At 35.4% G+C, this 72,089-nt stretch overlaps 5 protein-coding genes across 5 annotated transcripts in view; all 5 read left to right on the forward strand.

Moving 5' to 3' along the window:
• LOC146163608 (protein PBDC1-like) overlaps positions 1-745 on the forward strand; it is a 3,072-nt gene extending 2,327 nt beyond the window's left edge. Inside the window, exon 5 of the mRNA XM_083382436.1 lies at positions 534-745. Within this exon, the coding sequence (XP_083238562.1) occupies positions 534-685 (152 nt within the window). The 3' untranslated portion in view covers positions 686-745. The remainder of the gene's footprint in view (positions 1-533) is intronic.
• Positions 746-13,076: 12,331 nt separating this feature from the next.
• On the forward strand, positions 13,077-16,969 carry LOC146163609 (aldo-keto reductase family 1 member B1-like). Its single transcript, XM_083380547.1, has 7 exons — positions 13,077-13,148; positions 13,496-13,663; positions 13,983-14,099; positions 14,360-14,440; positions 14,556-14,779; positions 16,111-16,276; positions 16,883-16,969. The coding sequence occupies exons 1-7, from the start codon at positions 13,077-13,079 to the stop codon at positions 16,967-16,969; spliced, it is 915 nt and encodes a 304-aa protein (XP_083236673.1).
• A 4,506-nt stretch (positions 16,970-21,475) lies between these two features.
• Positions 21,476-26,608, forward strand: LOC146163610 (aldo-keto reductase family 1 member B1-like). Its single transcript, XM_083380549.1, has 8 exons — positions 21,476-21,547; positions 22,904-23,071; positions 23,722-23,841; positions 24,296-24,376; positions 24,460-24,683; positions 25,382-25,547; positions 26,030-26,112; positions 26,560-26,608. Exons 1-8 carry the CDS (start codon positions 21,476-21,478, stop codon positions 26,606-26,608), a joined length of 963 nt encoding a protein of 320 aa, XP_083236675.1.
• Positions 26,609-29,426: 2,818 nt separating this feature from the next.
• LOC146163611 (uncharacterized) lies at positions 29,427-30,827 on the forward strand. Its single transcript, XM_083380550.1, has 3 exons — positions 29,427-29,430; positions 29,569-29,854; positions 30,521-30,827. Exons 1-3 carry the CDS (start codon positions 29,427-29,429, stop codon positions 30,825-30,827), a joined length of 597 nt encoding a protein of 198 aa, XP_083236676.1.
• A 5,240-nt stretch (positions 30,828-36,067) lies between these two features.
• LOC146163612 (cadherin-99C-like) lies at positions 36,068-42,836 on the forward strand. Its single transcript, XM_083382399.1, has 13 exons — positions 36,068-36,121; positions 36,450-36,594; positions 37,301-37,551; positions 37,671-37,763; positions 37,971-38,140; positions 38,450-38,633; positions 38,816-38,897; positions 39,053-39,201; positions 39,448-39,475; positions 40,055-40,188; positions 40,532-40,601; positions 41,366-41,474; positions 41,573-42,836. The coding sequence occupies exons 3-13, from the start codon at positions 37,327-37,329 to the stop codon at positions 41,628-41,630; spliced, it is 1,302 nt and encodes a 433-aa protein (XP_083238525.1). The 5' UTR covers positions 36,068-36,121; positions 36,450-36,594; positions 37,301-37,326; the 3' UTR covers positions 41,631-42,836.
• Positions 42,837-72,089: the final 29,253 nt, after the last annotated feature.

Below are 72,089 nucleotides of genomic sequence, written 5' to 3' on the forward strand. Positions count from 1 at the left end.
TAAATATTTCCACTGAATAATATTAGTTACATATTTTTTTGTTGTAGGGGATATTTATTGATGTATATACTGCCTTAAATATTTAAGCTATTGATAAAAATTAATAAAAATCACTTCATTTGAAACAACTAAAGACACAAGTATGTAACACAAAAAAGACAAAAGTATTATAGTTAAAATTAGTTAACTGCCACAGCCTAAATTATTTAGTATGGATAGTTTATGGAAAACAAAGTGTATTTAAAATGTAATAAAATGGATTAACAATTCTTAACTGTTTGAAAGATTTCTAAGACTTTGGTTTGACTTGCAGTTGCAGATAATTTTTATCTTACCCCATTCTAGATACAAGCAATTGGAGTTGCGATTTGCTTCTATTTTTTATCAAACCTAATGGCATACGCAAGCAAGTTAGCTCACTGTCCGGACATCTTGTTTAAATTGCCAAGTTCTTTTTGTTACTAGTTAATGGAAATGTGTAACCGCTTTTAATCATGTTTATTAAAACAAACCTATGTTGAAATTGTCTGCAGTTACTCGAGTGCAGTACCTAGCGGTGGAAATAGCACGCAACAAGGAAGGCATCACAAAAGAGCTCTACGACAGAGTGACCCGCGAGAGAAGAGAAAAAAGAGAAATTAACAAACTGTCAGAGTCGGCCGCCAACGTATCCGTGTCTTCGTGACACAATACATAAGCTGCTCGGTTCATTTATAAATAGCTTAAAGCTGGAAATCTACGCTATAAAGGTTTTAAATCGCCTTGAAATGTGCTGCAGCTGAAAAGAGCTGTCGATTTCATAGTTAGTTCAGAATTACTCGGACGTTATATCGGATTTCCGTACGTTGCATAAAAGCAGCGTTTGGGCTCTAGAAATTTCTGGTGTAATTTTCGTGAAATTAGCGACCCTTTGTCTATTTCTAGCCTACATGCATCATTTTCGCTTGGCGGAATGTCAAAACGCTCAGCAATACACTGGCGCGCCAAATAACGGACTCATTATTGCGGTTACAAAAAACATGTGGCCTCGTAGAGCAGGAGTGTGAGTCGCGTGCGAGCCGTAAGATCGCCTACTGTACTTGCTTATTATTTGGCAGTGTATTTGCAACCTCAGCCCGACTAAACAACTGAGCTTTTTTATTGTTCTCCCGTAGCCGTGAACCCAACCAGAGCAGTGCGAAGATCAGAGCAAAGGGAGTACGGGCGAATGATCTGGCAGTGCGTTGTTCGGAAATTTTTTCTCGGAAATAGACCAACGATAAGATAACAGTGCCGTATAGTACATACAGGTTTAAAGCTAAATTAGTTACGAGCCCTAACGGCGATGTCACGGCAAATTAAAAAAGATTCTTCGGAGGCTGAACAGTTGCTGGATGTATCTCCACGGTCGTCGGGCCACAAGCTGCGACAGGAATGGCCGGTGCACAATCAAAACGTTTCCAGTGCAAAAGACGCTGCTTCATCAGCTAAAAAACTCTCCGCAACTCCTGGCAGGTTCGTATTCGCGACTACTTTTATATTGAAAAAAGACAGTTCACGGTTTGTGTAGAATGTGGATAAACAGATAAGTGCTGTGATTTTTGGCTAATACAGGCTTATTTAATATACTGTAGGTCGGAAACAAACTTATGGTTTCTTTAGCAAATTCAAAGTCAATTTTGTTCGATAAACGGTACTTAAGTTGTGCAGTTAGCTAGTGGAGATTAGTTCTAGATTTGAATAAGTTGTCTAAATCTTACTGAGGTCCGCATGAGAAATTTGAGAACGATAGCGGGCCGCACCAACATAACCAAGAAACAAAAACTGTTTTTCTAATAATTATGTTTGTTGTATCTACACTATGCTTAAGTTAAAGTGTAGATATGTATACAGTCGTTTTAGCAGCACAAAATACAACCTAATAAAGTGACACGGGCTATAAGTTCCAATGTTTTCAAACGCCAAAAATGCCACGATTTAGGTGAACGGTACAAATGTAAAAACACTAATTTGCGCCAAAGGCTACCAAAAAAGGTTGATATATTTGTAGCCTATAGCCTATTTGTTTGATAGCCTACGTTTCCCACGGGCCGCAAGTTTGACACCCCTGGTCTCACTACCTGCTTTGCTATTTGGTAGGCCTATATAATGAATGTATAATTGGCTAGACACGAAGTACATACGGTACTGGTAGTTGGTTTGTTTTTGCTTTCACCAGAAAATCTGTTTTATTGAAAGCGGTCAGTAAGAATTCTCGCCCTAAACCCACGACTGAGCTAGCTGCGCCTGAATCCAGTTTAGTGGAAGAACGGCCGCTTCTCGATGAGTAAGTATTAGCCGTTAACAAAAAAGATATTACGTTAAAAGCTAAATTCTAAGAAAGATGAATTGTATTCGTAACGTTTAAAGAGCGCTCCCCAGAGAGAACCCATGCAAACACATTGCAAACCAATAAATACGTTTTACCATGCAGAGTTGTTATTTTGCTGTTTTTCTCTCTAACATTACAAACATTTTGCTCATTTATGTTTGTGTATAGGCTAAAAAACTCGTTGTACAGTGATAATTGCGTTTGGGTTAGACACCGACCAGACGGCGAAAGTTTAATAATGGTAAAATATAAACTGAACCAAGTGTTTGATACCGAAAGGCGAGGTTTGACACCTAAGTGTTTGATTTTTATTAAAACTCCTCATGAACGGTTTCAGGACTCCAACAACTGCCACCTTCGACCAATCCAACCCAAGGACCCAAGGAAAGAGCATCTTCCTTCCGCCCATGGCACTTCCATCTTTACACAAGGCGAAAAACTTCGATTTTCGCAAGATTAACGCGGAAAAAGAGCGACCCCCAACGGTTGATCCGTTTCACTTCAGCAACCAGAGGGCGATAAGGAGGCGTAAAACCATTGAGAAGTGCAGCATTGCGAAACAAATGTTTAACTAAAATTCCACATCATTTCCGCGCTCTATACGCCCATAAATCGAACACCATCTTTTAACAAAAAGTTTTTCGTAAATATCAAGGTTTCATTTGGCAAATGTTTATTTACCAATAGATGGTATCCCTAAAGTCTAAACTGAGTAGGCTAGGTTGTAAATGATCATAAAGGTCACGTGTGGCTAATGGTTTTTATTGCGTTTGTCACAAAAGTAACCTTTATTCGTAAAAGTTTAAGAGCAAATGAGTCATACATTTAATTTTGTGATCATATTAATCCATCAATATTTTTAGTTTTACATGCAGTGGTCATAGCTGTAACGATTCGCGTGATTATTAGTATAAAAGGCAAGCGCAAAATAGGGATTGTACCAATATGAAGAACCAAACAACGTTGATGAATGTGTACAGGAAATAGGTTTGCTTCCAAACGAAGTTGGCCGGAAGCTCCGCTGTGTAAGAGGAAGCTCCGCTGTGTTTTAACAGTATGTCCTTGCTACAAATAATTTTATAACATTCGTATTTTGCTGAAATAGTAACCGTATTTCGTTACTTCACCAAGTGACTCTATTCGGTACATGCGAAAAATAAAGCACATCTAACTATAATTAGACCCACCGTGTATTGTTTATTAGGTGCCCTTCGTTTTTGTGCAAAACTAGCACTTCTTGTATGTTCAAAGCAGGGAGTCGAACCAGAACCGAACCGAACCGGTTTTGGGTCAATTTTTTCCGAACCGTAACCGAACCTGAACCGGTTTTTATAAGATTTTAAGGAGCCGAACCGGAACTGAACCGAATAATTTGAAAGTACCTATGAACCTTAACCGAACCCGAACCTGTAAACAAAAGCGGTTCGCTCCAGCATGACGTCACAACTTCTACTTTAGAGAGTCAAGTTACGCCATGTTCGAAATTTTATTAAAAAAATATGAATTATTTTTTAGATATTTCAATATTGAGTTGCTGTTTTTTATTAGGTCACGGAACTTAGATTAAATGACTTATAATCCAAAGAATATTCTCTACATTTATCGACCCACATTTCAAGATTTAACGCAAATTATATTGTATCTGAACCGGAACTTTATGAACCGGTTTTGAAATAACCATGTTCGAACCGGATTCCGAAAAAATCCTTGAACCCGAACCGAACCTGAACCGGAAAAGTCAAAAGATTCGACTCCCTGGTTCAAAGTTTAAACACGATAAAAAGTTTGTCAGTTAAAACGCGTTTTTCTATATATTTAATACTTGAAACTAGAGGTAAGCAAAACACAAGATGTTATAGGCTCACAAACTTGTATTGAGGAATCAGTTTACGCCGCAATTTCTTCTACCTCTACCGCACTTGATTTCGAACAGTGTAGTTGAGGCAAGGGAAATTCTTTCCACAAGGCGTAAAAGTACATGTCCGCTAATGTAACAAAGGTCTCCACGAAGGAAAGAAGAATCAGAATAATTTGACTTATAACAAGAAGTTCGTATATTCCGGAGATGCTGTCTGATCCGTTGTATTGGGGCAAAGCGTAAAGACCCGGCATTTGAATTGCCCATACGAACGTAGAAACGAACAGAATTGCAGTCATTGCGACGTTCATAAGGCACATTACAAGATAGGGCCAATCAAAGTGCTTTTGAAATCGCTGAACAATTTCGTAGCTTGCGAGGTCCACATTTGCGCTGGTTTTCTTATGTGCCAGGCCCAAAATGCCGAGAACAAGAAGGTACGATCCACTTGATATGGCTTGACCGCTGTGTGTTTCGCACATACCAGTAAAAAAGTACCTACAACCATCCTGCATTTGGCCTCCAATCAACACCGTTATTAGTCCACACAGAAAGCACACCATACCCATGAGAATGTGGACGTTGACTGCGTAGTAATGCACATCTTCTACTGCAAGCTCTTCGGCTGGCTCTTCTAGTTCTTCATTAACTATGTGCAGTCTGTCTTCGACAACTGGAGTTGCTATTTGAGCAGGCTTACTGCTTTTTACTTTAGAGAACATCTTGACAGGCCAGTGCTGACGTTTTTTGTGCCAACTTAACCAACTATGTTTTTGCCAGCTTAATCGCATTGTGATGTCTCAATTGAAGTCATTACAAACAATTAAAACTGGCATAGTTCTTGGAAACTAATATAAAGGTTACTGAGAGATTACCTTACGTGTCCTGCTATACAGCTTTTCTCTCTCGGTGCCTTAACTATGTGGCTGTATAGGTAAAAAAATCAACCTGTGGTATGAGAAGACGACCATATATCAGCCAAAATCATGAATTTGCCTCCTTCAATGCTGAAGGAGCGCATAAGGTAAGTCAAGGTAAAGGCTAAATTTTATTGTCCTGTTAGCAACACTTTTGTGCAAAAAGGCTAATTTTATTCCCAGATATTGAATAAAATGTGTCACTTATAGAAGATAGTTTGAAATAGCCCAAACTATATTCAATTTGTAAACGACTTTTTATAGGCTCATTAAACCAAGTCGACCACAGGCTCCAACAGAATACAACTTGCAGTACAAAAAGTGGCCAGTTAGACCTTTTACCTACGATACGTTTCGCGTTGTTGACACAAAAAAGAAAAAGAAGCTCTATGACACAATACAGATACCAAAAGTTTTAAGTACCACAACTAGTACTGGATACCCAGCTTCTTCAGTTTCTACGGTAAGCTTTATTACATTACCTTATGAGTAGCGCTTTTGACAACAAAAATACAGGAAATTATTTGGGCCAAAAAAAAAATACAGGATATTTTTGACAACAAAATACAGGAAATAACTCTTTTTTTAGAAAGATCCCGGTTAAAAATTATTTTCTTCTATAGGCTACTGCGCAAAATATTGTTCGCTTGCAGCCCCTTAGCAGATACTTAATCAATATTTCCTTATTTCGAACTGATTACACCTACTTTCCAATGTTAAACAAATAGCCGGTAAATACAGTGCAAACTTACGGACGACAATGGCTTGGGAAACGACTGCGATTCGACGATGGTCCAGCCGCCGACCAACATCGACGTCCTCGAAGAAAACTACGACATCGAATCGGTGCTGCAAACCAAAACCGCCAAGTTCCACCCGCGGCCTGCTCCTAAGCAAGGCTCACCAAAAAGCAAGAAACGCGGCGAATCAGCACCTAAAAATTCGCGGAAATCCCTGGTGAGTCAGGTCGCCAAGGCGCTTCACAAGACAGCCGCTGGTTCGAAGCCCAGCACCGGCAAAAACAAGCACGCCACACAGCTGAGAGCCGCGATCGATCAGTTTAATAAGAAGCGCATGAAGGAGGCCTGGGCTTGCTCGAACGAGGATTTGAGCGGTCAGCAGGAGCAGAAGTCGACTGTTCAGCAGGTAAGCCGCCAATCTCGCAATGACAGCGACCTGCTGCGAATCCGGGACCTTTATTGCGCCATCGAGAACGTTTCTCCCGACGAATGGAACCAGCGACGCTCGCAAAATGAGGACGAGAACTTGCTGAAGTCGCTGCCGTCGGAGGAAACACTGCAGAACGTTAGAAGGTTTGTGGCAAGGTTGCTCCTGGTCTTATACAACATTGTATGATAATGGTGCTTGTTTTCCTTAACTCCCCATTTTACTTTTTATTGTTATAATAAAAAAATATTTTAACCATACGGTCTATACTAAAAACCCCTTTGACGCCGATGGCCAATATTTGACACAATAGGTTTAGATCCAAGACACAATTAAACACGTATATAAACCTAGATTTTAATATAAAAATTCAACAATTCTAGGCATAATACCCTAAAACAGACCTGGGTAAACTATGACCCGCAGCAACTGTTTTTCGACCCACAATTTATTTCCTATAAAACTTTTTGAGAAAAATTCAGCCTTTTGCGTGTTTTCTAAGACATCCTCTTCCTATACTCTTAACAGCTTCTCAAAACAATTATTTACAGCTATATTTGAAAATAAATCACAATTTCTGATATTTCATGTATTTTAGACAACCTTTTCGACTCGACAAATAAATGCCCCCTCATTGTTAAAAGATTCAAGGCTGAAAATATTTTGTTAAATAGAGTTAAGCATTAACGAAGTGTATATCTATTTGGTCTACCCTAATAAATGTGATGTCTGGAGCGTTTATCGACGCTCCAAAAAACCAACGTCGAATATCAGCTTTAAAAATAACCACCAGATCCGCCTAAAAGGTTTCTGAAGCAATACAAAACCGGTTACCAGGGGCGTATTTCATCTTGCGAACCAAAAGACAACAACCCCGTTTTTTCGCAGTGAATCCGTAATCCAAATGAAGCTATTCGACAACTCACCGCCCGGCACGCCGGTCATACAGACGCCGCGACAAAACGGCAGAAAGCAGGGCAGGTGGTCGACGGGCGAGTGTAAGCGAAGCAGGCCTTTCTCGGTGGACGGCGTGGACGGGGCAAGTTTGCGAAAGCTCTACGCCAACCTCTCGCCAAAGGACCTCAGGAAATTACAGGACACCTATAGGGGACTGATAGGTGAGGTTTGTCGCATAACGAAGTGTGCTGGCACCCTGCTATTTTTGCTGGTTGTTTTGTGCTGTTTATTGCTTACCGGCGAATTTGACTGAAGCGGATAAATTATTTTGTGACAAAAAGATAACTTACAAGCCATTTAAGCCGGCGTTTCTCAATATTTTTCAGGCGACACCAACTTTAAGTCCCAAACGCTAATTATTTTCACCTAAATAGGCTACACAATGAACAACACACAAATAAGACACTAGCATATACAAGTTAAAATTTAAGTGATATGTGGCATAGCTTCGTATTGCTCCCGCCATTTTTTGTCAGAGAAATCTTGTTCAGAACCTTAATAAAGCAATCAATATGATTTGCTTCGGGGGTGACCCAACTAAATCAATGGCGACTCAAAATTTTCGCGACGCATAAGTTGAGAAACACTGATCAAATCAATAAGTTTTTGTGTGACGTTACACGCGGAAAACAATTTACAACAGATTATTACAACACATAGAATTAAAACTTTCTCTTTTTTAAACCATTTACCTAACGATTTCTTCTGTTAACTGATTTAGGCTTAGGCTCGGACAAAGTTCGGCGGGACGGCAAATCTGAGTTAACAGAGGAAGACATCAATGCACTTCGACAAACCGCCATCCGGTTCGATACTTTAAAATTATTATCTGATTAGAAGTGTTATCTAAATACCCCCCAGATAAATAGTCAGTATAACGAAATTCGGTTTAATTTTTTTCCTTTTTACGTTGATTTTATTTAATAATTTTACAAAAGGTTACTTTCCAATTCTTTTTTTTCCCTGGTGCAGCTAAGTTAAAAATATGGTTAAAAAGTTAAGTTTACAATATTGCTAAAGACTGCAGACTAAAAATAAAGCTATTCAAGTTCTCTTTTGCCTTATAGTTTCTCGTCCCTGATACAATAGCGCCAAATTTGTCCAAATTTAGTACGGCGTCTTCGCCTTTACGAGTCCGCACCACGAAAGAATGGGACACCAGCTACAAGTCCGACTTTCGGAACTGGCACGCCGCCCAGCACAAGGAAGTGGACTCACTCGACGAAAAGCAACACGCAACAGCAAACACCAGCACAGAAGGTATACGCTGTTCATAAAACGATGGGCTTAAGACTGTTTATAAAAACAGATATAAAAGATGAAATCATTTCCTAAAATTTTATAGAAATATTTAATTCGCCTTATAATTAGGCATCTTCAGTTTCCTTATTCGAATGAATTCACTTTAATTGTCTGCGGGAGATTCCTTGCTTCATGAAGCGCTTTAGCTGTTCATGAAACCGCTTATAAAGTGAGTTGTGCCATGCGCGATTTACGTAAACTCCCATTCTGACTAACGGCACAATGCTGGTCGTGATGCAATAGAACACAAAAGTAGGAGGATGTTCGACGAAACTATATCAACCTGTTGCAATCTCATTGTTATAGTCTTTATAGCAATAAGGTTTTCACTTAAAGTCCTTAAAAGTTTATCAATTGAGGTAAACCTTCCTAAAAGTTCCTTTTGTAAAACTTAACGCCCTCGTTATGCGATTAACCCCTTGCCGAACGTTACCGTAATATTATATTATCAAAGTACCTAAAATAGTTTTTATCTATAACTTTTTGTGCAATAAAACCCTTTTCCGATTGTATATGCTGATTTAAAGTGTTTCAAAACTCCCCCAAAAAATAACAAAAGGATATATCATCTGCGCAACTATAGAATGCTACAATGTTCGACGTAATTTACTTGCCATCGCTTTAATAGCAAAGTTGTTTTTATAGTTTCTTGATTTTTGCCAAAGCCCCACATTCCGAATAAAGCCCATCACATACCGAAAGCGCAACTCTTTTCTGTTTGAAGCAGCTGTTGCTTCAAGTGAAGAGAATACAGACGAAACCACCGAAGACGAAAACGAGGAGGACCAAGTCGAACTGATAATCGAAAGAAGGGCTGCCGAAATTGCCGAGAGGGAAAGGCACGTTTTACAAATCTCGAATGTGAACTTTTTGTTTGGACTGTTTTTTTTTGTTTTTTTTTATTAGCACGTTTCGCAAAATACTTTTCAGATGACTGTTTTTTATATCTATTTGGTCGTCCTGCTGACCTTATCGCCTAAGATGTTTTTGGTCGGGCTTGGGGTATTTTTTGGAATGTCTCTATATATTTTGAAATCAGTTAATAAATGACCCATTCTCAAATGAAAATGCTTTGCGCTTTTGCGGTAATATAGGCAGTTTTGTCCATATTGCAAACTGGCTAGGAAAAACAATTGCCGATTCTCCAAAAACCCGTCTGCAATTGTGTAAAAAGTTAAGCGGTATTTTCAAATCGCCATTACTTTATAAATGCCTCTTGCCAAGGACCTAAACCATTCGGAACCCTAATACCAGTCGCTGCTGTCGTCAAACACCCTCAAAACTTTAACCTCCGCCACTTTACACAGGACGATCGACGAGGCAGCAAAGATAGAGGAAGCCGAGTACCTGGACCTGTTCAATCGGGACGGTAAGCATCGTTTGCAAGACCAGACCTCGGCCAGCGCGTTCAAGGCGTGGCCGCCCAGAAAACCCGAGATACCGATCTGGGCCAACAAGACCGTCGTTTCTCTGGGAAGGTAAGTTGTGGTACTTCGAGGGCAGTTACCTAATATATTTTTTTTTCCAATAAAAACAACACATGAGAATATATAGGGGTATCAATGTGTTCTCTAAAGGAATGCGAGCAAAAAAACACATTAACATTTAAATTCATCGGAATAAGGCCTCAATTCATAGCAATAGCCCAAAATCCGGAGCCAAAACAGCGGCGCCCTTTCGGCGCCGGTCAAATTAGAGCTTACAAACTTCGACACCTGAACGGCCAATGCCAGGCCGATGACCCCGATCGTCCCATAACATCTACCTACAGCAATAGGCGTTATTTTGGCCATTTAAGCCTTATTCCGATGAATTTAGGGCATATTCCGAAAGATTTAGGTATTTTTCAGACGATTAAGTTCTTATTCTGTTATTGATATTACTGCGTATTTGGCATTATTATGTTGTTGGTCTTAATACTATGGTTTTATAGACATTTCTGCTATAGTTATTGTTTTTTTTTAGTTTTTATTGTGTGTTCCCATTTATGTATATATATATATAGAAGTTTGCATTGCTTTTAAGTTAAAAAATTTGGGTTTTGAATTCAACCTTAAAGCATTTCCTTTTTGCGTTTAAATTGTATAAATTTTTTGCTTATTTGATCATATTAAAGCCGTCATTCGGTATCCGATAGAATCGACGTATTAGCAGTATCGGTATATATTGAAATAAATACGCAGTATCGCACATTCCTGCTTCAAATGGTTAAATACTTAGAATTCACTGATTTTTTTTAACAGCACTAGTAAAATTTAATTTTGGCCGGTAAAAGCGGTGCGAATCAACCAGTGCGAACTGACAATACGGTACTTAATATACTTAGCAACCACTGGAATCTGCCATTGAACAAAAACGACTGTTGGGAGCTCTCAGATTGCAGAGAAGATGAGAAGCTGGAAGACAAATCGCACAAGTGTCCGCCGTACAAACAAAGAGTATGCGGTCCAGAAGAAGGTGATTAGAGACCCAGTTCAGATTCTTCGTATTTTGCGTGATTTAACAAACATATAAAGAAAGCGTAGGCAGGATAAAAACAGATAGCGCTTGGAAACCGAAACACGATTTTATTCATCCAGTCGACCTGCCCTTGAGTTGAGTGATTTTGTGGCAAATTTAAAGTTATGGCAGATAGAAAAGGTAATAATGAATTTGAAAGTAGCTTAAGTTAAATCAGTAGATATAGCTCGAAGCAGTTTCAAATTCGGCGAAATTAAGGCAAATGAGCTGAACCAACAATTTTATTTACACAATTTCTAAAGCTAAATTAAAGAAACCCATTTAAACAATTACTTGTTCGCTTGTATTTTAGCTGTGCCGATTAACTTACAAAAACTTTTAGACGGAAACCTACTTTTCAACCGCGAAATTAAAGTTGTTACGTATTTGCCTATTCTGACGTTTAAGGAGAACTTATCCACCGTAAATTGCTAATAATGCAAATTATTGACAGTAATGTTTCTTTTTCAAAAACAATTGTGCCCCCTAATGTTTCACTGATAATGTTTGCAAGGCAAAATACATCTTTGTTTAATCAAGCGTCTCGGGTGAAAGCCTATTTTACCTGGTTTAAAAAGTAACGCCACCTTTTTTCGCGACGGCACAGAAACGTCAGCGCAGGACTCGGCAACGAAAAAAGAGATTCCGGCAGGTGGCGACGCCGAGCAGACCGACCGGTTCCTCGCGATGTACTACCCCGACCGCCGCACCAACTCCACTTTCTTGACCGAATACATGCGCAAGTTTTACCGCTTGCCCGTGCCGCCGCGCCGCAAATTCCTGTAATAAACGCAATCTACCATTCCGCCTTGCTCGCTGATTTTCTCTTGCATTGATAAGGGCCGCGTGTCAGTCGCGTAATTGCCTTGCAATAGTGGAAGCCGATGCTGTGTGATTTTGCATACATTCTTCAATCGATGTTCACTGAATATGTGATGTTGGAAATCACTTTGACCCTTGCGGGATAAATGTCGACCTTTATTCCTAATCAGTAACCGCAGAATATAGCAAAGCTAGCAATTTAGGTCAGACACTTTTAAAAGATCCTAAAAGATTCTGCTGTCATTCGTTAATCGCAATGATGATAGACTCTGATTGGGGTACATAATGACGAACGGTATAACAGTTGATCTATAGCTTTAAAACCTCGCCAAAGTTGTAAAAAACACTAATTGGGTAAATATCATTAAGATATAGGCCTGCTGATGTTTCGCTCCTGACGGGCAGCCATAGGTTATCTTGTTTGAAGTTTACTATAAAGCGCAATAATTGCTCACGCGCAAGTTTAGTTGTTTGAAATTGAACTCAGTCTTTTTTTTTGCAGTGCTTGGGGTTTTGTGTTTCATTGCAATTGACTGGGGAGGATCAACATGGGGGTGAGATTCATTGAAAAAACTGCGTTTTCGACTATTTAAGCTACATAAAGGCATTTTTTTTCGAAATTATGTTTTTTGTATGTCTTAAACCGTTTTGTTTGAAGTGGTTCAGTCGAAAGGTGCCGTGCGTCTCATTTCAGCTTCTAAAATTGAAGTTTGGGCAACTTTTACATGGTTTAACGTTACGATTTGAACTTTATGACGTTATAGGCTTACCTGTATAACCTACATTTTTTCATGCCCCTAACAAACAAAGTTCCTGGATTAATTGGATAACAAGTCGTATTTTTTTAAACGAAAAACTATATCCATTTCATGCTTCGCCTTACGCTACCAATAGTTTTAAAAAAGTTATTGCACGTACGTAACAAAATTAAAGATATTGTACGGCTTCTATACGCCTTGGGACAATCCAAAAATAGTATGCGTTTGAATCACACAACACGAGCTTTAAAACGGTCGGTTACCTGTTCAAACAAGACCTAATTGTTTTGCTAACAACTTTATTCCGCAAAGCCTTCATATACTCGGACAAGTGCGGCAACTGCAACATAACTCCCCTGGCAATAGTTTGCACTGGATATGTTGACTGGCCTGTACAAGGTATCTGTGCATCTGACCCGTAAATTGCTTTAAACAAAAGTTACAAAATGGCATTAATTCGGAACGTGCTCTTGAATACAGGCAGCAAGATGCCGTTACTGGGATTTGGCACTTGGCTGGTAAGACTGAGATTTTGCACATTTAAATAAATATATCGATTAACCGGAAGTAAAAAGATACTAGCAACTTACCTGTTATTGTATTTAAGAGCATATCAGCTCCTGCACTTGTTGTAAAGCAATCAGAGTGGTTCCCAAACTTCATAATTGGCAAGAATCTAATTTAGCTGGTCTTAGATCGCATAATAGGTACTTTGAAATATGTTCAAGTTAAACGCTCTGTCGTAAATGCTGTATGAGGGGACAATCGTGCGTGGACGACAGCCAAAAAAGGTTCCTGTCATAAATCCTTTTTCTAGCTTTGTCAGCAAAACTTTCAGAAAGTGGAAACAAAAAATCTTGTTCAGGCGCCCGAAAGCAAAATCCAAGCATGCGTTGAAACGGCGATAGATGTGGGCTACAGGCATATTGATGGTGCTTGGGCTTATCAGAACGAAAAGGGAACTGGCCTGGCACTAAAAAAGAAAATTAAAGAGGGTACAATCGAGCGAGAAGACGTGTTTATAACCAGCAAGGTTAGAAAAGAACTTATCTGATATCGGTTTATTTTACCATTTTGCCCCTTCTAAGTTACACAGACAACGTTGTCAACTAACAAGTAGCTGAATATGCTGATTTTGCCTGGCATTGTTTCAATTGTAAAGTTGCTCTCCCGGCTTTTCATTTATTAAAGTGCCAACGTTTCGATTACCTTTTTGGGCAATCTTGTTCAGGGCAATATTTGTCGTCTACTCTATAGGGACAATTATATTGCCCTGAAGAAGATTGCCCGAATAGGTAATCGAAACGTTAACACTTTAATGAAAAAATAAAAAAATAAATGTGTGAATTTAGCTCTACTGCACGTTTTTCAAGCCTTCGCAAGTGCGAATTTGCATAGAAGAAACTCTTGGCAACCTGCAGACCAACTACATCAACTTGTATCTAATGCACTGGCCTTTTGCTATGCCGGTAAGACCGACGCTCTTTATTTCTTGAAGAACTGTATGTTTGTTTGGGTGTTATTTGTAATTGCATTATTTACAATAAGAAAAGTATTCCAATGTAAACATTGAATATGTTTATAATGATATATGGTGTGATCGAATACATCTACATATCATACTGATGGCATAAAGTCTTGTGACTATTTCAATAAAGTCTTGCTTTCTAATTTTTAAAACTTCCAATCGGGCATTGAGTTTTTGTTTTGCATTTATGTTTGGTTTTAGAACATAAACAAGCAAATTCTCCCACTTGATGAAAATGGAAAAATATTGTCAGATGATACAGATTACGTTAGTACATGGAAGGTTGGTAGAACTTTTTAGGTTTAGGCTTAAATTTTTTTTAGGTTTAGGCTTATGTTATTTTTGCGCATATTTTTGTTAATCGAACGAGTCACCGATGTTGCTTGTCAATTTGCAGGTAATGGAGGAATTGCACAAAGAGGGCCTGGCTAAAAATATAGGGGTGTCAAATTTCAACACCTGCCAGTTGAACAGAGTTTTAAATGAAGGCACCATTGTGCCAACAATCAACCAGATCGAATCTCATCCTTACCTACAAGAGAATACGTTAATCGCTTTCTGCAAGTCTAGGGATATTCAAGTTACTGCCTATAGCCCTCTTGGATCTCCGGGCAGACCATGGTTAGTACTGGAATAAGTCAGTTTTTTTTCTGATTTGTAAGCAATGGTAAGTGTGGTAATGACTCAAATTATTGACCTGACCTAAGTGCATTTAAGTCACTGGTTTTAAATGACCGGACAATTACTATTTTGGACTTAACTAGGAATCAGGCCATATATGACTTGACTTGAACTCAGATATTTATCAATAAGTAGAAATTGTTCTTCTGGTGTAAACGAAGTTATAAACCGACGTTTCGGCAGCATATGAAGCTGATCTCGTCAGGGTGATTAATTTATTAGAGAATAGGTTAGCCTACTTATATACTGTAAAAAGTATAAAATACAAGTGAAAATACTATAGATCAGTGATTCTCAACCGCGGCTCTCAACTGAACATTTTGCGGCTCTCTAACCGAGTGAAAAATTAGTTAGAAGTAGCAGAATTGCAACAAAGTAAGTAAGAGAAATCAAGAATTAATGAATTGTATCAGCAAGGATCCCGAGTGCGAAGTACTAATGTTACCGGGTACTTCCATCCGGCTCTTTAAAATAATTTTGTGGTTTGTTACGTCACAATATATTTAGTCCTGATCGACAAGCTAAGGCAAACACTGTTAATTAGTTAGCCTAGGCTAGCGTAATGTATATTTGTTGTTTTCTAGTTGCTTTCTTAATGTTTTTTAATTATATGCCTACTGTTGTTTTTTTTATGCGGCTCCTTGCAAACCTTAGGTTTGAAATGCGGCTCTTGCTCTAAAAAAGGTTGAGAATCACTGCTATAGATTAACAACAAATCAAGACCTTCCTGAACTATACGATAAGCTGTGACGCGACGAGGTCATCCGTTGCAAAACGACACTGTCGAACAATGCGGCGTTATCAGCCATGGCATTAGCTGCAGTGACTATAGTAGGCTTAAACCACAAACCCTTTTTTGTTCACAGCTTTTTGACATTGGTTAATCCAGATGATTCAATGATTTTTAATTATTTGTGATAGTGCTGTTACCAGTTTAGAATTTTGCAATTACACCAATCAATTTCATCAAAAACATTTATTTTTGATGAAATTAGGAATTAGGGTATAGTTATAGTTACTTTAGTTTTACGCGCAAATTATGTTGCTTGCTGTTTGTTTTATTTTTGGTCTTTGCAAGTTTTACTAGATTGATGTCAATCTTAAAAATAGGAGTTTTTGTTTAAAATATTTGCTAAACTGCCTAATATCTCTAAACTATTATACTGTAAAGGTTTTGTGTCAGGCACCATTATGAATAAAATATTGTTGTATGGAAACCTAAGGTTTTTTAGCCTGACCTGAACCTAATTTCACTTTTTGTGTCGTTGTAGGGCTACTGTTAATGATCCCATTGTCATGGAGGACCCGACCTTGGTGAAGATAGCTGGTAAATATAGCAAGACAGTCGCGCAAGTCATGATCCGTTTTCAGATTCAGCGAGGAATAACTGTAATACCTAAAAGTTCCGATGTGGCAAGAATAAAGGAAAATGCACAGGTTTAATTCCGTCACTTCTGTCATATGATTTTTGCCCTCTAATGGTGTATTACTGTGTTAATGGTTTTCGTGACCCTACAGCAGTGACTTTTAACCAGGTTCCACGGCACTCTGTCCACTCATAAGATACCAATAGATATTTTAGATTCTTCAAGATCTAAGTTTTGCTGTACTGATAAGCGCCAAGAGGCAAATGGCAGAAGTTCAAAAATGCGTTGAATGTCTTCTGCGATTTTTGGGCAAGGTTTCTCAAGTTTAAACATTATAAGCCTGTGCGTACTTTTAACACATTTCCCAAAATTCATTAATTTTTAGAGCAAGGCCAACCTTATCCACAACATTAAATATAATAACAAATAATAATAACAGTATAAATATAATTTTGGTTAGTTTATATTCAATCGCGTTCAGTTTGTCTTAAAATATTTTAAGGGGTTACCTCGCACATATAGCCTATGAATTCATTAAAAACTAAGTAAAGTAAATACAACTCTTTTTAAATTTGACTTAACTTATTATGATTGGTGTTTGAGTATTATGCCTGGTTATCCTGGTGGATGCTTGACATCCTTGTTTATATGTTTTAACTATTAACTTTAAATCTAGGTATTCGACTTTGCCCTCACAGATGACGAGATGGAAGCAATCGCTGAAATTAACAAAGATTTAAGATTGGTTCCGATGGAAAAGTAAGCAGCCGCCGAAAATCTTGGCAAAAGTGTCTTTTGTCGTTTTTTAAATCGTTGTTAGTCATGAGTGTTTAACTTTCAAATCATTGTTAGTCACAATATGGTCACCATACCCTGATACTAATTTGTGTATGCATATACGTTGATACTAATTTGTATTTTTAGCTCTAGGCCACAGCTTATCAATTCCTTATTAACTTTTGTAACACAATTTTCTCCAATTAATTTAGCATTAGGATTTATTTAGTGGCGTTATTTTCACAGAATGCTTTTATATTTTTTGCAGCGCTAGCCATTTGAAGTACTGGCCGTTTCGTCCCAACTACAGTGAATAGAAGGCGCTTAATTCATCGTTATAGATCCTGATTCCATTTGTCTGCGGATAACGGTGCAATTTATCGCTACGGTCTAAACCAGCCTTTCTTAACCTGGGGTAAATTTACCCCAGGGGGTAAATTTACTCCTTTTAGGGGGTAAATCCAAGGATATGTATTCAAGCTCTAAATATTCTGGTTCCATTTTCTTCAACTAACTTTTGCGAAGCGGCTTATCTGCATTGCTAACTATCAAATATAAAGCACGAAACCGACTTCATGTTAAATATGATATTCGTTGTGTATTAGGGGGCAGCCGTCACACTGACTATAACTGATGTAATTTGTTACTTCCGTTTTTTTAATAAATGAGCACCACTTTATATATTGGGGGTAAATTTGATATTCATTTTTGTTCAGAGGATAAAACATACAAAAAAAGATTAAGAATCCCTGGTCTAAACTCTAACCGAACCAAATGTATCTGGCACTTTTAAATGTCATATTCGTAACCTAAACTATAGAAAGGTGCCACAACGAAATAAGACCTGAACACGTCGGAATAAGCCCTGTCCTAACTCATTGGAATAAGTCCTGGATCCATCGAAGTTCCATTTTAACCGCTTAAATTAGGGCTTCCCAAGCTTTGAAGTCTGCTAAAATTTTCCAAACTTATTATCGCCCTAAAATGTGCGCACATTTTAAGTGCCTTAAAAAATGTGCGGATACGTTTTAAAGTGAAAAATGAGCGCTTATATTTAAATTGAACAGGTGCGCACATTTTTAGGTGGGCAAATGATCGTAAATCGGCATACTTTGATATCTCTTTTTCTCACTGTTGTCATCTAACTGTCCTTTAATTCTTGTCCTCTAACTTTAATTTAAATCGTCTCATTTAACTCTTCTCCTTTATTTCTTTCTCAAACTTCTTTTTTCAACTCTTCTTTCCAACTGGTCTTCTACCCCTTTATCCTTTACTCTTCCTACATGTGAATCTGTTAGAACTCTTCTAACTCTTCCCCTCTACCTTTTTCTTCAAACTCTTGCTCTAACTCTTCTTTCAACTCTTTCTTCAACTACTCTTAAAACTCTTCTTCTAACTCTAACTCATCTAACTCTAACTTTTGTAACTTATACTTTTCTAATTCTTACTCTTATAACTCCAATTATTCTAACTCTAAGCTAATATTTCCACTTGCATGATTTGTGCTGTGCTGTGCGCACAGTTCCGCGTGCACATGTTTGCGCAAATTGTCCAAGAAAACGCCACATCCCCTGTTGCAGCCGATGCTAAGAACAACACACTTCCGGACGTCGAAAAACTACAATTTTAAAGATCCTTATTTAGGTTTAAATCATATTTTGGGTTTATTCCCATGCCTTGCCTACAATAACAGACATGCTCCTATAAAAATCGACTGTAGGAGCATAAACGTTTAATATGTTAGTGTTGGGTGCAAACAGTATAAACACCTTGTGTGTGTTTTTGTAACAAAACTATAAAAAAAATGCTTTTGTCAAATTTGTTACAGGAATTGTGCAGGTCACGACCAAAGTCCTTAGTCCTGAGCATTTAGGGGAGCACTTTCTTCGATTCTTAAAAATGCAGTTATTTATGCAAGGTAGAAAAAATTAGATTATGTTATTCAGTTGGAAATTATCGTAAATTAGAAAGATTTTATTTTTATTTTCTTACAAGTTGATGTCTAATCTAATCGAACGCTACATAGCTCTCGCAGTATTAACGTGCTCCAAGTTTGCAAATAATGAACAACTAATATACAGAGATTGAAACCAATTGCTTTCGGCCTAAGTTAATACGGTAACCTGTCACATGAATTCTCTTTTTTGCGAACTGATATAAATACATTCTTCTTTTTAATAAAAAGTTACAAATGTAAAGTTTTTTTGTGTTATAGACATGTTTCACAGAGACCTGCAGGTGAGTAATCCTGAACCTAACCCATTTATGGCCTGTTTTACTTTTCAGCAGAACAATGTAGATTTGTTATTTTGCTGTCGTACTCAAGTCTTATTCATTACACATCAAACGCTATGTCAATATTAAAAATTTTCAGAAGTTTTTTTTTTCAGAAGTGATTAAGTGTACGATTGATTTTAAATCAATATGATATCCCTGCTCGTTAATTATGTTCGATTTCCGGTTAAAGGAACGCAATGTATCAATTAGTTTTTTTCTCTCTTGACAATAAAACCTTTTACTTGAATGTGGGTGCATATTTCTTTTAAAAAAAGGGTCAGACAGTGCAGTACTTACTTAGCAATAGCTCGCGATCCGTTTGACGCTGGGTAAAACAAATATCACAAAAGTTTGCGACAGCACATTGTTAGCCGAAGTCAATAAGACACCATTAATTAAGCAGGTTCATTTCGTCAGGTACATACATCGGTATAGAAGAGTGGAAAAACACAAGGCTACGTTAAGATTCATTGGGTATTAATTCTAAAGGACGGACCGACGGAGAAATGAATTCACATGCTTGTCTCACAAACAACTTGCAACCTTCGTTTTTCTATTAACTTCAGAAGTTTTTGACAAACACTTCTTGAAGTCAAACCATGTAAAAACCAGCTTGTTTAACTGATTGATCATTTCAGCAATGATTTTTCATAAATAGTAGGCTAAACATCATTCAAGTGTTAGCTACTAAATCCAGCGCTGTCCTAGATATATTTGTTACCAGCATGCAGACTTAGACAACTAGATTTATTTTAGCTTTTTAAAATTAGATTAGAATTAATATTAGAACATTTCAGTTTTTCCAAATTAGATTAGAATTAAAATTAGATAATTTTAAGTTTTCTCAAATTAGATTAGAATTAGAATTACCGAATTGTTAAAAAAAAAATTTGAACTAGAATTACTTTTAATTATTCACAATCAATCTCATTTAAATTGCGAATTATTCCGATAAGAATGTAAATGGTGAATAAGTGTGTGTTAAGTTTTATGCCTTTTAGCATATCATATTCTTTCTATTAGACGGTAAACATCACCTACAAGTCGCGTCCCATCAAAAGAGTTTTATTTCAAATTCTTTGTTTTGACCAAGAGACTAAAAATGCCGTTGGGCGAAGAAGCATTTTTGGTAAAATTTGAATTAGATTAGAATTAGAATTAGCCGCATTTTGCTCTAATTTATTGAATTAGAAAACTAGAATTAGCTAGTTGTCCAAGTTTGCCAGCATGGGGGTGTTTGCATAAGCTATAGTCTTGGAAATTGTAGTGGCTGACAGGCAATGTGTCGACAAACAAAAAACGGATGAGTTTACGTCGCAGGCAATTTACTCGTGTGGGTCGGCGGTAAAGTTAATGTTTAATTTGTCCGCAGAAGTGCGTTTAACGTTTAGCTAAAATATCATCGGCATACAGCGAACCGCACATAACTAAATTTTGCAGTTTTTGAAAGGGCTGGACAAGTTCCAGTCGAGCGGTTTTGTAAGTTTTGTGTTAAGTCATTCTCATAGTGACCTAGCTCTTATAAGTCAGGATCGAGTCTACTAAAAAGCTTTACGTACATATATAGCAGGGATGGTGAACCACTGTTCTGCGGGTCACAAAGTGACCCACCAGAGATTTTTAATGACCCACTTGTCTCTCTCAAAAGGATGAATGTAAAAAGCAATTCTTTTATCTTTGAGTCGTGTAAAAGTGTTGTAGGGGTTATTAGTAGGCCTATATCATTAAGAAAACTAAAAGCATTTTGTTTATCGCTGTAAAGCGTTAGAGGTGGCGATTCGTTAAGAAGGGAAATTAGGAGCTTGCAGACTAAAAATTCCGAAAACCCAGGTTAAGTCACGCTGAAAAGCTTTTCGCTAAATTCCTGTAATCCCCTAAAAATGCTGCAGCATTTGTTAACTATTTAGGTTCTTAATATTCGTGGGAATCCGAATTTGGAAATCGCCCGAAAACCGTTAATTACCAACCAAGGCAGTAAGACTTAAAACGACGCAGCAGCAAAGTGTGGCAAAAATTAACATAAAATAAAATCTATGACCCACTTGTGCTTTTTGTAAACATTAAAGTTGTGTTTGTGACCCGTGCGATTAAAAGGTTCGCCATCCCTGATATATAGAGTGTAGGCCGACTTAAACCAAGTAATTGATTTTCCAAACTTAATCACTGCCAATTTGTTTTTTAACAAGGACAATTTGAGAGGATCCACCAGTTGAAAATGGCGTTAACAAAGAGCTTGGTTTTGAACACAGGCTGCAAAATGCCTTTGCTAGGATTCGGCACGTGGCAGGTAAGAGCGATGGTTTCTCAAGTTCTAATAGACGCTGTTTACCCAGGACGAGAAACTTACAACACCTTTTGACGCTGGTCTAGAATCCTACCACATTTTCATCCGGGGTTTTATATTGCTAACAATATTTGGGTTAGGGTTGGAGTTAGCGTTTTGGTTTGGGTGGGTCTAGTATTATTTTTATGTTTATTCTTACATATTTATGCCTTCTTTGCAATTTCAACTTTGACCACTCGTTTCGTTAGCGTTAAACTAAATGTGGTTGTAACGCGGCCTGTTTTGGAAGTGGCTAAGTTCCTAGCTACGTCACACACTGCCTCTGCTTTCAAGGTGTAACACCGATCGTGATCGAAGTATCCACAGAAAATGTAAAACCTCTAACGAATTACTTTATTTTTGGTGAACCAATCACGACAGTTTTAAACCGTGACCGTGTAGCCCACAGTGGCAGCGCAGCTGTGAAAACACAATTGTCATTAGCACAACGCAAGACTATGACGTCACAACACATGATTCAACTCCCCAAAAACGTGGAAGGAAAACAACGAAACAGTATCAAGGGTTTGGTCAACAATACTCCAAACTGGAAATAAATCACGAATTCAGTTTAACTAAGTCACTGTGGTAACGACGAATTAGTAAAAAAGCACCATATCTTAACGAGTTATCGACAGTTTCAGGCATTAACAGTTTACTGCATTTACAGCCACAATTTACATACATCTGCAGTATACAAATACAGTTACTTTAATAAACTTATCTGATGGTTTACTTTACTTAAGCACCTTTAAGTACATTCACCAGTCAACAACAAGCAAAATAACTAAACGAATTTAACTGGAACAGCTTACAACAAAATGACTGAACAAAATCATGAAGAATATCATCAAATGTATTATTTTAACAGTAGGGGGGCGTGGAGAAATTATTAAGATCCGATTCGTTATAAGTCTCGTTTTGCTTTTGCACACATCGCCTGGCCATCGTTTAGCAGAGGCGTGTTAACGGAATGCTAGTAACATCTTCGTGTTACTTTACGAGCAATGTTTATGGTGACAGGTCTGCGTTTGGGCCACGTCATTAAATAACAACAAATAATAAGGCGACCCCTATAGTATGCTTTTAGACCAGCGCCCACCTTTTTTCTAGTAGAGTAATAGATAGCTCAAATCAAGGTATGTTTTCCCGTTTTTAAGTTTTCCGTAAATGTCGTTTAATAGATCGTCAACTTAAGTTGAATGTTAACCCTTGCAAGGCTTGCATACTTGTGACTGCAGGAAACACTGTAGTGGTATACATACGTATTTTAATGTAACGTTTACAGCAACGTTTTTTGCCAAAGTTTACTGATTTCAGGCGCCAAAAGACGAGATCCAAGCAAGTGTTGAAACCGCCATCGACGTTGGCTACAGGCACATCGACGGTGCATGGGTATACCAAAACGAAGAGGGAACTGGCTTAGCTTTAGACAAGAAAATAAAAGAAGGAAAGATCAAGAGGGAGGATATGTTTATTACCAGCAAGGTTATTACATAAACTGTAGTAATTTAAACTATGGTTAAACTAATATTGTACAATAAAACGCTATATTGGATATCTCTGAAAACAATTCTACCATATATCCTTTGAACAGGGGTTCTTAAACTGGGGTCCATCAACCCCTTGGGGGTCCGCGAACTAGTTTTAGGGGTTCAATGAAGGCCTACTTAAAATAATAGAGTATATTTAAGAAGTATTCTTTTTTTAAAGAAAACCGTTTGATTAAAAATAAAACGGTTTTGCACTGAATCTTATTTAGACTCCATTTCACTTTCCAAAATCAGCAGATTTATAAAGTCTATTTGTACTGTGACGTCAATTTATGATGTCATTTTGGATTTTTTTTTTGCCGACCGTGGTCCACGCTAGGTTAAAAAAAAGTTCAGGGGTCCGCGGTAAAAAAAGTTTAAGAACCCCTGGCCTAGAGACTTGCCATTACTGTGGCGCCTAAATTGCTATGTAAAATCCATTCACATTAAAGATCGGAATTCATGGCCGCACTTTTTTTAATTTAAAGTAGCCTTATAAGTTAATCATTACAATACAATTTAAAATGGCCTGTCGATTTCGAAACAATTAATGGCCTGACGCTGCCGACACCTATTTTACCCTAGTTGTTTTTAATGTTTTTGCAGTTATGGTGCACATACTACAGACCAACAGAAGTACGAAAGTGCCTGAACGACACTTTAAAAAAGCTGAAAACTAGTTACGTCGACTTGTACCTTATGCATTGGCCATTTGCCATGCCTCCGGTAAGAAAACTTTTCTTTATAAAACCTATGATTTCGGTTTGTTTCTAGCTGTTTAACCAATTTTCTCTCACATGTGTTTTGAAAGAACACATAGAGTATGTTAAAGTGTTCAATGAGTTTTGGCGAATGTATAGGTAATCCTGATCCTTAACCATTTATGCCCTGCTTTACTTTTCGCAGAACAATCCAGATTTGCGATTTTCCTTGTCGTACTCAGGTCTTATTTGTTCTACATCAAGGGACATTAAAATCAGAAGTGATTAAGCGTGCGGTTGATTTTAAATCATTATTATATCCCTGCTTGTTAATTATATGACTTCCGGTTTAAGGCACGCAATGCGCATCAATTAGATTTTGTCTAAGAATGAAAGTTTATCAAGTTTTTCTAGTCATATCTGTTGGTTCAGATTTTTAGTGATGTACACGTATTTACTTTGTGACAAATTGCTTTTAGAATAGCAAAAACGAAGCGTTGTCGCGCGACGAAAAGGGGAACCTCCTTGAAGATTTGATAGACTACGTAGAAACTTGGAAGGTAGTAACAAGTTACATGGAAATATGATAGCTGCTTTTTCCATAGGACCATAAATTACAGGTTCGTTTCTCTCGCATCATCAGGTTATGGAGGAACTTTACAAAGAGGGCCTGGCCAAAAATATCGGAGTGTCAAATTTCAACATGTACCAGTTAAACAGAGTACTGAATGAAGGTTCAGTGGTGCCAACAATCAACCAGATCGAAACGCACCCCTACCTCCAAGAGCGTCCGCTTGTTGATTTCTGCAAGTCCAAAGGAATACAACTGACTGCTTACAGCCCGCTTGGTTCTCCGCAAAGACCCTGGTAAGCAGCTAACTGTTAATATGAGATTGAATTTAAAACTATATACAGCAAATGCTTTCGTCGATACTGGCTTTGTTTGGTAAGCGAAGACAAATATCAGTTTTAGTGTTATAGAAAGTTTTTTAAATCCGTTTATTTGAGGCTACCTGTGATGACAGAATGTAACCGTTAGACTGTGCATGGTATAAGTAGAATAACACGAAGTTACCAATCTCGTGGTTTGAAGCAGGGCTGCGGAGTCGGACTCGGGACTCGGGACTCGACGGAGTCGGTTTGTTTTGCCGGAGTCGGACTCGGGACTCGAGTAAGACCACCTAAAACTACCCGAGTCCCGAGTCTGACGTGCGCAGTCTTAAATTTTGAAACTGATATGGCCGTGAACAGTAAATTTTGAAGGCGGAATAGCATATGGTGGGATATTTTTCAACCATGTATTGTGAGGGACTGAATTATATGACACCCCTAGAAGTGGATTGCTGAATATCAACCTTATTTCGTTACGTAAATTGGTGAAATACAGGCTGTAGAGTCTGAGCCGGACTCGGGACTCGACAAAATCGCACATTTAACCGGAGTCGGACTCGGGAGTCGGACTCGGGTTATTTTTAACTGACTCCGCAGCCCTGGTTTGAAGACGTAACCTTGATGAGTACGAGACAAGCCATTTTTAATGCCTTTCTCAACTTTGTATTACTCAGGGGTACCAGTGACGAACCTGTTGTCTTAAACGACCCAACACTCAAAGCTATCGGAAAAAAATACGGAAAATCGGCGGCGCAAGTCATGATCAGGTTCCAAGTGCAAAGAGGTGTCACCGTCATCCCAAAAAGTATCAAAGCGCATCGGATCAAGGAAAACTCAGAGGTTTCACTGTTCGATTATTTTCCTATAGACCAGGGATCACCAAAACTACGGCTCGCGGAAATAATCCTATTGAAGATAAAATACAGTTAATGTTGTCGGATGCAAATTAACATTCAACTTAGATGCGAAACAAAAGTGAATGACAATTTAATAACGCTTACTATAGTTTTGGTGAAGCAGTTATTTATTTTTCTATGTTAAGTTATTAAAGTCGACATCAATATAACATCCGGTCCACTTCGTCAATCCTTGCAGTTGTCTGGTCCGCAATATTCAGCCAATCCTAATATCCGTCCTACTATGAAAAAAGTTCGATGACCTCTAAATTCTATTAATTGTTGACTTTTTTTATTTATTTGTAAACATGCAAAAAGTCATAAATAAAAAGTGTTGTAAAATTCCATGACGTGTTTCATAGATCAGGATATAATGAAACCAGTCGTGATTAGACCAACAGCATTGAGCATTTCTTTCTTTCACAGGTTTTCGATTTCGAACTTTCAGAAGGGGACATGAAAGAAATCGCTGATCTGAATAAAGATCTGAGGTTGTGCGGCATGAACGTGTGAGTGTATTACTACAAAACTTTTGTTTTCATATTTATTGTTTTATTTATTCCTTAGTCTATACCTGTGGTAGACAAACGTCGTTCGCGATCGACCGGCTGATCGCTACATTTCATCTGGTCGATCGCGTCAAATATGTGTTATGTCATTACAGTAGCTGTCGCACACAAGTGGAACATTAAAATGACCAATTGTTGTCTGGACAAGCCCAATAAAGCGTTCTTTGACGTAACAAATTAACCTCGGCCGCTGGCTTGGAATGCAATTAACACTCAAAATGTTTAATAAGTGTTCTTAATTGTGACTTTTTTACGGAACCAGTCAATAATATTTGTTTAATGCCTTATTTACCGACACTTTTTTTAAACAAATAAGCTTCTTATTTCTTCGGAAACCACTGTTAAATAACGCGTGTTTGATGACTAACAACCTGCGTTTTGTTGCAGTGCAAATCAGCTCAAGTACTGGCCGTTCCAGCCAAACTACAGCGAATAGGGGAAGGCGTTCGACATCTGATGCTTTCTTTGCAGCCGCTTCACCTGCATTCTTCGTATACAGACCTCAGCAAGCTGTTAATTCAGTTCCTAATTCTGCTCGTCTCGTGTCGATAGCGTTCGTTTTTACCCCGTAACACGAGTAAACACTTTACGAAATTCACTCGAGGCGTTTTGGCAAACATTAGGACCTTCATGAAAGATAAGTTATCTCAGGCGCCGATTTCCCTTAAGGTTAAAAAATAACAGACCTGCTTCGAAAACAGATTATTCAGCAAACAACGGTATGTCTAAAAAACAAAAAAATGTAAATCATTTGTTCTTAGATCGCTATAGATTTTATTTAACGCAATCAAAATAATGGTGCGTTATTGGTCAGTTTATGCAACTGCTAACCAATAATGTTTATATCTATATAGTTTGTTAAACGGCTATAGTTTGTGTATATTCAAACACTATTTTTGCTGAACTATAAAATTTTTATTCTTTGCTCGAGGAAATTAATTTGTTTTCTTAGACCCTTTTGCTTTTACTTGAATATTCATGCTGACGATACGCTCAGAACTCTCAAAGTTTTCTAACGTAAATTAGTGATGATAGCGTAGTGAAAAATAAATTTCAGGCAGAAGTAGCGATGCAGCAGTTCTGAAACAGCCTGTGAACAGGCGTAATGTAAACAGGACTTTAATTCGACTAAAAGCAATTCACTGTTTTGCTGAGAGTCGAACGCTCTTCACTGTAGAAACTACTTAACAGCCATGAAACATATAGCTCTTGAGACAGTGCTTCTATTCATCGAGAGCACGTAGCGAAAGGTTGACAAGTTTTTACGACGTTCAAGTGCTAAGACATAGAAGTGAAACGTCTAAACGCGCGGCCGCCTTGTGAATCCACAGTTTTAACTTTGCTATACTTGGTATATCAAACCGCACCGTAGTTAAAGGCAAGTTAATCTTACTGTTTCGAAAATAGTTATGTGGCCTACAGCAATATGGGAAACCTGTTGAAACTGTCGAAGCCTTTTAGGGTTGCGAACCAGTGTTGATTGTTTCCAGCCAAGTTGTAGATGTTAATGTTACATAATAACATGGCCTAACGTCATTATTTTTAACTGACTTGATTCAAAGTAAGTTTTTTGGCAAATTACTTTGCTTTTTTATTAAATGAAAGATTAGACTTGAATTGACTTGATATGAAAATGACTTGGACTGGGGTTAATTTAGGAAACTAATGAGTTTTTTTTTTCGGGCGAATTTTTGTAAGTACGTGACTTGACTAATGTCAATTTGCTTGCTATATATTAATTTTTTTTCAAGTTGACCTACTCATAATCGGGCGAGTTTTGATAACTTGGCCTGAGTCACTGGTAACGTGGACTTACCTGTTATTTTTTGAAAAAGATTTGTCTCAGATCTAACTTATTTTACAAATGACTTGACCCTGATTAAGAATTTTAAAACGACTTGTTTACAACACAGGTCCAATCAATGCAGTTTACTATTCTAAAATAATATAATGCAACGTGAAAACACAAGGCGATTTACTGTTCTCTATAGTCAGATCGTGGGGTCTCTTTTTTAGGTTCTTTGTCACCTTATCTTTATTGTAACGCAAAGTAGTTTTTTTCAGTAAATTGCTTTTTTCCACTTTTAACACTTAAGATGTCCAGAAACAGGTTTGCCAGTTGAGTAGTAGAAAGTATTTAGCCTAAGATTCAACTTTCATTTGAGAACAAGATAAAAAAATCTAAGATCGTCGGGTTTCATAAGGTTGCCTGTTTTATGACGAGACATTATGACGCAGCTTTGTGACGTCAACTCTGATATAGTTATGCGTCATTTTGCTACTTTAACCTCTTTTCTAGCTTACTCCGTTTAGAAACTGGAGCGTATGTTAAGTGTTAACCACCTTTTCTCAAAGTAAAAACGAGCACCATTATTTCATTGTTGAATCAGAGTAACTAACGGACGTCACAATTGAGCAGCAATGTATACCGATCGATGTTGTACTTGTTTCTGTTCAGGCAATAAAAAATATAGAAATTGGTTTAAAATTTATATTATGGGTATTAGGCTTTGATTCTATCAGCCATGCCAACACTTGGAATGCAAAACGGTAAGCTGGTACTAAGTTGTTGTACATCGTTCATAAATATAAACTGCACAATTTAAAAATGCGAAAAAAAACATTAGAGTAATTGTAACAAGCATCAAACGTATAGTACAGTATAGTATAGTAGGCTACATAGGAGAAATGTCCGATACTTGGCATTGTATTCTGATGCCCAATAATTTGAGCCTGTACGGCCATCCGATCAACTACTAGGTAGGTGATGTCATGAATACGGAATTGTAGGCAATAAAGATGTTATGCTTTTCGGTTTATTGGGCCCAAATTTCCTTTAGCTTAGAAAGCTTATATATTTTCGAGTTTAACTTAACAATACTTAATGCATGAATTAATTCAGTAATATGGGGTCGATGCCACCTTAGTATCGGATTAGTGTCGCGTGAGTCAAGTTAAATGCAAAGGTCTTGTGAAATCTTGTAAATTAAAAAAAACACACGAAACCTGATGAGCGCGCCGCACAGGAAACGTTTTACAGTGATTACAGTAAACTGGCGCTTAGGTATATGTTACACATTGTATTTCCAAAATACATAAATAAAAATATATTTGAATGAAACTAAAAAATTCTAGAAAAACAAAAATTTGTTTACACCTTCAAAGTATGGGATCTAACCGTGTGAAAGTTTTCTGCTTTGTGCAAGTTATATTTATAAACATACTAACAAGGTGTCAAAATATTAGCTATAGTCATGGGTAAGGTTTAGGAGTGACCCTAATAAATATATTCGTACTGGGTATATCTACATTAAAAAGTTATAGGTCACATGTTATAGCAGTACCCTAGTATTTTCTGAAGTTTTTAAGACTTTATTATTAGCAATTGCATTACAGTTGGTCGGCCAGGGTCAGGGCTGGCAATTCTTCCGGACCGCGACGCAATCCAACCTCGTGTTGTCACGGCCCGCCGCCAGCTGCTTGCCAAAACACGGTGCAGGGGAGAATTCAGGGGCCGAGTACTTGGGTCGAGGCTGAGCCACAACTTTATAGCCACGCTCTTGAGCTGCGATAACCAGCAGCTGCAGCAGCAACAGGCGGCTGGGGTTTCCTCGCGAAGCTGCGGAAGTCCGAACGTGGTGATCGCTGCGTACGGCACTCAAGCGAAGCTGCACCAGTACCCGTGAGTGCGTGTGTGTGGGGCGATCAATGGGTGCTCTCCGATAGGGCGAAAACTAGAGTATGGTCTAGAATCCTACCACAGCGTTGGAACAATTAATAAAGCAACGCACAGTATTTGGGTTAGGGTGTCAGTTAGGGTGTGGGTGAGGGTGGGTCAAGTATTATTATTTAATAATATTGCTTAACCTACCCAAATAATAAGCATTGTGGTCGGATTCTACACCAGCGCCCGAAAACTTTCGGTTCACTCACAACCCTTAGTTAAATTTAGGCTTTTGACCTGTTGAGTCATCCAAAAAACTTGACATTTAAATTTCATGTTGTGCCTAAAACGACTTAACTTTGAAAATCACGTATGTTTGGTATTTTTAAAGTTCAAAATTTATTGAATGGATGAAAAAAAATACATACAGTTATTTATGGCGAGAAGTGCACTTTTAACAGAGACCTATCATTTATCGTAAAAAATAAACTGCACCGTATATCTCCTATTTCATTCGGCGTTGCTTTGACATTTAGCTGAACTACGCCTAAAATTAGGCCAATCGATTGCAAGACCACGAATTGGCCTTTTACAACCCCCAAAAGCCCAAAAAGATGCACAAAATTGTCTCAAGATTATTAAAGCCTATACCCTTCGTATAAATTGATCACTTTAATGTCGCAGATCACGACCGAAATCAGCAGATCCAGCAACCTGTGGCAATTACAGCCGCCGACGTGCGGGAGATATTTGGGAGCAACACCGCAGACGCACCCTGTTATTACGTCACAATCAGAAGATCGACAGCCGACCCAGCACCGCTCGTTCTGGCGCCACCTCGAGGCGCTCGTTGCCGACAATCCGCCGGGTGGCGCTGACGCTCAACTTAGTTACCGGCGTATCGACCGACGATCTGCTTCATGGAACCTGTTTTGAGAACGTGTCCACCACGACAAAGGGTGTGTACAAATCGATAACCATCTGTGTGTAGCTTATATTCACACATGTCGTTTGTCTATTATACTCTTACGCATCGCGGCATTAACTAATATTTGCCATATGGATATATTATAGATTCAGTCTGTTTTTTAGAAAGCGATCCGATAAACTGAAAATGAATTGTTAGCCGTATATACCTGTCTGAAAGCGTATAATTAAACAATTTCTTGACATCGTATACAATTAAATGATTTTCCGTGGCCTGTATAATTCGTTGTACTTCGATGTAAATTAAAAATATAAATTCTATTTTCTTCAGGTCTAAATATCTGTCGGCGAAATACTCTAAATTCTAAAACAATATGATGAAACCTGACGCTCTGGTGAATCGTTTTGATTTTCCAAGGGCGTCGCACAATGATAACTTTTCTTATTCAAACTTAATTTTACCCCTTGATATGTACAAAGTAAACTACATTGTTACGAAAAAATACAGTAATTAAATATGATTTTCCGAAACAAAAATAATGAATTGACTTGTGATTTGGTGAAACTTAGTGACATTGCCATCCACCCCTGGGTGTGTCGCAAGTCTAACAAACTTTTCGAAAAGCGTCGCAAGAAAAAAATTTAAAAACCACTGATTTAGGGTAGGCCTACGACATTCCAAGAGTTTTTTTGTCATTCACTTGCTAAAACGATCACACTCATCCCATTGAACTCCGAGCCAAGTGGCTTGCCTGCGAAACAACCACTATACATTTTTTTGCTTTTCTTACTTTTACTTTAGAGACATCTGTCACCGACAAGCCGAATTGCACAAAACACGTTGAAAAGGAAAAATCCAAAATCGATTTAAGAAAAAACGACCATAATCATTCAGCGATACCGAAAATCAAGAAAATCGAAAAGTGCAGTATTGAAAAAGCAGGCAGGTTTTACGATTACTTTTGGCTTTAATTGTTTTATTATATTGATCACAGTGTAGTAGCCTACAAGTTCCATATATGTAGATAATTTAAATACATAAGAGCGTGACTGTGAAGCATTAGAAAGTAGGCTACTTGAAAAGTAAAAAGAGGATTAACAAGGTACTGTTATTTATAAACTAACATAGGACGATATTTATAAAAAAATGTATACTTTAAAAAAATAATACGTATCACTCAACTTTTGTGATATCCGAAGGGCAAGGGGCGGATCTAGGGGGGCACGTGGTCATGGCCCAAATTCTTTTGCCTGTTTTGTATAACGTTTTTAGGCCAAAGGCGTTCTGCGTCCCATCGCATCCTCTAAAACAGGGGTACGCAAACAGGGGGTCGCGACCCAAATTGGGTTGCGGGACCATCCAGTTTGGGTCGCGAAAGCCTTAATATATTTAAATAGCGGCCTATAGTTGGTAAGTTTTTTAATTGTATCCTATTGTACACTGAATTATATACAAGAGGGCCGTCTTACTTTAAGCGCGAGTAGAATTGTCACGCGAAATATATACACCGAGACCGTTTAAAATGTCGTGGGACCTTATTTCGTACCAGGTGATGGGATAGAGCGTTTGTAATCCAACACTATTTTGGCCATTACCACACCAAACTGATCTGCTGAGCCGGAATCTGGGTTTACTTCCTAGTATGTGTTTTTAAAAATCCTTCTTTAACCAAAGCGTCCTGAGCACGTATAGTTTTCTTAAAGCTAAAATATGCAAACTTACCAGTTAAGGAATTTTTTTTCTTAACGCGATATGCATGAGCATTTTTGTCTCAATTAGTTTTAAAATTCTTGCTAACATAAACTGTTTGACCGGGTTATGCAGTTTTTCTCGAACTTCAACGATATAAACGAGCTGTTATAAGATGCTTAACGCGAATCTTTATGTTTGCGGAAATATTGTTTTTGTGTGGTCAAGCGTCATTCATATTTTTAAATGAAAAGTTTTGCTAACTAAAACCAGATGCAGGCAATCTGGTTGAAAAAATTATTTGCGGACCCCTGCTCTAAAATGAAAGTTTTAGCAGCGATATTAAGGCGTTTTTTTTATTCACGAGAATCATTTCCATTTTGCAATCCATAGCTATTCTACTAAATGTAACACCTCTGCAAGCCTAAACTTCTACAAAATAAAAAAAAACTGTGAGTCGTTTTTAAGGATACGTCTCCATGACGTCACGTTAAGATGTAACTCTGTGACGTCGCGATTTGACGCAACTTTGTGATGTCACGTCTAAAAAACAATTATGCCCCCTCCCCAAACAAATATCCTCGATCCGCGCCTACCAAGGCCACACATTAGTTTGGTAACGAAGACTTTTGCAACATTATTTGCGAAAAACAAAACTAAAGTCAAATTAAAAGAAGATGCAGGGATATGTCCTATTTGTGATCAGGCATATAAAAACTCTCACAGAGCTACTGTGATTAAAGTTAGAAAAAAGTGCGATCATAAAGGGAAAAAATGCGATCATAAAGGTTTTCTGGTCATATTCCCCCAAACTTTGGCGCATTTACTTTTCTTCCTTGTTTTACTGCATAGCCTACCACTGGCGGACTAAATTGTACAACGTTTGTATTTTATGTTTAGCTCGTCAACAAAACCGAGTGGTATCGCACGTTGAGGAGAAACCTCCTATATGACAATCATCAAGGCCGCAAGCGTCCAAGAAGCCGGCCTGTAAACCATTGACGTCAATAGAAACTATAACATGCCTTTTGGAAAACAACACAACCATTACGAAATCGCTGGTTGACACAAAAACGAGAACAAAATCATCCGAAAAGGTTGTTAATAAAACAGAGGTTCGGTGCCTTACTCGACAAGCTTTGCAAAAATTTGATAAAGAAATGCATATGGGAGAAGATCATATTGGCTATGGCGACCAAGCGTTAATTTGGAAATGGCTGGAGGAATTGCACAGCAGTCCGCCACCAGACTGGCCCGCACCGGTCGCCGACTGATAAACACAAATTGATTTAATAAAATTTCTTTATTAGAAACTATCCAAGTTTAAAATTATAACATAACTTAATTGCAAAACAGCAAATCCATATTGTTTTTGTTTTGAAGTGCGTTTCGTTTTTTATGGTAGTTTTTAAGAGAGCAGCTTCGGGGTTTTACCGAAATGAAAACCAATTAATGTTTACTTTTTTGCAGTAAACTGGCTTACGAAGAAATATTATATCTTATTTTGTACATTTATTTCATGTTTAACCTTTCCACATTTAAGATTTACATCATGCGATTAAAGTCATATCGTATTAATCTGAAAAATAGTTTATATGAATATTAAAATAAGGATTTTTCTTGTATTTTGTAAATTTATTTGCTTATACAATACTATGATATCACTAGGGCCATTATTTTTTGACTTATTAAAAAAAGTCAAAATTTTGTCAAATTTATACGTTAGGTCGGAATTTGTCCAAAATATTTTTACTTCAAATACCTCAAGTCAAAATGAATTAAAAATGCACATAAATCGTTTACAAAATTAAAATAACTATAATCAGCTTTTGAAATTGTTGTTTAGGTAAATTTCTTTAAAAAAAGTTTTGAGTAATATTCAGCGATATTTTAACTGTATTTTTTCTTTATTAGGGCAATATATGGTATACGCGAGCTTGTAGAATTAACCACCCAAGCCTGATTTATCACATTTGGTTCAGCTGAACTTCTATTTTGTATTATATAGTTGTGGTCTTGTGGATCTCTGATTTAGACAAATGTTTTGAACAGTATTTGCTGTCATTTGTCGCTTGTGATTTGCAATTATCTTATTTCCTTTTTCTATAACTATAGGTCTTTGTTAATTTTCTGCAATTAGTTTTATGTTGTATTTTAGCTGTTTATACAATATTTTCCAAAATAACCATCGTTTTGTTTTTTTGGCATTTTTAGAGTTGTTTGTCTTTTTGAAATAACTAAAATATTTGTTTAGAGTTTTGCACAAAGTCAAAAAAATAACTGATTTGTGTTTGACCGGTAGTCAGTAAAACATCTAAAACGTGTGGTTGAGGACAATAAGGCAGTACTTCAAACAACAAATTGCGTTTAATTTAATACATTTCTAATAAGTCAAAATTTTGTCAAAAAATATTTTTTAGGTCAAAATTTTAATTTTTTATGTAAATTTCTCATATTTTGGTCAAAAATAATCGCCCTAGAAATCACCCGTATCCAACTCACCAGACAAGATATTACACTTTTACGAAAAACAAATTATGTCAATTATTCATAAAGTGTGATACACTATTATTTAAATTAGTATTTATCAATTTCTTAATTTTTTATTCCTAGAAGCACTTAAATTAATGATTTCCCACAACGATTTGAACAATTGTATTTTGTCACTTGGTACAAATAAAGATCGAACCAAATACAAAACTTAGTACCAGAAAATTGATTTGTTTTGGATTAGTTGTTAACCAGCGTTCAACAAAATTGTTTCGGGAGTTAAGCATGAACACCTTCTTAACCATTAACGTGCCATGAAATTACAATTAAATGTAGTAGATTTTTTGCGACTAAGCAAAAATTTGCTATATAAGGAGGGACTTGGAATAGGGTAAAAAGCAGCGTTGTAGATGATATAAAATATATTTTAATCCTATTAGCATCATCAGTATCTTAATTTAAATAATTGTTTAAAGCAAAAAAAAATATTGTTTCCAATCTGTCTGTCTTAAATTTGTGTCATAATATATTTTAGCTTATATTTAAAAAAATGTCTGATATGACTAAAGATATTTAAACAAAACATTTATTAAAATCACTCTGTTTTAAGTTTAAAGAGCTGTTCTTTTTTTATTTGTATATTTCAATACAAGTTTTTACTTTCTTTCATGTATACTTCCTTTGCTGCAAAATGCTTAAATCAATGCAATATGAATACTATTCTATTTTTACAAAAATTCTTGAAAAAAACTCCTATTTGCATATAAATATATATAGATATATATATTATACTTTTGAAATAAAGCAAATGTTCTATTGAAAGCTGGTTACATAATAATTACTAAATATAGTGGCAAAATTAGGGTGTTTAAAAAGGTCTAATTTCATTTCGTTAGTTGTGTGTTACCTTTTTCTAAATTAGCATAATGATAAAACCACATCGATAAAAACATATAAAAAATTATGCTGTGTACTTGATAATTTTTTAAGCTTTTAAATTTTTCCTGGTAAATTTTAATGATTCGTTATTGTAACAAAAATAGCTCAATTTGTTAATATTGGGCCAATATATATTACTAAGAACTTTAAAATTAATTGACTAAAAACATGTTTGTAAACCTTCTTGGTCAACTGGTTTCAACCTGTTTTCTTGTATCTTGTGCTGTCCTACATTTAAGGTTAGAACGTTGATCATTTATTGTGATAAGGTTAAATGCCCTTTAAATAGCATGTATTTTATGATTAACTTCCATACAATGTAAGCTGCAAAAACATCTGTTAAACTAAACTAAAGGTTTAGAAAAGGTAGTAAACCTAGATATTTATAAATCTATATTCCATTCTCCTTGTTCATTCTAAATACTATTACCTTAAATATTGGCTGGTAATTGTCAATTGATTTCTCTTTAGTGCAACATCAAACCTTTTGATATTGCTTTTATTTGATTATATGAAACATTACACTTTACATTATTATGTCAGGTTGACCTATGCTTATATTATCAGGTCATGTCAACAAGTTATCTGATTACTGTGATGAAATTTAAGAAGACCACCGTTGTTTGCCTTGTGAAGATATTTTTGTTTGTCCTTTCAATGCGCGGGTCAGTGAGCTCAATGTAAAGCATCTGTACTTCTCAGCCTCACATAGGTGAAATTCCCCTGCTATTGTACTACTTTCACTTAGAAAGCAAATATCTTATTTCTCAGTCTGCTTTGTAGGTCTCCTCAATAGTATTCATTTCCATTTAGTGGCTAATCGCAGTATTGCTTTTTGTATTTTTAACATGTTTAGAATTTTGACTATTAACTGTAATTAGTTCTTATAGGTTGGTCAAAATAAATGTCAGGTTAACAAGTAAAACTCATAGTTAAAAACATGAGTAAAAACAGGATCAGACGTTTTGTTTAAAGGAAAATATATTTCGCCAAAGTGGCATCATCAGTTCCTGTGTCAGGTTAAAGTATGGTTAGTTTTGAAAGACATTGATGATTTTGGTAACATAGCCATTAATGAAATTTTTTACACAATTAGTTGTAAAAAAATGTTATATTTGTGAAGATAAAAATGTAATTTTTTTTTACTTTTGGAATATTTTACATGCCCAAGTTCAACAATATGCTCTTTATTATTCTGGCGTTCATTTTGCTTGTTTCTTCAGGTAAGGTTATATAGATATTGCTCAACATATGTTGACCAGTTTTAAGCTCATCATGCAAACTGATTTTGAAATAGCTAAGTTCTACATTGACTTCGTAAGCTAATAAACAAATTCACAATTCTAAGTTTTAAACTATTTATATGCATCATGTTATGCCACCTTTTGGGTATTAATTTCTAAAGCTTTTAATTACAGGGTATGGCTGTCCATCTGAATCACATATGGAGCAAATAATTTATGAGTATGCCCCAATTGGGTCTACAGTTTTTGCTTTTACGTCAAATACCTCAAGTGAATACAAACTTGGTGGGGATCTGCCTAATTTTTTTGGAATCCTTAACAACAATGCAACAAATATGTCATATGTAGTTGTCCGAACCAACATTACCAGAGATAATTCTACAATCAATGGACCAATATATTGCCTTTTAAGCAATACAACGAAGGTACTTTTTGTGTAGTTTGTTCAAAAGTGTAGACATTTTTTCAAAATAAAAGTTGCCCCTAGTTTATTGTTTTTTGTAGTTTTGTATCAGACTTAAAATAACATATTTTCTTGCTGCAGAACATAAGTTTAAATGCAACAGTTTATGTAAACAGCATAAACTTGAGTCCACCTGTATTCGATGATCTGCCAAGTGTAGTAAATGTAAATGAGGTTAGTTCTTATCAGTTTATTTGTTTTCATTTTATGAGTTTAAATCCTTTAAAACAATTTTGTGCTAGCAACCATTTGCATGCAGGTTTTGAATTTAAAGTTGTTGATTTTTATTTGTTTTTTTCGGTAATGTCTTTACATTATTGCCAGACATCCATACAAGTCTTATTGCGTCCCATTTAACAAACAATGTAATTTTTATTACAGACAGACAAAGTAGGCACAGTGATTTTGTCTGTGTCTGCCAGTGATGCAGATGGCTTCCCCGTTGTGTACAGCTGTCAAGATACAAGTAATGCCTTCAAACTTGAGGGCAACAAGGTGTATATAGAAATCGCCCTTGACTACAGAAGGCAAAAGAGTCACTTGATCATAATGTGAGTTATCACTGACATGTTGTATAAAATGTATATTTATCTATTAGAATTAGTGTTGGAATATTTGGTCGCAAAAATATAAAAGTAATACAAATATTGCAACAAAATAAATTCCAATTCCAAAAGAAAAAATATATTCAGAGATTAAATACTTCTTGAACGAAAATCTAGACTAATGGAAGCAGAAAGTTGCATTTTTGTATTAATTGACTTAAAAATAAAATAATTGCGTAACTGTTTTGCTTTTTTGCTGCCAATCAGGTAATATCTCGTTTTTTTTGACACTAACTGTAGTGTTTTATTTTGTAGAACTGCCACAAGCAATGGTTTCAATAACACTGGTGGCACTTGGATTCAAACACAGGTTAATCAGGTCACAGTCGAAGTTCTCAACAATGACTTAAACCCACCTAGCTTTTTCTTCGCAAATTGCTCTCTGTCAAACAGCTATTGCGGAGTGTATCAGATACAACTGTATACTACCAAACTACAGGTGTCGTGTTAATTGTTTTTTGTTTTGTTTCTATGTTAAAGATATTTATAAAAATTGAAAAAATAAAATTATAAAAATTATATATACATATAAGTTAAAACGACAACTGTTGAATGGTTTAATCAAATTTGATAACAGTATCATTTTTGTCTTTTGTATCAACATGCTCTTTATTTTTTTAGAACCTCACTGTTTTGCCAAATGATATAAAAGCTACTGACCTGGATCCAAACAATGCCAGTATGACCTACCAGTTTGTCTGGGGTAAATTGATATAATCCTTTTTAAGTGTATTGTCTGTTTGCTCAGTTTTTTAAAAAGAAAAAGTATTATTGCCTAAAAAAAAAAAATTTTATTGCCTAAAAATTTGTAGTTCAAGTATTTTGTGGAATAAACTTTCCTTACAATCTACTGTTTAGGTGACACAGAGGATTATGCTTCTTACTTTTTTATCAATCATGAAACTGGGTTAGTATATATGAACCAATCTATTGGCTCGGATCAAAGTTTTTTGATTGTTGTTGAGGCTATGGAAAGTTCAGGAAAAACATCCACAGCAAATCTTTATGTAAAAGCTGTTATTATATATTTGTGATGGAAATCTTTTATCATTTCTTTCTTGCTATTTGTTATCACTTAATCTGTTTAATTCTAATTGTTGAGTAAATATATGATCGGTAATTTCTCACAAAACTCATATTTGGAAAATAGTGTTAAGTAATATATTAGGACTATTTGAAACGCTACTGTATAATTTTGTCTAAAATACCGTTGTTTTTGTACAAATTGTGAAATATTTTATTCACTTTTTTAGATTGAAGTACAGGCAACTGAAGAGAAGCGTAAGTGTAAAGAGTCGTAAAAAATGCTTACATTTTGTAAGGGTGGCGTCTTTACAATTTAGTGATATATTGTGGGGATGTCTGATTATATTTTGGATTGGAGCAAATATCAGATGCCAAGTGGTAGTATTGATACGCATCTGATCTTAGGCAGGTATAGGCTGACCATCCAAACCCAATTAGATATAACAATTTTGCGCTATGATTTGCCATCCAAGGCAGCAATGCTACGTTATCGATAATTTAGCAAAAAATATTTGATGAAACGCTGAAGATTGTATCTAATCTAATACCTTTAAAATATGTTAAATCAATATTTTAAGTAGCGTTGGTAGATTTGTGTAAATTTTCATAAAAAATAAAAGTTTGTAAAATTCTAACCTAATTTGCCTTAAATATTTGGTTGAATATGAAAGATTGTGTAAACAGCTTCTCATCTTAATCTCTTCCATAATACAAGTTAATTTTTTTGTATTATGAAAGTACATTGGTTTTGGTCATATAGGACTAATATTTTATTCCGCTTTGTAGATTAATAAACTGATAAAATGAAACCTTAATACAGTTCCTCTTTTTCAGTTTATCCTGAAGTTGTTGTACATGGACTTATTGGTGGATTTGTTTCTTGCTTTGTTATTCTCGGGGCCATCTCTATATGTGCGATAGTCAAACTAAGAAATTCTAATGTTACAGCAAAAAGTGAACCAGACTTGGTGAGTGGATTTTTAGAGTTTTGATTTCCATGTGAGAAGGTTTGCAATAGCATTTTGGAACAATGAAAAAAAAATCAATTGTGTAATATAACTGTTATTTTAGATAACTGTTATTTCAATACCTTAAAAATGATTTTATGCAACTGTTAATGTTTTACCCAAAGTCTTTTAACAGCTCGCTTTGCATTAACTACAATTAAACAAACTTATTACACCAGTTTGGTCCCGTGGTCATAATTTGCATACTTATCTCTTAATATGCTTTGTATATATCATAATTTTGTGTGTTTGTATATTCACAATTACCTTTTGCTTATTTGGATGTATTTTTTATTTTTTAAAGAAACCAGGTTCCCGCTACGTTACCGAAACTGAAATGCGCAACATTCAAATTGCTGGCAACACACCGCCAGGTAGTATGATATATATTTATATATATATGTTTGTTTATTTAGAAATTAATTTATGTTGTGCTGATAGTAATCAATTAAAAACAAAATAATTCTGGTAATGTTATTGTACATTTGTAAGGCGACCCGTGATACGGCCAATTTTACGCTCCCTACGATATATCTGTTTCTGTTAATTTGGACAGATTTTATTTCTGCTATTTTACTATGAAAATATTATATAGCGTTTCCTTGAAATGAACAAATTTCCTAATTTTTAACTTCTGAAGCTGCCATTGGCTTTCTTTTTCATGGCTGACTTAAAAAAAAGATTGTTTAGTTTACTATGTTAAGAATCTTGCCAAGTTAAATTGAAAAATGATAGTTTTTTCAATTTAATGGAAAGATAAACTAACTGTAATTTGCATTTTTGTTTCTTTAATTAAAAAAGGTTTTTGTTATCTGGTATCGGTGTTGGCAAATACCAAAATAGGTGGTTTTTGGTATTGTTTCCAAATGGTGATATTGTTTGATTTTATAAGTATTACTACAGTAAAGCGTTACATTCATTGTAACAATTAGCAGATGATTATAATAGTACATAAAATTCTTTCATTAAGAATCATTGTGCTATTGTGCCAATTATCCCTGAATGACACAATTTTATCCATCTTTAACAATAAAGGTAAAAAATAAAATTGGAAATTAGTTTTTATTTAACATGGCTATTCAACTATTTTTTTTCTTGTATTTTTGTTTTATCTCTTCTCAAGTGACTTTTTGTGCAGACCAAAGCTTTAACAGCATATATGATGATGTTCAAGGTGAAGTGGAAGAAATTTATGAAGACTTTGACAATGGAAATGATAATGTTATTTACCAAACCGATATTGCCCAGTATGTGTAAATTATTTTTTTTTTTCAAAATATGTAACTGTGAGAGTACCTTAAAATTAATTTTTTTTTAGTATCACCCAACATTATATGTTTTTCAGGCAACAATCTCAAGCTTATGAAGAACCCATACGGAACAATTCTCACAATTTTCACTAAATTGAGTCCTATACCCCAATTGTGTAGCGATATTTGCAAAGTATTGAAAACTGTGATTTTTGTATTTTTAGATAACTTAATTTATTCATTTTGTTGTTAGCAGACATTTAGCTCTTTAAAATTATAGTTTATTGTTAGCAATAGAAGTAAAAATACCCCTTGTACGTTTTGAAATATCTATAGGGAAGATTCTTGTGGTTTCAATTATCTGGAACTTAACATCCCTATCTATAGCAATATTAATGTTGTGTCACAAGAGTAAGTTTGTTTTCTTCGTTCTTCCTGTTGTGTTTACTGTAGATCAGTGGTCCCCGAATTTTTTTAGCTCGCGGCAGACTACAAAATCTTAAATAGTTCGCGGCACACTTTTAACAGAACTTTTATCAAACAATATAGTAATCTTACAATCTCCATTAACACACTAAAAACTAAATGTACAGTATATCTCAATATTACTAACTTGTAAAGGATAGTGTGTCTTTAGGTCTAAAATGCTTACGTGTATGTCTTTTGTAATACAAATAACTTAATTTTCCAAAATTACAAAAAAAATTCGAGGCACCCTTGTAGTTTAAACAATCCAACTAGTGACACAATTTTTGTTCAGTTTATTTTGTCAATTAGTCTATATTTTATTGTGCCTTTCTGCGTCTTTAATGCTCTTGTGTAAAAATAATGCCTACACTGTATATATTTGTTTTGTTATTGTGTATGCAATTTATTGTTCTGCTTGATGTATGTGGGAAAACATCTTAAATGGTGGACGAAGAAATATCATTATGTAGAAAAATAAATGTTATATACTTGTTTCAGGTAACTTTTGTTTGCTCATTTATGTCTGATTTATAGCCTAAAATACCCATTTGGTTTTACCCGGTCTTTACTGAGAGAGAAGTTTTCAAAACTAGTTTAAAAAAATATTGTGCCTTTACTATTTGTAAAGTTTTCGGTATTATCAGGTATGCACTATGAATGTAACAAAAACAAAAGGAGTTTTTTATTTGTGTTCCAAACATTTGTCAACTCTTTTGGGTGATATTTGAAGATTTATGACCCAAACAGAATGATTTTCCTTGTTTTTGATCATGAAGCTGTAGCTACTAGTTTTAAGCTCCATTCGATATTTTTGCTATTACACAACAACAAACCTGAGAATTGATAAAATGGCACTAATTCACTGAACCAACATACACCCATTTGTAGTTATAATTGAATTGGCCTAATTATACAACAATAATCTTGTTTGTTATGTTTTTCATGCTGACTTCTTATAGGAATTTATGATGTTTCTTATGCCCTATTAAAAAAGAATTTTTTGAGGTTTAACAAATCTTGTGTGGTAAACACAGTTTTATTGTAAACAACGATAGAATAAAGCTTTATTAAGTCTTTTTTGTTGTTTCAAGATAAATAAATGGTAGCTGGTTAGAAAGTCTGGTTTCTTTTCAAGTACCTTTATATGAGTCCAAGTTACATGATATTCTGATTTAGTTTTTACCACTTGAGTTTCCTGATATATTTTTTTCAAACTTTGGAATAAAGTCTTCTCGTGCAATAGTTTGTAAGTGAATGTAAAATTTAAACTAAATATGAATTACATTTAAATTTAGTTTGTTTGTAAAAACCTACAATTTTGTTTATTACAATTGCTTAAAAAATTATACTTATGACACCAACAAATAACATAACAAAAAACAAACCATTCATTATCTTATTTTTAATAACCAAAATGCTATTCATTTAAAAAAAAAGGCAAGAATATTGATGAAAATGCACTTTATGAGATGCAGTTTACATATACTGGTGTATTCTACCATTAGGTGGAAATAGAGCACTGTGTGCCACCTGAGTGATCACTGTGGACAAAACCTATATATTGCCTGTTTTAAGTTTTTGTGAACAGGACGTGATTTCAGGATTACTGCACAGTATATATTTTATGTTTTGTACATGACATTTTAAAGAAAATAGATGAGATATTCACTTTTTTTATTATTTTTTGTGGTATTGCTTGATTTTGCGAAAGGTGAGTAAAAATATTCCCAAATATTCTATAATATTGCATAATCTCATGTGTGTCGTTTTTCTTTAGGAGCACCCTGTACATTAACTCAAGGCGCACGACAAGTATATGAGTATGCTCCGGCAGGGACCGTAGTTGATTATGGAACATACGAAGCAGGCCATCCACCTAGGATAATTACCCTCGATCCAGATTTACAAATATATTTTGAGATGGACAACGAAACTATGAGAGTTAAAGATACAAATATAACAAGAGATGTTGGTACTGAAATAAGTGGGGATATGTTTTGCAACACTGGTACCGGTCCAGAAATTGTATGTAATTTATATTTTGATTGTAAAATTAGGGTTTAATATAAATATGTGTTTTATTTGCAGACAGATAATATTAAGGTTACTGTGACCAAAATCAATAAAAGTCCTCCAAGTTTCATTCCAGATGCTGGCTATATAGCTGTTATACCTGAAGTAAATTGGTTAATACTTTTTAAGTTTAATTGCTACTTGGTAAAAAACCTTTAAACAATTTTTTTTTAACTTTTTTTTTTTTAATTTGTTGAATGCATTTTTTTCCTTAACAGAAAGTAATACATTGTTTATTTAAAATTACCAGCTAAAATAACAAGGCAGATAAGATTTTCCATATAGGGTGAGCTTAAGAATATGTTTAAAAACATTAAAATAGGTTTGTTAGTCTATGGTTTGCTTGCTTGTATATTTTTTGTAATATTCCTTTATGTTTAAAGACATATCCAACCGGTCTCAATATATTGTTTGTTGAAGCAACAGATGATGATGTCTTCGGAATAAATTTTATCATTGAAGAACAAGTTCCTGATAGTGCATTCATATTGACTTCACCTAGCTCTTCTTCCACCCAAATTCAACTAAATAAATCTATTGATTACAACACCTATACCCACTATAATCTTACAATGTATGTTATCAGGGTTTTTTATTGTGGAGTGTCTAACATAGATTACAAATTTACTGGGATTATTTTTGTTATTAGATCTGCAACCAGTACTGGGAAGGACAATGTGGGTAACGAATTACCACAAACTACCACCCAAATGTTTACAATAAATATAAGAGACATTGATAACAATCCACCTCAGTTTCTTCCTTGTTCCACATTCCCTGCAACACGTTGTCCTCCACCACTTTATCAGGCCGAGATGTTGCCGGGAAATAAATCTGTAAGTTGGATATGTTTATGTTTGCTCAACTACTATACCTATATTGCTGTAAAATGTTAATTTGATAAAGCCTTGTACCAAATATATCATCCGCACTACAATTTAAACAACACTGTCGGAAACTTATTATATTCTTCAAATGATAATGTGCATCGGGTGTGTTTTTGTTCTAAATAATTAAGTTAATGAAATTATTATCTTATAACAACAATTTTGCCTATATTTATTACCGAAATGACTTGACAATAGTCAATATAATAAAATATTGCCACAGATCTCTTTTGTTACACCATCAATAGAAGCTACAGATGGAGACTCTGGGTTAAATGAAAATATTTCATACAAGTTTATCGCTGGTATGTCAACAATGTTTAAATGTTATAATAGGGTACATCTAACACTGTTAAATTGGTTAAGTTAAATACAACAAACAAAAAACTGCCCACTATGCCGTGCATATTGGATTTAATTTGCTTTCAAGTAAATTAAGGTAAAAATAGTATTTTTACCTAAAATTGTATGAAGGTGTACTTTCATTACATTGGACAAACATTTCTCTTCTTGTTAGGCCAACCAGCAAGGTATTTGGACCATTTTGAAATCAATCCTAATACAGGTGCTATAACTTGCACAAAAGAAGTTACCGTAAATGGTCAAATGTTTACCATTTTGGTAGAAGCAACAGAAACCACAGGAAAGTCTTCTGTGGCAACATTAACAGTAAGTCAACCAATGGATATTTTTATAAAATTCAAAGAGGTTTTGTGTTGTATGTGTAATGAGACACCCTTTAAGATTAAGAGGTAAAACCAGTAGCTAGACAGGGTATCCCTATGTGTCCACTTGATTATTTTGATATACAATCATGGAAAGCACTTATAATTTTTATGGTTTTTCTTTTTAGTTACAGTGTTTTAATACCCCATAATTATTGTGTTTTATTGATATCTATTTGATCAGATTACAGTTGAAAATGTAATAAACTCAGCTCCTAATATCACGTCTACTTCTGAAACCGGTTACATCCAAGAAGGACTGTCAGGTTTTACATTTGTCACTGAAGATCAAAATGGAACAGTGCCAATAATCCTAACTGTCACAGATGATGGAGGAAACCCTTTACCAGTATGTTTGTTGTTTAAACTCTTAAACAAGATTTATTCTGCCACTATTAATGTTTTCTGCAGAACGTTTTTTACAATGTTACCCCAACAACATATGAAGTTTCAAGTGATGGGTTTATTTTAAGGTCCCCCAAGAAAACAAGTTTTGCCATAAGTGACAATATTGAGGTAATGTGTTTTTTTTATTTTAACATAACGGAATCATATTCTAACATTTCTGTTTTTTTTATATTCAGATCACAGCAACAAACTTAGATGCCCCACCAGGGTCGCCAAATCGACAATCTACTCTTAGCATTGGTGTTACTGTTGTGCCAGCAGGTGATTTTTGATGTTTTTTCTGTTTGGTTGCGTTTTTTGTGGTGATTTGTTTTGGATGATTTGTTTTTGAAATCACTCAAGCTTAGCTTAACATTTCGCTACATCTTTCATAACTTGCAATAGCAACCACTCCAGAACCTACCACTGAAGATACCACAATGTTCACTACCGAGGTTACAACTGAAGTGACAACAGGTAATGTCTTCTGTAACAAATATAACATATAAGTTTTCAATCTTTATCTCTAAAAATATGCTAAATTGTTTTTTTGCTTTGTTTGAAAATGATTGTTTTGTACATGCAACTTAATTACCACAAAACAGATATTACAACAATGTAAAAATACTGGATTGCATTTTCATGCGTATCCTTAATTAGGTGTAGTTGCACGTAGTTGCTTACAAATGGATTGTAGTTATTTGGTATAATATGGCTATGGCACCTATAAACATATTAAATAGAAATTTAATTCATTAAATATTAGTTGAAATAGTTAAACTTGTAGAAGTAACAACACCAGAGCCAACCACAGGGTTTACATCTGAACCAACAACTGAGATAACTTCAGCTGAGACAACAGGTAACAAACTAACAAAACTGCATATTTCATTTTGCCAAATTACATGCTGAATTCTCAAATTAAAATTTATTATTTTTAACATTTTGTATAATTGCCCATTCACCTAATTTTGTTTCTTTTGATTGTGTTTATTTTATAGCAATAAACTGAGCCAAAATTTTCTAATCAAAATTATTTGAAAATAATTGGTCATGCATCAGAACAATAACTTCAAATTTTAATTGTTTAATGTACATTCCCCACCTTATAGTAGAATCGACCACACTACCAACCCAAACTTCAGATTCTACAACAATGACTGGCGATACTTCTGCAACATCTTCAGGTCACTAAATAATAATGTGTTTGCTCAACAGTTTTGTATTGCTATAAATAAGATAATCTGAATTATTAACATTGAAGCTAGATGATTATTAATTTTCCTTTGTAAAGTAGTTAGTTGGTTACAATACAGTTTTACATTTTTAACTTCTAAAAGTCCTTATTGCTTTAAGATCTGTTTAATTAAACACTGTACTGCATATGTAAGATTACTTATTTTTAGCTTTCTAATAATATTGATACCCTGGTAAACCAAGGTGTTGACTTTTTTAAAAACAATGTTCTACATACTGTATAAACATTATTTTACTTTTCAAATTACAAACTCTGGGATCTCAAAATAGAAAGTATGTCTTGAAAAAAATGCCCGCCAATATTTGTGGCCGAGGAACATTGTTATACTTGGTAATAAACATATTGAGCTCGGGAGCTACAGTGTTTGTGTCCTACCTATAATAAAAAATTTCCAAAATATTCAGAAAAGCAGGGTAGGTTCAGGTTGTATGGGCACCAAGGCCATCTTAAAATTAATTTCAACTAGATTAACGATAAAAATATTTATATATTTATTTAGACAGTTGCACATGACTTCTTTTTGGTTTCTTTTTCGAGGAACACAATTAAGCTTTGTATAAATATTTTTTTGCAAAAATTAATAAACTTATAAAATAAAATTTAACACTAATTTTTATTTTTCAGTTTGCTTGGCATTTTGCCATTTAATTATACTTCCTATCGTAGACTGTTCTATAACAGTTGAGATCTAACCATCAACATAAAATTTTGAATATTGCATTGCGTTTTTTATTGCAGTAACACAACTTTTTACTCAATATGTTTTATTTTTAGGCAGTACAGTTAAAGTTACTGACATTTCTACAACTGATTTAACTGGTAATAAGCTGTTTTATTTAACCTTGATTTAATTAAGACATATTTTGTTGAGCAAAACATGGATAATCAAGTTAAAATTCTGTAATATTATATTCTATTATATATGTTTATAATGCCCAATTTTGTAGTTTGCTTAACGCTTTAAAATTGATTTTTATGTCTGGTTTTAGTAATTTGGTGATGTTAGGCAAGAGATTACATCCTAATTAACCATGACAATTCTTTTAATTATGGTAAGAGTCATGCACATTTATCTATTGTTTTCTTCTAAGGCAGCACAGTTGATGTAACAGGCACTGCTATATCTGATTCAACTGGTAATTAGCTATTTCCTTTAACCTTGATTTAATTTGTGGATATTTTGCTAAGCAATACATGGATAAACAACTTAAAATTCTGTAATATTCTATTCTATTATATATGTTTGTAATGCCAAATTTTGTAGTTTGCTTACTGCTTTGAAATTCATTTTTATGTCTGGTTTTAGTAATTTGGTGATGTTAGGCAATAGAATATATCCTTATTAACCATGATCATTCTTTTAATTATGGCAACGGTCACACATATTTTCTACTTGTTTTCTTCTAAAGCAGCTCTATTCATGTTGACGACACTACTTAACTCGTATTGAAGATCTTTTTTAAACTAAATCTTAATTGGACCCTCTTTGGTGTAAAAAATGAATAAACCTATAAAATTCCCTTTATAGCAGTTTGTTGAGCATTTAGCTCATTTGAAACACTTCGTATTTTAGGCCTTTTGTGGCACTGAGCAGAATTATAGTAGTTAAGAATATCACGTTTAACTACAACTCTTTATATCATAAAAGAATTACTAAGCTTTTATGACTGTAGTCATACATCTTTTTCTTTGGTATGTTTTGTTCTTAGGCAGTACAGTTGAAAGTACAGATACTTCTACACCTTTTTCATTTGGTAATTAGTCTTTTTTTTAACATGCATCCTTTTTGACATAGGTTATTTCGTAATTTATTCCAAGATTTTATGCCATAGATTACTTTCACATTATAATCCTGCGATATACATTTTAATTAATGGCTGCAATTTCAAACTTGTTCTACTTGTTTTTCATAGGCAGTACAGTTGAAGTAACAGACACTTCCCCAACTGATTTAACTGGTATTTAGCTACTTTATTCTACTTTTTTCTCAATAGGCACCTTTTTTGTGCGGAAAAATGGATAAACATTTAAAAAAAATTAAATGTTAGAATATTAAAATTCTCACTGTTGCTAAATTGCTTAAAATTTCGGAATTGTCTATTTTAGACTGTTTTTAGCAACTTATAAGAATAATATTACTATTCACAAATTTACAGTATTGCATAGCTTTTTTAACTGTAGTCACATGGTATGTTTCATTCCTAGGCAGTACAGTTGAAGTTACAGACACTTCTACAACTGATTCGACTGGTAATTAGCTAGTTTCTTCCACTTTTTCTAATGTACATCTTTTTGTGTAGTAAATATAGATAAACATAATATACATATTTTGGGGGGTAATAAATTAACAAATTCAGTAATGTTGTCTTTAATCGTGTATGTATTAAAGCCAAATGTATTAGTATGCCTGCACCAAACAAATTAATAGCTTTGTTTAGATTTTCTATGGCAGATTTTAATTGTTGGGTGGTGTTTTGTGCAATTGATTAGTTTTACATCTTAATTTAATGTAATCTTTATTTAAATGGGGCTAGAATCACACATATTTTATACTTGTTTTTTTTCTTAAGCAACACAGTTGTTGTAACAGTCAGTTCTATAATATATTAAGGTGGTATTTAGCATTATCCTTTTTTTTTTTAGTCTAACAGAATTTTTTTGTGTAGTAAAAATATATAAACAGCTTGTTGGATTCGATTTTTTACAGTTTATGTTTTTAAAGACTAATTCTGATAGTTTGCTAACCATTTGGTCATTTAATGACATTTTCTGCTATCTAAGAATTTTGTGGTGCTGAGTTATATGTACAATAGTTGAAAATATTATGCTACACTTTACCACAAAATGTCAGTATTACATAGCTTTTTTGACTTTGTTTTTCATCTTTATTATTAGGCAGTACAGTGGAAGTTACAGACATTTCTACACCTGATTTAACAGGTATTTGGCTACTTTCTTCTAGTTTTTGCATAATAAGCATGCTTTTTGCAGTTAAAATGGACAAACATTCGATATGTTTTTTAAGATGAGTTTTTAATCTTTTTTATTTGAAACTTTACTTAGCATTTAGGCATTTAATTACAGTTTTAATCTTGGATTGTTATATAACAGTTAAGAATATCATCATTCACCATAACTTTCCACAAATAACATTGTTGCATAGCTTATTACTGCAGTTGCACATATTTTTTTACTTTATTCTATTCTTAGGCAGTACAATTGATGTAACAGACACTTCTACAACTGATTCAACTGGTATATTAGATATTTCCTTTGACCTTGTATTTATAAGTATATTGTTTTGTAGAGCAAATAAGGGATAAAAAGTTTAAAATCCAGTATTTTTTTCTTCTATTATATATATTTTATTATCAAATTTTGGAATTGGTCTACCTCTTGGAAATTAGATTATATTTGAATAAGATATACTGACGATGCCTTGATTGGCGAAATATATATATATCTTTTAAGATCTGTTTATTGTGTCTGACCTGAATTGCTAGCTTTGCTAGAGTATTTTGCGGTTGCTCTTGGAAATTAGTTGACAACGTATTTTGTGCATGGAAGCATTAAATTGTTTTGTGTTGTAAGGCAATAGATTGCATCCTATTTAGCTGTGATAATTCTTTCAATTATGGCTACAATTATTTTTCTTAAGCAGCAATTATACACATGTTTTACTTGTTTTCTTCTTAGGTAGTACTGTTGAAATTACAGGCACTTCACCAACTGATTTAACTGGTATTTAGATTTTTTCTTCCACTTTTTTCTTAAATGTCTTCCCTTTTGGTTTAAAAAAAAGCTAAGCTTATATAACAAAATATTGGATGTTTTTTTTTGTTAAATTCTACGATTTGGTGACTATCTTAAGATTTAGGTATTAAATAACACTTACTCTTTGTCAATAATAAATATAATTTAAGAATAGCATGTTTAACCATACATCTTCACAAAACAACTATTGCATAGCTTTTTTACTGCAGTCACTCATCTTTTCACTTGATTTTTATTATTCTTAGGCAGTACAGTTGAAGTTACAGAGATTTCTACAACTAATTCAACTGGTATTTAGCTTTCTTCTAGTTTTTGCGTAATAAGCATCCTTTTTGCAGTTAAAATGGACAAACTTAAAAATAAAACATTGGATATATTGGTTTACTTAGCATTTTAATTACAGTTCCCATCTTTGGTTGTTATATAACAGATTATTCACCATAACTTCCCACAAAATAACATTGTTGCATATTTTTTTTACTGCAGTCGTACATATTTTTTTACTTGGTTTATTCTATTCTTAGGCAGTACAATTGATGTAACAGACACTTCTACAACTGATTCAACTGGTAATCAGTTATTTTCTTTTACCTTGAATTTGTAAATATATTGTTTTGGAGCAAATGCAGTTTGAAATCCAGTAATTTATTTTTCTATCATATATATTTTATTACCAAATTTTGTAATTGATCTACTTGGAAATTTGTTGACTTTATGTAGTTTTTTGCATGGCAGCCATAGTTTTGTGTTGTAAGGCAATAGGTTGCATCCTATTTAGCTGTGATAATTCTTTCAATTATGGCTACATTCTTTTTTCTTAGGCAGCAATATACACATGTTTTCTTGTTTTCTTCTTAGATAGTACAGTTGAAGTTACAGGCACTTCCACAACTGATTTAACTGGTATTTGGCTACTTTCTTATATATCTTTTTTCTTAACTATCTTTCCTTTTTCCTTTTTGTATTAAAAAGTGGATCAGCTTATAACAAAACAGTGGAGGTTTTTTAAAACAAATTTCTTAATATACAAATTTCTTAATATATTAATATTACATAGCTTTTTAACTGCGGTCACTCATCTTTTTCACTTGATTTTTATTATTCCTAGGCAGTACAGTTGAAGTTACAGATATTTCTACAACTGATTCAACTGGTAATTAGCTGTTTTATTTAACCTTGCCATAGTATGCATCTTTTTCTGTAGTTTTTTATGTCTGATTTTAGTAATTTGTTGATGTTAGGCAATAGATTAAATCCTATTTAACTATGATAATTCTTTTAATTATGGCAACAGTCACACATGTATTCTACTTGTTTTCTTCTAAGGCACCATAGTTGATGAAACAGGCACTTCTACATCTGATTTAACTGGTAATTAGCTATTTCCTTTACCTTGATTTAATTTGTAAATATTTTGTTGAGCAAAACATAGATTAACAACTAAAAATTCTGTTATGTAATACTTTATTATATATGTTTATAATGCCAAATTTGTAGTTTGCCTAACACTTTGAAATTCATTGACATTGTTTAGAGATTGTGTAGCAGCTTTAGATAATTGTGTGTTTTAAGGCAATAGACTGCATCCTAATAATTTGTGACAATTCTTTTAGTTATGGCTACAGCTGCACAAATTTTTCTACTTGTTTTTTCTTAGGCAGCACAGTTGATGTAACAGGCACTTCCCTAAGTCATTCAACTGGTATTTAACTACTTTTTTATATTGTATCTTGATTGAGCTTTTTTTTAATTTAATTGGATAAACATATAAAAACATTGGACATATTTTTCCCAAATGCTCAATTTAAAGGTTTGCCAAGCATTAAGGTGTTTTATGATATAAAAATGACATCTTTTTGTGCTGAGTGAAAATAACATAAATAGCTTTTAAGACTGTAGTTCTGCATCATTATTTACTTATCATTATCCATTTTTTTTCACAAAATTTTAGGAAGCACAGTTGATAACACAGTTACTTCTACAATTGATTCAACTGGTTAGCTATATATATTTTTTTAATAACACAAAATGTTGAATCTAATTCTTATCAGTAGGGCGATTATTTTTTGACCTAAAAAATTAAAATTTTGACTAATTTAGAGCAAAAATAATTTATTTTGACAAAATGTTGACCTGTTAGAAATACATTGATTTAAACAACATATTGTTGTTTGAGATACTGCATTAGTGTCTTGATATCGTCAACTATATGGGTAGTACAATTTTAAGATTATTTTAAATGTTTTGCGTGTTACAAAATTTTGTGTTAGTTGTGCTTTTTACCTATATTTTTAATGTTGCCTAGCTTGGAGAGTTTGAATGACATGAATTGTGATTTGAGGGGCTTTTAACAATTTTGTTGAGTTTTTAAGCAATATGTGTTTTTTGCTGCAGAACATCATATTTAACTATTTGTATCTTTAATTATCTTGTCTACTGTGACAGGTATGACAGCCATTATTTTTTTTCAATAGAATTTTTTTTCTTAACAACATTTTGTCATGTATAGCAAAGTTTATAATTGGCTTAAAATGTTTCAAATATGCAGCGTATTTTCAAGTTAAAAGTTTAGGTTTACTTCTAATTATATTAAATAAAATTACAACCCTTGCCTTTAGAATCCACCACCAGTAATCCGGACACAACACTTAACCCAACAAATGACAGAACTGAAACAGGTAATTAATTCCCTGCTAACTGTAGAAATAATGAATTGTGCAAAGCAACAAAGAACATTTTTGTTAAAGTTCACTCAACTGACTCTACAGACACAGCAACCATATCAACGAAAGCCAGCACCCAAAATACTGGTAAACTATGAAGTTGGTAGTTCTACATTTGTTTTTTGCATTATGTATAACATAGTTTTTGAAAGCTAAACAACATTTTAGCATGTAAGGTGAATTGTGTGAATGCATGATTGTCCATTTTTTTTTTAAAATAACCTTAAATTTGAGTTAGTATTGTTAATTGAAACAACTTGAAGGACTCTTGAATGCTTATTTTATTCACCGTTGTGTAATTAATAAGTTTTATCTTCCAGGGTACATTAAAAAATAATTTGTTTAATTTTCTTAAATATGTTCTCAAGAACCTTGTGGCAACCCGGGGTCAATAATTTATTCACAGTGAATGTGGAATATTGTGCTTACACTGTTTGCATTGTAATAATTTTCATATTATTTCTATTTTTCAGGATCCCAGTACCAAGTGTCCTATGCATCCGCACAATCTAATTTTTCATGCTTTCTTTATGCTTCGCTTGCTACCTTTTGCTAGCTTTTTGTTTTTTTGCTGCTTGGCTGGTGGCATTAATCATGGTGTTTGGCTTTGCTTTGGCATATGTTTAAGTAACACTCACTAGGGTGGTAATTTGATGCAAAAACTGACCAAAAAAGGTTCATATCTCTTAACATTTGTTTTCTTAAATTGCAGGTTCTGTGATTGGACAAGGAATAGATCCAGTTGTGCTCTATGCTGTTGCAGGCAGCCTTGGCGGAGCTCTGGCCATTTGCCTGATAATTATTGCTTACATGATTTACAAATTCTGTTACAAAGACGACGATGAAAAAAGCATACTGGGCTCGGAGGATTCAAATTCGGAAATGACTGTGAGTGTTTTACACAATGATATTATTTGAAAAAAATCTTTACTTTTTATAAAAAAGTTTACAGGGCTTCAAGTTGTTGAAGGGCAAGTTTGTTAGTTCTCACGTCCAAGCATAGGCAGTAATACATTACTGGACACCTTAAGGAGTGTTTCTTTGTAATAAACAACAAATAGGCAAGATTTAAAATCTTTGTTGTATTTCTAGCCTAAAACTACGACTTCAGAACATGTTAACAACGCCTATTCAGAGGAAGATGAAATAGGTAAAGTTACATTTTTTTTAATTGTCAATAAAATTGTTTTATGATAGGGAATATAATATATGGCCATATATTTCCATGCATTCTAGCTAATCCTTAAATCTTGTATTTTGTTTCGTTTAATCAATGTAAAAAGTCCCCTTTACCAATATAAAAATTTGGCTTGAAATTTATTGAGTTGTGTTTCCAGCTGGGCGAATAGTTATTGCTACACATCTTAAAATGCAAATCTGAAGATGACATTACTTTGCTTAGATAAGCCCGGCTCTAACAAGGGCGACGAAGAATCGCAGGCGGACCGGGTTTCGAACGAGGACAGCGGGACTGAAGTGGACGGTTACGAGAATATTACCTTGGAGGGTCAATCCGTTGAGTCGGTGGGAGAGACCAACGATTATGAGAACTTGTCCTTGCCGTGAGTTTTAGTTTTCAAGTTCTTCCCATTTGTGATACTTTTACAAACCACCTTGTTTAGTTTTTGTATAGCAGCTTTAGATAATTTGGTGTTTTAAGGCAACAGACAGGATCCCTAATAAACTGTGACAATGGTTTTAATTATGGCTACAGCTGCACAAATTTCCTACTTGTTTTTTCTTGGGCAGCACAGTTGATGTAACGGGAACTTTCGTAAGTCATTCAACTGATATTTAGCTACTTTTTATATTGTTTCTTGATATGCATTTTTTTCGGGGATTAAAATGGATAAACACATAAAAATATTAGACATATTTTTTTCAAATGCCCAATTTAAAAGTTTCCGCGCATTAGGTATTTTATAACACAAAAAAGACCCATTGTTGTGCTGATGCAAAGTTATAACAGTTGAGAACAACATACATAGCAAGGACAGCGGGACTGAAGAGTTTTATTTTTTTGTATTTCTTCCCATTTGTGATAGTTCTGCAAACCGCCTTGCTGCCATCCGTTTAAATTACAAGTGGCGAAATAACGCAAGCTTATTGAATGTTAAAAACTAAATTATTGGTTTGGATTAAACAAATATTTTGCAGTGTAGCCTAGATTATTTTGTTAGTAATTTGCAAGACTAATTGAATGAAAATGCGTTATAATGTGATGTCGAAGCCCGACGGGCAACGCAGAAGATAGTTGCAAAATAATACCGACCGAATTTGTTAAAATCTTGAGATCGTTATAGTTATTCAGTATTGTGTAAAAACAGATATATTTACCAAGCGGGCGCACCTCTATACTTTGGTCGACCCAAGTCCGTAACCATACTAACTTATATATTGGGCGTTATGATCATGGATTCCTAAGCGGAATAATATCAATTAATTAAAAAGTTTACAAACTACCGATTGTTGGTGAGTTTTCATCTGAAAATAATTTAGATGTGGATCGCAGTTGGTCAGAAGCCTATAGCCACAAGATTGACACAGGAAACTTACTATTCAACCAATGTCGTTTGACAAAGTCCTAAATTAATAATAGTTCTTTGATCTTTAACTGATAAAGTTTGATATAGTCTTAATTTGATAGTAGTTCTTTAATCATAAACTGATGATGTGTTTGGCCACCTGCTCCCCCTCTACACACACGCACAACCTAACAACGAACGTGCGACTGCGCAGGCCCGATCCACCAGCTCTCGACGCTGGTATTTCTGCCGCCGCGGCCGCAGTCCCATTGTACGCGGCGATACACAACAACCTCGACAACGATTACAACGACGACGGCGTCCCACTGCCTCCGTTGCCCGAGCCCGTCAAAGACCCAGCTACTAACCAGGACGACGGTGTTCCCTTTCCGCCCTTGCCCGTGCCCATCAAGGCCCCCGGCATAGATCAGGGTACGGACGGGGCGTTGATTGTAAACAAGGACGCCGAGCTGCAGGATTACGGTTCTGCCTATCGGAAGAACGAAGTAACCGTCGACGAAATCCTTGAGGTGCTTTAATAGGGCGCATGCGAGGTATTTCGAGTATGCAAAGTTTTAGGGTGGTCATTTCGGCGTAAAACGCGATTAGCACTTTGCTACATCAGGTCAGCTGAATTAGAAAAGTCGTTTTGAGAACTTAACTTTTGCCTTACAATATGGCTTATAGTAAATGCAAATATAAGCATAATGCCTACTTTTGTTGAGCTACCCGTACAACATTAAACTGGAATGCGAGCGACGGGTAAACTCAATGTTTGTCGAACAATTCGCTTCCAAAACCCTATGACGAGCGTTCAAACAGCTTAAACTAGCCCTGAAGTGCTGTTCAGGCCCTCGACGTTTAGCCGGCGTGAATAGCCGCGTAAAACCGACTGAGAACTATTTTATATCTTAAAATTTTAACACTTTATGGTGAAATTTAATAAGCTTCATATAGGCAACTTTACATTTGACAATTACAAAACTTTGTCTGAATCTACTTTCCCCTTTTCTCATTTCATCTTTGAAACTAAGTATAAAATATAAGTATAGTTCCGTGTAAGTTTTTTTGTCACATGTTGCAAATTATTGTATGGGTTTGCACGTTGCTTGCCTTGTGCTAGTTACGTGTAAGTTTACCTTATATTTTTCCGTCAAGCGTCGTTAGTTGTTGCCCAGCAAGTGGCCTTCACTGACCGCGAATTTTACTTTATATCTATTTATACAGAGCGGAACGTTCGGAGAGACGAGGCTTGTGACCATCGCGCATTTTGGCGTCGACAAAAGGCCGACCAAAGCGATCATCAAGGCCCTAAAGTGAGAAGGATTTTTCTCTTTGCGGATTCATTAGTTTGGGATGGAAAGTCGAACACAAACTATATGTAACATATTAATGTTTCTTGGTTGATGGCCACATTTGTCTTTTTTGAAAACTGAAAATAAGTGGCACTGTTGACAAAATTGTATTTTTAAGTCGCAACCGTGCTTTATCACGTCAGAGTAATACTTCGACAACTTACAAATATAATTTGTAGACAGTTCCACATATTTAGAATATTATATATTTTCAAATCGTTTTACGCAAAATGTAACCTGCATGAACGGTTACTTTTTCGATTTTAAAGAGCGTCACTTTTATTAACTAACAATGCGTGCTGGCGTAACTCAAAATCGGATCTATTGACTTTAACGTTTTGCCTATAGCAAGCAATGTATATTCGACTCGAGAATACAAACGACGTAAATTGCGTCGTCAGTAAATAAAAGTCAGTAATACGCCGTTTTCAATTCAGGTTGGACGCTTGCTCGAATGTCGATCAAAGTAGTGCCGAGGCTCGCATTGACTTGATGAAGGAAGTTTGCCAGCAAGATCACCCCAACATACTCGGCTTCTGCGGCTTCTACTCAGATTCGAGTGGGTTGCGACACTCTCGTTAAATTGGCACTCGTCTCGGAGGGGCGAGAGTGTGTCTTGTTTCGCCGTCTTGTATTTTTCGACGACCCTTTTAGCGATAATAGCCTATACAAGAGGGTACCTTTATCTTGTCTTTAAGCGCGCACACACACTGCTGTGTGAAGCCCACACCCATAGGCAGAGCGCTTGCATTTAAGGCTGGTTGTTTAAAACCGTGGAAACTTCCCACAAGCTAGTTAGTCATTAAGTTTGCTTCGACTAATAGTTGAGCAAACATCACTGGGACTCAGTTTTCTGCAGTTTATCACTTTTCTATTGATTTCCAAGCGACTTACGCATCTACCTGTTATTCATAAACGGGTCACAACTTTGGAACTCATTTTACCATATTGTCACTAAAATGTTACAGTTCAACCTGATTTTCCCATACATTACACGTTTGTTTTTAGTCCTTTATTAATATAAAATTGCAATTTGGATGCTGCCGTTTGCCTAGAACGCCAAAGTCGCATTTGTTCCATGCTTTTCCTTTAATCATTTCGTTAAATATTTATGGTTGGCGTTTGTTTATAGCAGGGGTTCTTAAACTGGGGTCCATCTACCCCTTGGGGGGTGCGTTAACTAGTTTTAGGGGTTCCATGAAGGCCTAATCGAAATATTAGTTTATATTTAAAAGGTAATCATTTTTTAAAGAAAACAGTTAAATTAAAGATAAAACCGTTTTGCACTGACTGTATTTAGACTCCATTTCACTTTCACATTTTTTGAACCGGAAACATCAGATTTATGTCTATTTGTCTATTTGTATTGTGACGTCAATTTATGTCGTCCTTTTTTTTAATTTTCTTGCCTACCGTGGTTTTACGCAAAGCAAAAAAATTGTTAGGCGTTCGCGGAAAAAAAATTGAGGAGCACCTCGTTTGTAGTGATTTAGCTTTCACAATATTACTGGTGTGTGTATGCCATGATAATGCAATGCACCCTTCCATACAGATGAGATACACTACGCGATGAGGTTCGCCGAGAACGGCAACTTGCATGATTTCTTGAACAAGGGCGGACGAGGCCTGAGTCCTAAGCAAATGGTCGAAACCATCAAGGGCGTGGCGGACGGCCTCCAGTTTCTGCATCTCAAGTAAGTGTTGGTCTTGGCACCAATTTTTTACCTTGACTGCGTATTGTTTGAAGGTTGTAGTAATATGTAGTAAGAATATCTAATCCCATACAGAAGTAGGTAGCATTTTGAAGGTTTCGAATATATTTTTCTTTATTTTTAACATCTCCCCAGCTTGCTAGAGTGCTTCTTGTATTTTCTCCATAGTGGACGACAATAAACTTTGGAGCATAATGGTTGGAGGTTGTCATAAGACGTAGTAAGAATACCAAAGCAACATGTTGAAAATGAAAAGAGATATTCCAAACGTTTATAATGATACCTAATTCTGTATGGGCTTTGAAATCCTTACTACTGCGTATTGTGTTTTTAATGCACTTGGAAGCATCTTTTACCAAGCTATTTAACTTTAATTCGCCCCGATGGCCATCGCTGAGAATATCACGATCGCAATTTAAGTTACACGGATAAAACTCATTTCAGAAGAACTTTAAAAGGCCATCGACTGCTGAACAGTCGAGAGAACGATTTCGCTGCAAATCAAACAATGGTTAATAATTGTTTATTGCCAACCCGTGCACCTTTATCCCTGCGTCCCCTTTCGGAAGTTCGTATAATTGTTTGCGCTGTCTGAACAATTTCGGGCTGGGACAACTTTACAAAGGAATCGTGGAATTTTTACCACCTTTGACAATAGGTGTGGCTTGAATGAATCAAGGCAAACCCGGCGGAGCTGGTTTAAAAATTCAATTGGTTTGTGAAATAGTTTCGCGAAGGCCTTTTAACCTAACTGTTTTAAAATTTATTTAAATACAACATTATTCGACTAAAAAGAGATTTTTTAAAGTTTTGCGACAGCATACTTATGTAACTTAGCATTTAAGGGCACTTTTACATTTTTAGATAAAATAGCTGCGTTCCTCAAAATTCTTAGCGGTTACCGAATTCAAATCTGAAAAAAAATGTGATAATTTATCAAAAAGACAAGCCGGCATTACAAAAAAATACCTGATGAACCTGTATCCACCAATGGGCTAAAAATTAGAGAAGGTTAGCATTTGTTTTCTGTAGTGTTTTATTTTGTCCAGGCCATTGTATCCATGGTGGGGAACATCACTTTCAATTCGCACCTTGTGAGTGAGACAACAAGACCTGGTGGTATGTTTGCAAAGCACGCTCCAAGCTTCATTAAGCTTTAATGTTGTCCAACGGGGTGGCAAAGAGAAATGTCAATAGCTTTGATAGCGTCATCTAACCTCGCACATGTCGCAATCCTATAGATCAGGGGTGTCCAACCTTTTAGCTCGTGACGGCCGCATTGACAGTCTTATTTTTCTTACGGCCGCTAGTTGAATTTTTTTAGGAATGACTCAAAAGTTGTCAAATTGTGACGTCATAACATAATTAATCTTGAAAAGACGTTTTGTTGTCTACAAACTCGTGGGAAAATTTTGAACCAAAATGCGGAGTAATCGCGCAAAGCGCGAAAAAAATGCGTTTATTAAGTTTGGCCAAATTTTTAATTCAATCGAAATGGGCTTAGGCACATAAAAGAATCGCATATTGTTATAAACACGGGCATTTATGTTTTTAAACCAAGAAAATTGGATTTTATTTGTAATGCAGCGCGGAATATGCCATGATATACTTAGCTCCTTTGATTAACGGATTTACTTCAAAGGGACTAAAACACAATAAAGACAGACAGAATTCGCGCGAAGCGCGAAAAAAAGTCATTTCATAGAAATTTGCCAAAAAAAATATTTTTGAGGAGGCATGGCCAGGTGCTTTTTGCCAAATCTGATGACCAGCTATGGTAGTCGGATGTCTGGCTTGCCTATAACATAAAAACCCCGTCTAATATTGGACCTGTCAGTTCTAGTTCCAATTTCAGCATGAGGTAAAACGCAAGTTTGTATCAATGTATTGCCGCCAGCTACTGTCTGTGGTTCATGATTTAATCTTTTTTGTTTTTTGGTATTAACAAAATACGGAAATTTTTGTGTGTGTGGCCATTTAATCCTCCGTGTATTCTCTCTCAATTTGATCAATAACAGTTTAAGATGCACTCACACAACCTTGTTCATTTAAACGAGGCTTTCTATAACTACCGCTCAACCTGTTCCACAATTTTGCCATATTTCCTCTCAAAATCAAGAGGGTAGCATATCAACCATTAATGCATGGCAGCACGGTCGGTCACGGCCGCCAACACATGCTTATTAAAATACGTGTTAACGGCCGCACAATTATTCATCGACGGCCGCAGGCTGGACACCGTTGCTGTAGATAAATGTACTAGTACGACGACTGGCTGCAAACTACACAAGCTTCAACTGTCTTTTATCGATTCAGTTTCGTTTTAAACAAAAACAAACCAAAACCACAGAAATGTCACGTCTTTTACGTCATATTGTTCCAGTATGACGTCACACCCGAGAGGGAGTTAATGTTAACTTTGGGTGTATATTTAATTGGACAAAGGGGCGTTGTGGCGACGTGCAAATAGACCTCGTAACCAGGGATTTCAGAAGTTGTGTGATTTAATCATACCTGATGGTTTTATTTAAAAGAATCTTAAACTAATCTGAACATACAAGTGTTTATTTTGCCGTCGCCAAATAGCCCGACTTCAAGCATGAGTGCCCAAAGTTCGAAAAGATGTTTTTTGCTTGGATTCCTTATGGACTGCCATTTGTTATATATTACCTACAGATCGAAGCTTGCCTGTAATTACTGTCCACGGGGAAGGTGGAAACATACCTAACTACAGTTATATAAATTTGACAAACAAAACATTCAGGCAAGTTGGTAAAAGGGCACAGTTTTTCAATTTTTAATGGGCAAGTCAAGTAGCCGACGAGGGCCTTTAGCACTATATACAGACAGAAAACTATAAGTCGCCGTTTTCCCGTCGTTTTGTTTGTCTAACTTTTCAAATATTTACCGTCGTTGACGACTTTGATAAATTGCGTAACTTTTACGACCCAATGCTCAAAAGTAATAAAGCTTTTAGGAAAATCGGTTTCTGCGGCAATGCAGTTTAAATTTTATCTCGTGTTGTTTTGGTGTTGTGATTGATAAACTTAAACTTGCTTTTTGCATGTTTATTTGTAATTTAACGCAAACGACATCATTTAAAGCAGTAAAGAGTTTGACTTTTATCAATCTTTCTTACTAACGTATTGTTCTAATTATAGTTTTTTCTTGATAAACCATTCGTCGACGTCATATAATCCGCATTAAAGTGGATTTTGCAAATTTTTTCCGCTTTCTATATTATTAATATATATTATACTAATTATATTATATATTCTTTTTTAACAGGAAAATTGTCCACTGTCACCTGCAAGCCAAATGCGTGATGCTCGACTCCGAGATGAAGCCACGAATCTACGACTACGAGAACAACGAAATATCCAAGATTGAGGTTTGCTTTTGCATTTAGCTTTATACCAGCGTAAGGCCTCAATTACTGAAACGTACGATGAAAATTTGCATTTGCAAGTGGACACAGTCACATTTCTATTTGGTTGTTGCTTCAAACACCTTAAAGTGCATAACTATAGGAATGTATGATGCTTAAAATTCTATTCCGATAGCGATACCCGATATTCCAGGCAACAAAAATATCGCCATTCGATACGATACCTAATGATGTCATTACAAAGCTCAAATCAGCAGAAACTGAAACTGTTTTTTTGGTCGCGGATCGGCAATGGCACCAGCCTAGGATCGGACGAGTACCGATAACCACTTGGCATCGTGTATCGGCTTCAAACCGATATCGGACATTTCTATGCATAAAATACAAAAAAAATGGATAGTGGCAGTAATTTATATATTTTTTCGACGAGCAAAATGTCAATGAAGTCCAATTCCTTTATTCATATTAATCTGAACAAAAACACGTCACATTTAAGGTGTCACGTACCAAGTGTACGTGTCATTTAGCCGCAAATTAAGTGCCTAAAAATATTGTTGAATATACTTTACTAAATAACAAGGCTATATATATTCGTCCTGTTTCTAGGCACAGTATTCCATGAAAATTTAGTTACTTGTTAAACGTAATTAAGTTACTCTTTGAATGATCAAGTCCGGATACTCGTAAAATGAACCAGTTTCTCTTCAATTGAGTCAGTTGATTCCTCGTTAAACGTGTTATTTAGTGACTCGTTAAAAAAATGTCCAAAAATCTTGCTCTGTGTTTGTCCACAATATTAATAGCGTTGTTCTGTCGTTAAACTATACGTCTAACAGCTGGGTAAACTATAGGTTAAGATCATGATTTGCAATAAGCAATAAACGACAACAGGTTCTCAATTTGGAAAAACTGTGGTTTTCGGACACAAAAATAGTCTTACACTTTAGGTTACATATTTTCTTTAAGAAGGCCAATTATACTTCCACGACTGGTCCCATAATTAATAGGTGGTAAGAGGGCTGGGGTGGTGTTAAACCGAAGCACACCCTGTAGACCTAATTAAATATTAACCCAGACGCTAAACTAAAGTTTTCCTCGCTTGTGTGGATCATCGACGAAATACTTCGTAGCTAGACAATGTCGTCAATAATTGATACGAAATTGCAACGTGATATAGGCGTGAACCCTTCCTTTTCTTGGTATAACTTTGTATTTATAAGGGCGGTGAAATGCTAAATTGAATTACCTTTAAAAATACGAAACGCTTGCAAAAAAGAAGACAATGCAACAACATTAAAGTAACGGTATTTGTTTTTTTTATTAAATACAATATTATATCTTAATGCTTTTAATCTGATCGTGGACCGTGAATTTTCATAAAAAATGCAAGAGATTCGCAATAAAATTTTTAAAAAATGTCGCAAATTGTTTGGTTTTGCAGCAACCGTAAATGTATTTGTGCAAAAAATGATTTCCAAAGTTTCATCACCTTCCCTATTTAAATATCATGTTTTGTGCAGGACGCTGAAGAACGTAAGAGATGGCTGGCAATAGAAGTGCTGAATGGCGATCTTTGTAGCACGGCCGCGGATATGTAAGTGCTACAAACGCCTAGAAGATATAGAGTTGCAAGGCAATTCGTAACTTTTGTCTCCAAGCTGGGAAATTAGCTAGTTCAGTTATAGCTTCTAGCCTTAAGCATCTGAACTCAGATTTTTCTAAATCCTTACATCTTCGAGCGACAACAAACCATATCGTTGTCTTTTCTTATTTTTAGAATGTTTTATTTAATAAATTAATTACCTTAGTAAGGTATCAACCTATTTTAAGTCTTATAACTTGTCAAAACAAGGGTATACAGCTTTCTCGGCAACATTGAAAAATCATATTCGGGGCATTAACCAGTAAAAGAACACGCCCATAACTCACGCGGAAAGTGGTGAAAATCGTAGCATCAAGTGTTTAACCAAGTGTTTAACCTTGCAGAGAGTTTTTAGCCCTACAATCACGTGCCGTCCTACATTCGTAGTGACAACTGTTCGTTTTCGTCAAATGACTTTACGCACTATTCCGTATTGTTCATGCTATGATTTAGCGGGAAAACAAACCGTTTTGCTTTGTTCAAACCCTAATATACTTCAAAGGTGCTTGTTTTCAAGGGTGCTTGTCCCATCACGAACAGCCTTCTATAGCCTCCCGGGACTGTTTACCCCCATAACGACGTTTGTAGCTGAGTTTTGAAATATGCTTATTTACAGTTTTGATATGATTTGCCGTTCTAGCTTAAAGGTCAATTCAACGTTAACCACTTTTGCCCTGTGCACTTTCCCCATATTTTCCTGTTCTAACTTCGTAATTGACTGGCGTTTTTCGCTTACTGTTATGTTGGCACATTCGTAATCTTTACTTGAAGGGTCCGTATATGGACAAACTGGGGCTGGCGAGCCGCATTCGACTTTTCGAAATGTTTTTTGTTCCCATTTAGCTGAAGAGTAATATCCAAATTTACAGAGAGCTGATGCCAAGTTCAAAACACTACTGTTTCTTTCATAACCTTGTATTAACTTGGTCTACCCTACGGGCAGTGTGGTTGTTCAAATACGCAAACCAGAACAATGTTTGGGTGGTTTTGAAGGGCGCAGTTTGTTTCCTAATTTGTGACCTTCTTTTTCTCTGTTTTGCGGTGAAAAGTGTTGCTACACCTTGTGTATGCTATATACAGACCATTATTGTATGAAAACAGCTAAGAAAAAGTTTATAATTACGTGAAAAAGCCAGACATTAAAATCCTAATAACCTGGCGAAAACAGAGTAAGTTTTGTAAAACCAAAGCTGAACCACAACAGCAATGCTATTAAAGTTTGGACAACCAGCGTCCACAAACCAATGATAGCATCCTCTCCCGAAGGAATCTTTTATATCTTATATTAACTCGCTTCCATATTAAAAAGGCTTCTTTGAAGCCAAGTTGAAGATTGATCTCAGGAAAAAAACTAGGGTTGTCAACGATTCAAACCATTATAAAGTCTGGCGGCCACATTATAATAATCAAGTTTTTTTACAATAAATACTGGCTGAACCGATTAAATCACTAAATTTGACTTTTATCGTATTTTGCCCTTCGCATATGGTTATTTTATGTGGCGTACACCAGAGATTTTCAAACTGTGCCCTGGTGCGTTGTTTTAATCTCACAATGAGTTCGTTTCGTATATTTAAAATCAGTGGCGCTAATACTTGAAGCCTATGGCGAAAGCTATGACCTATTTAACAGTGTTACTCTAAAACTGTTCTAATGATGTTTTAAACGCGCGTATGTGTGTTATTTCGCTGTAAATTTGTTTGTTTGTTCTCCCTAATGTTGCCATCGACTTGCGATATGCTTTGCAACATCTTTCGCTTCAGCATTCGAACTTTACGAGGCAACGGGCATTTCGTCCAGCACCTATTGTGGTGCCTTAACAAACAGGCCGAAAGTTTGCGCTCACCCCTTTTGCGTCATATACGACTTAATTTGTTTGCGAAAGGTAGTTCAACCTCGATTGTAGTTTATTAACGAACCGCGGACTTACACGCGGCTTGCATGCTCTCTACTGCCGCATCAGGCCGTTCTACGTTGATGCTGATTGCTGACGAATGTCCAATGTGCATTAAGTTGGAAAGTCCCCCGGTTAATAAATAACTAACATTCCCTGTTTAAATTGTTGCGGCTTCGTTATGTGTTGCAATGACTTAATGGGCGATGTCGCTGTTTTTTGTGAACTAGCTTAAAGTTATTTATAACAAATGAACCAACTCGGAATTAACAAATCTATAAATATAATTAGTTGCAATATTTTCCAAGATCAATTTGCTTACTGTATGTTAGGTTCGGGTTTATGTCTTTTAAAATATATCTTGAATTCAACTATTTTTTGCAAACTGAATGTTTGAACTTGGACTTAATTGTAAAAATCTTGCATATGACCTAAATGTCACGACCATTCTTGCATCTTATGGTACATGTTGACAAATATGCCAAAGGCATCAGTAAATAGATCGCGAATAATTAGGATCCTTCTGCTTATCAATCCTAATAACACTACAAAGTTGATTTATTTTTTGTCAAGTTTTAGTTTAGGGAAGTGTTACTATTTATACAAAAGCTATATTACAAAGGTGTTATCGATTCCCACAGAGCTAAAAACGCCTTTATATTGTTTAAGTTGCCAAAACGTTCGTTTTAGATGGTGCGATGAGACACGCACACAAAAAAACAAATTTAACAAAATGGGGAAAACATACTAGAAACGTAAGCCAGATTCGCGCGGGCGCAAAAAAAATTGCATTTACGTAGTTAAACTGTATTTTTTTGCACCACCTGGCCACCCTGGATCTGTCCCTGGTCATACCCACTCCGTCCCCCCTTGCAAAACGTGCTTTTAAAAAAGTTATATATATGCAGGTGGTCGTTGGGTGTTCTTATGTGGGAGGTGGCTTCGAAGGGGGAAACCCCCTATGAGAAAGAAGGGATTCTGCTGGGGGAGCTGTCGAGCTACCTCGAGAGGAACAACAGACTGGGGAAACCCAAAGGCTGCTCCGAAGAAATGTAAGTACCGTTTCAACACGCTGGGAATAGACAATAAGACCTACGCAGGAACAATATGTAATAAATATTCGGCTGCTTCCTGTAATAGTGTAGTAAAAAGAAGCTCTTCTTGTACTTATTTATTTTCCTCAATGCTTCGGCTGCTTGTGCACAATGTCTGAAGCAGAATAATCTACCATTGTATTAAGACCAACGATATAATTACTAAATGGGCTTATGGAGTACGGGTTTACTTTAAATCTGGTAACGCAGCGATAACCCAATAACCTTAACCTAATCGTTAGTTTTTTGTTAATAACGCTAAAATCGGAAAAAAAACATTCTCTTTACCGCTATTCTAATTTATGTACTGGTTTCAATAGACACCTCTAAAAACTATATCCCACACCACGTTAAACAAATTAAATATTACATATTCTTGTGTTTTAAAATACAATAAGTCGTGTAATTTTTTAGTAAATTGCCAGTTTGCAACAGATAATAATTCATATTTATTTGCTATAACAAAAAGAGCCGTAATATCAAAACCACAACGTTGTGTACTAAACATAAAATTAAACTATACCTAAAAACCTCGTACAGAAATTGGATAGATGCGTAGATAAAAAGTTATACTAAAAATACGTTTACCCTAGTCACGCAAACTTGACGTCGCTTTTGTAAAACCTAAGATCCTAGAAATGCGTGACGCCATCGTAAAAGTCCCTCTTTACGTCACTAACTCTCCGATCACCCTGCCCAGGTACCTGATCATGCAGAGCTGCTGGAACAGCGACCCGCGACAACGACGCGACATCTTCCTCATGACCTCTGACCTGGCCGAAAAGCAGCTCATGGACCCCGCGGTAATTATGACGTCATAGCCGCATGCGCTTCTGCGTCAGTTTGCTGGCACGTGACATGCATGTGTGTCGACCCGTAGGCTATGTCTTGAATACTATTGGGAAATAAATTCTTAGAGTAAACGAAAACCCTTCGACTATAAATGGCAGTGCCACTTCAAATAAGACGAATTAATTTTTTGCGAAAAACGCACTTAAAATATTTATAAAAAAATACATCTTTGACATTTTATTAAATCGATTTGTGTACAAAGTTAATTTGCGACCTTATGTGTTGATGATTGGAGTTTAGCAATAGTAATAAATAAATACGCATTGTAAAATATATTCTACGGCGTTATAATGCTTATATTACATCTGATACAAATTAATTAAGTTCTAACCCGCTAACCACCAAGGCCCCATAGCACATCATAATTGCGCGTGTTTTGCCCGATGCTTTATACATTATTGTGACAGTTCCCAACTAAGCCACAACTAAACTTCAATAATTATTTTTAATAAAATATCCTATAACTGAGTAACTAAAAATCGATACTATACCCTTGTTGTTGATTTTACGCTAAACACCCATTCTGCAATATAGAAACTTTATTTATGAACACTTGTCAAGTAATTCGAACTGAGACATGGACAGAGAGAATTTAAATGTCACGATCCCAATTGGGTCCAACGATTTGTAAAGCTATATGCGCTCTTTTTTAATCTTCCAGCAAACGTATCGACGACATGAATTTCGTTGATCTTTGGCTATACTCTATCATTACATTACGTGGAATTCGTGTTACCATTTTTAAGATTTATGAACGAAACATTTTGAGATAACCGCTGTTTTTCTTTGGCCTCGCACGATATCAATTTTATAATAACACGAAATGCGTGACATGACCACTGGTAGATGCTGTACTCTAAACGGTTTTGTATGGGCTACAAGTCTGTTGAAAAAAATTGAAAACAGTTGCTAAAAATATCTTTATTGTCGAAATGACGCTTGTGATTGTCTTCGGGCCAAAGTCGTATTAGAACCTCGTTTGGGATTGCTGTCGTTTTAAAAAAGTACATACATTGCAGCAATTATTCGCGCCCACCAAACTTTCCCCCTTCTCTTTGGGGCACAATACTACGTCACGGGTCGTGCCCATGAAACTCCCGCCAATCAGTGGCGCGCTCCCGCCAATCGACCAATCAGCGGGCGGCTTGTTCCCGCCGAGGTATAAGTAGAAAGGCACGTCTTTACATCACTTGCACGTTTCCTGTGTTTTGAATCGAATACGCACACTATGAAAACGCAATTGGGAATGTTTAACGTCGTGATGTAGATGCATGGCTGTTTATGCTGCTCGAAAATGAATATCCTCGCTATAATTTAGAAAGGTCCTTCATAATTCAGTAAAGGCGAAATATATCGCGACTTGTGTTTGTTTGTTCTGGTCATTCTTTGAAAAGCCGGGCTCTCTTTAACGGTTTGTAAAACAACCGAAATGTACAAGATCTTCAGACTGTTCTGTTTCAAATCACACCAAAATTTCCTTAATTCAAAATGAAATATACACAGATAGATACTAGTAAGGACAGATAAGCATGCTTTGGCATAAATTAGTGAGTTATGCAGAGCTCCCCTATCGGTTGATTTTCCTCAACTTATTTTCCTACAAATATGCCACCCTGACGTGACAAGTCATGCGTTCACGAATTATTCTTTTGTGTATTTCTGTCAACCGCTAATTTTTTGTCATTGTTTGTACCTATCCACAAATGTAATTGCACAAATGTAACCACGTCAGAAGCATCCTATAAATAGAAAAATAAAACTCGGCACAAATTTTAAATCAACCATGACAACTGTCCAATAGATATTGAATAAATTAGAAAATAGTAAAAGCGTGGTTAAACCGGCTTACATTTATTTTCAAGTTACCTTGTAAACGGGATCTATGGTTTTTATTTTGCGAACATACTCAAACTGTAATAAATCCTATAAAAACAGGAACTCTTCGGCGTGGATTTAAAGGACCCAGCTTCCGACTCACACCTCTACCCCGTGCTGACAGACTTGGACGAGGAAGCTTTCACTGCATTCTAACCGCAACATCTGCCCTATTCGGCATCCTTATGCAGCAGTTAAGCCTGCTGGTCTTTTGCCGCTCTCTGAATATCGCCGGGCGTAATTCGAGTCTGTATAGTGTATATTCACTGTGCCCATCTGCATCGCGTTCAGTCTGTACATAGTCCGGTTGCATTTTAACGAGCAATTCTGTTGAAGCGAAAACCGTCGGAGAAATAATTTGCCTAATTTTTATCGTTATCGTGAAATTTAGGAAGGTGTTTCATGACTTTTTTATGGTCTAAAAATCCCGTATCTGAAACTATTTTTCGGGCAAATGCCTGCCTCTATGAATATTATGGGGAAGCCGCCTAATGCAGTTATATATGGTAAAAGTTTGATGACGAAATCTATTCTTGTTGTACTTTTTTAATTATTTTTTAAATTTTGCCCTAAAACGCTGTTTCGTAGCGACAGTTGCCCAATTTAACTAATATAATATTTTGCTTGAATAACTTTTCAAAACTGTCGTCATGCTATAAATTTCAATTTAATTCAACTGCTTATACGTTACCGTAGCGACTCGTTATTTTTTAATTCCTTACTTAAAATGCTGTCGATAAGTTCCGCCTGCTATCGTTTTGTGTTTTCTTGTTTTATGAAGCGCGTGCAATCGTTTATAACCCAACTCGTTAACCGTAGACGAACAACATAATAATTTGTATTTCCAGTGCACCATCGTTCACCAAAACTACGGAAGCCGCTGAAACGACCACTGTTATTTTTCCTTTTCAAACTAAATGTTTACGAACCTTTGATACATACCAAGGGGCTTGACCATCATACTTTCATGAGACAACAGTGCAAATACGTTTGAAGTAACTAATTTCGAACAAGAAGGGCGCTGCCTCAACAATTTCTCTGTTATACTCGTTAATCACGATAATTGTATTATTGAGCAAGGCGTGTACGTGCCGCTTTTAACGGTACATAGATAGTGGCTACAGACGTTACACTTTTCATGCACTATATATATTTATCTCTTACAGTCATGTATTATTTTTTTTTAATTTAAAAATAAAAACGTTTAAAATATTTTCACAATGTTTCCGCCTCAAGTTAAAGAAAATTTAAGAAATAAAACAAATACAAAAATAACAATTTTCAATACGACGTCATAATACAATATCAGCATCTCCTTCCAATATAATTTGCCTGTCTCTTCGGTTTCGTTGCACTTCTGTAAATATTGCTTCCGTTTTTTGGTTTTCTTTCTTGATAATTAGGTTCTCGTTTTTTTGTATGTTTTTAACACTCGTTCAAATCGTCTGCATTTTTCGTGCCGCAAATCTTTCGTGCAATCACTTCCAGTCGATTAAACTTCATTTTGCGTGAAGGCTTTTTATGCATCGATGTCTGGAGCTGACAATGCTGAGGCAAGGCTTGGACTACATAATGAATTTTCCGAGGTGAACTGTAAAGAAATTTTCCAAAAGTATTGAATAAATACTGTTATTTTATTTTCGGCTTTAAAAAGAAGAAATACTGTTGCAACGTGGTAAACTATGTTGGAATGCGAGGACAACTTAAAGACAAAATGTTCCTGTCCACCTTAGTTCGCATATAATTGGGGAACATAGTTTAGTCCAGTGTTTCTCAAACTATAGGTCGTCACCCAAATAGGATGGCCGATCTATTTGGTTGAGTGACCGACGGCAGTAGTATTACATTTTTAGATTTATTGAGAGATTTTCTTACCAACATTTCTCCAATTATTTAAAACATGGCGTATATTAATTAAATTCGAATTAATTTATGATCTTGTCTTATGTTTTGTTTCCTTACAATAAGTTCAATGACCAG

Source organism: Ascidiella aspersa, chromosome 2 (assembly GCF_963924565.1).
Source record: "Ascidiella aspersa chromosome 2, kaAscAspe10.2, whole genome shotgun sequence".
Taxonomy (NCBI): domain Eukaryota; kingdom Metazoa; phylum Chordata; class Ascidiacea; order Phlebobranchia; family Ascidiidae; genus Ascidiella; species Ascidiella aspersa.

Excerpts from the sequence above, each read along its gene's own strand:
- LOC146163610 (XM_083380549.1), top strand. The coding sequence starts at position 21,476 with ATGGCGTTAACAAAGAGCTTGGTTTTGAACACAGGCTGCAAAATGCCT. Across the intron at positions 23,842-24,295 it reads GGCCATTTGCCATGCCTCCG|AATAGCAAAAACGAAGCGTT; the intron begins GTAAGAAAACTT and ends AATTGCTTTTAG. Across the intron at positions 24,377-24,459 it reads ACTACGTAGAAACTTGGAAG|GTTATGGAGGAACTTTACAA; the intron begins GTAGTAACAAGT and ends TCGCATCATCAG.
- LOC146163611 (XM_083380550.1), top strand. Across the intron at positions 29,855-30,520 it reads GCGAAGCTGCACCAGTACCC|ATCACGACCGAAATCAGCAG; the intron begins GTGAGTGCGTGT and ends TTAATGTCGCAG.
- LOC146163609 (XM_083380547.1), top strand. The coding sequence starts at position 13,077 with ATGGCATTAATTCGGAACGTGCTCTTGAATACAGGCAGCAAGATGCCG. Across the intron at positions 13,664-13,982 it reads ACGTGTTTATAACCAGCAAG|CTCTACTGCACGTTTTTCAA; the intron begins GTTAGAAAAGAA and ends GTGTGAATTTAG. Across the intron at positions 16,277-16,882 it reads GAATAAAGGAAAATGCACAG|GTATTCGACTTTGCCCTCAC; the intron begins GTTTAATTCCGT and ends CTTTAAATCTAG.
- LOC146163612 (XM_083382399.1), top strand. The coding sequence starts at position 37,327 with ATGGAGCAAATAATTTATGAGTATGCCCCAATTGGGTCTACAGTTTTT. Across the intron at positions 39,202-39,447 it reads CATCCACAGCAAATCTTTAT|ATTGAAGTACAGGCAACTGA; the intron begins GTAAAAGCTGTT and ends TCACTTTTTTAG. Across the intron at positions 39,476-40,054 it reads ACAGGCAACTGAAGAGAAGC|TTTATCCTGAAGTTGTTGTA; the intron begins GTAAGTGTAAAG and ends CCTCTTTTTCAG.